General features: G+C 36.8%; 5 protein-coding genes across 5 annotated transcripts; 3 read left to right on the forward strand and 2 right to left on the reverse strand.

Moving 5' to 3' along the window:
* The first annotated feature begins 11,934 nt into the window (after positions 1–11,934).
* On the forward strand, positions 11,935–13,619 carry LOC145108019 (GDSL-like Lipase/Acylhydrolase superfamily protein). Its single transcript, XM_079045002.1, has 5 exons — positions 11,935–12,251; positions 12,335–12,465; positions 12,551–12,784; positions 12,875–13,130; positions 13,233–13,619. The coding sequence occupies exons 1-5, from the start codon at positions 11,978–11,980 to the stop codon at positions 13,427–13,429; spliced, it is 1,092 nt and encodes a 363-aa protein (XP_078901128.1). The 5' UTR covers positions 11,935–11,977; the 3' UTR covers positions 13,430–13,619.
* LOC145105633 (polyadenylate-binding protein 6-like) lies at positions 13,595–15,328 on the reverse strand. Its single transcript, XM_079042722.1, has 5 exons — positions 15,073–15,328; positions 14,664–14,976; positions 14,329–14,576; positions 13,957–14,241; positions 13,595–13,870 (listed from the first exon to the last, which is right to left on the reverse strand). The coding sequence occupies exons 1-5, from the start codon at positions 15,326–15,328 to the stop codon at positions 13,650–13,652; spliced, it is 1,323 nt and encodes a 440-aa protein (XP_078898848.1). The 3' UTR covers positions 13,595–13,649.
* Positions 15,329–15,630: 302 nt separating this feature from the next.
* LOC145108020 (protein CHUP1, chloroplastic-like) lies at positions 15,631–18,925 on the reverse strand. Its single transcript, XM_079045003.1, has 5 exons — positions 18,710–18,925; positions 18,312–18,581; positions 18,140–18,234; positions 17,164–17,769; positions 15,631–16,503 (listed from the first exon to the last, which is right to left on the reverse strand). The coding sequence occupies exons 2-5, from the start codon at positions 18,457–18,459 to the stop codon at positions 15,763–15,765; spliced, it is 1,590 nt and encodes a 529-aa protein (XP_078901129.1). The 5' UTR covers positions 18,460–18,581; positions 18,710–18,925; the 3' UTR covers positions 15,631–15,762.
* A 26,557-nt stretch (positions 18,926–45,482) lies between these two features.
* On the forward strand, positions 45,483–49,394 carry LOC145108021 (DNA repair protein RadA-like protein). The gene is made up of 13 exons (XM_079045004.1): positions 45,483–46,309; positions 46,391–46,505; positions 46,617–46,688; positions 46,777–46,860; positions 46,975–47,082; positions 47,182–47,244; positions 47,340–47,420; positions 47,507–47,572; positions 47,660–47,815; positions 48,102–48,179; positions 48,514–48,552; positions 48,643–48,725; positions 49,065–49,394. Exons 1-13 carry the CDS (start codon positions 45,696–45,698, stop codon positions 49,309–49,311), a joined length of 1,806 nt encoding a protein of 601 aa, XP_078901130.1. The 5' UTR covers positions 45,483–45,695; the 3' UTR covers positions 49,312–49,394.
* A 2,391-nt stretch (positions 49,395–51,785) lies between these two features.
* ABO5 (ABA Overly-Sensitive 5) lies at positions 51,786–54,221 on the forward strand. The gene is made up of 2 exons (XM_079045005.1): positions 51,786–52,591; positions 52,775–54,221. Exons 1-2 carry the CDS (start codon positions 51,872–51,874, stop codon positions 53,978–53,980), a joined length of 1,926 nt encoding a protein of 641 aa, XP_078901131.1. The 5' UTR covers positions 51,786–51,871; the 3' UTR covers positions 53,981–54,221.
* Positions 54,222–72,089: the final 17,868 nt, after the last annotated feature.

The raw sequence follows: 72,089 nt of genomic DNA on the forward strand, positions 1-72,089 counted from the left end.
TGTTTTGCTATCAAGCACATGTTTCTTCCAGTCACCATGTCATCATCATATCCTGATGACCAATATCCTTCGACATCCCTTGATACAGTAGTTACGAAAGCTTTTTCACTCTCAGCCATTTCTTGAGCTCTTCGGGCATACTATGCAGAGTCATTGATCTTTGGTTTTTGCGGAGCTTCAGCCAGGCAATCTTTTGCAAAGTGGTTTGCATGTCCACACTTGTGATACACAATTTTCGGCTTGTCGGATTTTGGATTCTGCGGTGATTCCGGAGTAGAGTTTGGCTTAGTAATGTTTGGTTTGTATGCGGGAGGATTTTCTGGAGTTGGTTGTGGTTCCAAAGTTGAGTATGGTTGAGGATTGTTTTGGTGAGGAGCATGAAACCGATTTTGGTATGGTTTGTAAGAGGGATTGAAAGGACGTTTATATTTCATGGAGAGTAGAGCAAACTCCTGTTGAAAACGGAGTTCAGAGTCCATGGCTTCGGAATCATCTATCGGATATTTATGTGTGGGTAAGATAGGTAATGAGGACTGAACAGATGAAACAACGGGTTTGAAGAGGTCCGAAGTGGATGTGTTCGGAATGGTTGGTTCAAAGGAACTGACAAGAGCAAGAGGGCCTTCGGAGAGTTCCCTTATAGTTTGAGCAACATTCGATTCATGTCCTTGAAGTTCATCAAAAAGTTGATAAAGCTTTAACTTTTTCAAAGAACCATTACTTTGGAGACAAGATTTCACATTTCCCCATCCTTTACCGAGACTGTTTATGAACTTGAGATTGTACTCCAAGAGAGTTCAGATAATCCCATGAGCAGTCATGTTGTTGACTACGATTCGATAACGGTTAGAGGCTGAGGCCACTCATTCACCAAAAGTGGTAGTGAAGGTGTCAAAATCATTGACAACTGAGGTGAGACGCTTGTCTTTCATGTTTTCGGAACCCTTAATCAGGTCTTGGAGAGTGTCCCAAATCTCTTTTGCTGATTTACACAACTTAATGTGCTCAAAGAGTGAAGGAGGAACACCAAACACTATTTCTGAGAAAGCAACTTGATCAGCATGCAGCTTTTCAATATCATCTGCAGTTAGAGGAGCTGGACGAGTCTCATCTTGACCCATAAGCTGAGTAGCAGCATCTCTCACAACCGTTCTTACAGGAACATGAGGACCTTCTTTGACGGATCTCCAAATCTCTTCACCTTTCTCTTTATCTAGTAAAAATCTTTCCATTCTAACTTTCCAGTGATCATATTCTTCCACAACTAGCAGTGGGGCACGTGTAGGGCCACCTACACTATTTGCGATTTGCATTGAAATCATTTGTTGAGGATTAGAAGCAGCCATTGAAGCTAAGATATCTTCAAGCAAAAGTGGTATATAGAAGAACTTTTATCCTTAACACAGAAATGGTTGAAATACCAAGGTAATTTCAAACCAACTATAATCTGATCTTGTGGATTCAAAGGCCAGCCACTCAAGCTTTGATACCAATTGAGAGAACAAATTGATCTGATGTGCAGGGACAAGGTTTGAAAACTCAAACCTTGAGATAACACTTTAAGATCATTGTCTGCTTACTAATGAATATACCAGTCAAGTCTGGATAGACCAGTCAAGTCTGAGTTAATGTATTCAACAAATGTTCAAGCCATAAATGAAGAATGAGAATAAAGATCAACATAAGTTAATAAATGAAGAACAAAGGGAATGTTTGAAGAGAGAGTGAAGTAAATGAGATATTGCTAAGAAGTTTGAACAGATCCTACTGTTGATTTAACATTGAATGCTCCTATAAATAGGAGTACAAGAAACATGGTACTAACTGATTAGAAACATAGGACTGGATAAAAGTGTTACATCTGACACACTGAATATCCGTGTTGACAAATAAAGCTAAGTCCTATGACTAGTTAAATCAAACAAAAGACATACATTTAATGCATAAAGACAAAATACGATTTTAGGAACAGCAAACATTCCGGACACAAGGTTCATTCCGGAATGCCTTCACTCTCTTTCTTCACATCACCAACTTAACATCAGGTCCAGACACTAACAGATTCTGGAGCAGAACTTCACTTCGGAACTACAGCTGTCGGAAGTGACAAAAGGATTTAGGATTGCTAGAGGTTCACTTTCAGGTTCCAACAATGATGGCCGAACAAAGGGAGGAGATGAGGAAAATGTCGCTTAATAATAGAGATGAACCAACTGTACCCATTGTACAACTTGAACTGAACATTGAACAGTCAGATGAAGGAAACTATAGTCAAACTGTCAGCCAAGCTGAGCCACGAGTGGTTAGAAGAAACTAGCTCAATGGAGGAAATGATGGACGTGGATGTAGGTACAAGGATTTCATGTCATCCAAACCACCAAGTCTTTCTGGAAGCCCAACACCGGTGGAAGTCATGGATATGATCTCTGAGATGGAGATGATGTTTGAAAGTTCCGACTGCAGCAACAAACAGAAGACCGTTCTCGCAGTTACACATTTGAAGACTGGAGTATTAAGCTAGTGGAAGTTACTGGTTGATACCATGCCCAAGGGAGAAGCTAGCAAGATATCATGGGAATACTTTTTGGTATAACTGAAAAAGCAGTACTGCTCTGAGCAAGATCTTCTGGAGATCAACGAGTTCCAGAATCTGAAGAAGGGAAGGATGAGCGTCAGCGAGTATGCTACAAGTTTTACGAAGAAAATGAAGTTTGTTCCTTATTTGGTTCCAACTAAACTCTCCAATGTCAACAAATTTGCTAATGGATTACCAGCAGACTTTGGTCCAATGGTAAAACAAGCAACCACGTTGAAAGTCGCCATCTGGGCAGCTAAGAATGTAGAGACCCAGATAAGAGAAAATGGTCTAGAAAAAGATAATGTGGGAGAAAAGAGGAAGATTGAGGTATCCTCAATATCCGATAAGAAAGGAAGATTCTCGAAGTCTAACCTGGATGACCAAAAGTATGGAGGTAGTGGTGGAGCCAAGTGGTGTGAAAATTGCAAAAAGAAGCATTATGGGAGATGCGACGGAGAAGTGACTTGTTATAAGTGTGGGAGGATCGGTCACTATTCCAAGGATTGTACGCTTAATGATAAGGTATGCTACGGATGCGGAGACAATGCACATATGTCAAAAGATTTCCCGGAGAAAAACGAAGCAGCAAGGCCAAATGCACCGTCGAAGCCAAAGACAAGAGCATTCCAAATGATCCTTAATGAAGCAGGTGATGATGCAAGGGATTAGGAGTAAGGATCTGTATATCTGAAGATCGATCTATAAAGTAGCCATATAGATAGTATCATGTGGTGTAGCCTAATATAAGAGGCATAGTATAGTTTGAACTCGAATGTCTATGTAATCGTTTCAAGAAATAATATAAACCTTAGTTATGTTATCTGATGTGTTAAATGACTATGTGAGATTCTTGTATGGTGACTTGGAGAACTGAGAGGCAATACTTGGGATGAGTATGAGTAGGTGTGAAAGGTAGTAGAGGCTTATACTATCGGAAGCACAGGACTCGCACTTGGATCATGGAAAGTCACAAGGTTACCAAGGCACTAGTAATTGATTTTGTTATGTTCATGTCTGTCGTTACCATCGTTTTGATAATGACCAAGAAGATGACTATCATTCCGAACCTGGTGTTCATATCAAAATGAGTCCGGCTAAGATAAGTATTGTATGTGGTTCAAAGAACCAAGTTCGATGTAGCATCCGACTTAAGCCAGAAGATTGAAGTAAAAGATAATCAAAGCGATCAACAGAAGTATCGCGATCGTCGTTAAAGTAAGAAGCATGTAGCTAGAAGTTCTACATGCTAGAATGTGATTATATCACATTAGAACATGAAGTAAGGTATCTTCCATTCTGGAATCTAACTCAAAAAGACATGAATCTAAGCGTTGTATCATACGATGAGAGGTTATTAGAACATGACCCATCGATCTGTTACGATAATTGAAGTAAATAACTTATCTTAAGTTAAGTCTGTTTAATAGGAGCAGGAGTCTCCAATAAGGATCGAGTTTGTAACTCAAAGGTTACGATTGAAAGTCGAACATAGTACGAAGAGCAGATGTAAGATTGAGCATCGCCAGCAGTCAAGAAGTCCAAGAGATAAATACTCATTTAAAAGGACAAAAGAGTTACGGTTTTTACCTAGGATGAAAAGATAAGTTATGGAGTCATTATACAAGCCTTGTTTTGTTGATGATTTCGGGACATAATCATCCTAAGGGGGAGATAATTGTAACGTCCGCAGATTCCGGCTAGTCAATTTAGAGATAATAAGCGTTAAAAATGACTTTTTGATAAAAGATTATTTAGCATAAATAATCTTAACCAAAGTTATAGTATATGTCACAAGGATTCCGTACATATAAAGAACGCTAAAATCCGACTTAAACGAAGAAGTTATGACACGTCGAAGTTTTGCGACAAAACCGGCACGGCACCGCGTAACATAAAAAGTGAATTTTTGACGAAATACTTTTTAGCCTTAGTGATCTAAACGAAAGTCGTAGTAGACGTTAAACTGAGAGCGTGCATATAAAGAACGTCAAATTTTCACTTCGCTTGAGGAAGTTATGATTTTTCTAAGATTTTGCATAGTAGTATACAGCCCGGAAATCGAATTTTAGATCGATCGATTTTTAGCTGACACAACCTAAATGAGAATTGAATATCTCGTTAATAGGAGCTCAATGATATAAAGACAATCGAAAATGGACGTCGGATGACAAAGTTATGAATTTTTAACGGACTTTAACTGTCTAAGCCTGTTAAAACATAACTTTAAAAATAAAGTCAAAATTAGCCGACGGAGTCTAAACGAAAGTTTTAGATCACGTCGCTACCTATGCGTGGATATAAAGAACGTAAAAAATGGAGCTCGTATGCGAAAGTTACGGATTTTAAAAGTTAATTAATTTTGGGCTAAACCTGCGAGTGACACATGGCGCGATCTGGGTCGCACCTTCTTCCCCGCGGCTTGCAAAGAGATGGCGATATGTGGCATGCGAACGCCCTGCGTTCAGCTCTTGAACGCCCCACGTTCGTGAGATTTCCAGCCTTTAAATAGAAGGCGCAAATCACTTGGTTTCTCACACCTTTCTCACCCATTCTCTCTCAAACAGCCCCAAAATCTATAAGCCTTTCCGTAGCACCTCCTAGGTGTTAGTAGCGAGTCCCGGAGCGCCAGAAGGCCCCGAGAAGAAGAGCTTTCGGCTCAGAAGTTCAGCCCGCACAGAGCCTGGTTCCTTGCTAAACCCCCGTGTAAGTGAGTTATGTTTACCATACTTTAAGTATAACTTATGTTTAAGTTCATTATCGTTATTATGAACCTATAAAGAAGATTTATCAGTGATTCCAAGTCGTTATACCGATTGATCTACTTACGGGGATGATGTCTAGGCTGTGATTTAGTGAGGTGTTTAAAGTGGGATTTCCAAACAGTATACTTCGTATACCAAACGGACCCTACCTCCGTTATGATCCTACCTGGTTGTTCCTTACTTGATAGATCTGTTGGATCTATATGCCCAAGAATCATTATGAAATGATATCGCTAATAATATATGATCCTATATGGTCACACCTTTATCAAGTTGGCACATTTTGTATATTTATTATTAATATGATTATTAATAAATAATATCGATTCATGTATTTTAATTAGGGAATAATTATTGTTTTATGAAAATAATAATTATAAGAGAGTATTACTAGTTATTATATCATATGGTATATTTAATAAGTCATGTACAAAGTTTTGGACACTTTGGTTGACCATGATTAAGTTAAAGACTTACTCTACCATGGTTAGTAAAGTTGGAGACAATGTTTGTCTCTTCCAAGACCTATGGCCGAAAAGTAACAAAGGGTGGAAGAGGTTGTCTCTTAACCTCTCTCCCTTGTCCCCCATGCCTTAAAAGTAAGTCCAATACTTTATATTATTATATTGTGTTGCTTTTGCTTTTTCAGGGGTATTTAAAGAGGTGTCTTGGATGAGTTAGTTGTAAGTTTTTAAAAGAAAAATCTATTCCTTTCTCTCCATGGCCGAATCCTCTCTACTCTTCCTCTTCTTGTTGTCTTTTGAATATTGTTGCAAGATTAGAAGCCCTATTGAGTTGTTCCCTTTAGTGCTTAATTGAGTTAAGCACTTAAAGGCTTTAAACACTCAAGAATACAAGAAGGAACTAGCATTCCAAGTGCCTTACTCTTGATGGTGGATACTTGTAGAGAAGATCACACACTTTGATCTTTTATTATCTTCATCAACACCCCAAAACCAAGTGGGTTCAAAGGCTTCAAAGGTTATCTCTAAAACATCCTATGGTTGGTTTTATTTCATTCTAACCTCTATAAATGGATCCATGATGGTGTGGTCTTGTTATGAACTAAAAATAAACTTTTTATTTTTAAAGTCTTTCGTTGCCGGTTTTTGTGAAAAACAAACTTTTATTTCGTATCGAAACCCAACAAGATCGTGAAGTAGACTTTAAGTTAATGATGAATCTAGACTAATAAATAGTCGTAATAAATATTAGACTAAAACTTAGTGATAATAATATTAGGTTTTGTCAAAGGAAAAGACAATTGTTAGAGCGAAGCGCTGCCCGAATTTCGAGTCGTCATTTTAACAAGTGAGTGCATAGTTACTTTCATCTTACACATAGATATGAAGTATTTAATATTAATACATGTTATATGTGTTTATTATCTATGTTCCTGATATATATGCTAGATGAATGATTTATACATGTTTTACGTGATTTAAACTGTATATGTATTTTTATACCTATAAATATATTGGGTAAAGATGGGTAGATGAATGATGAGAGATGAAAGATGATATAGATGATGAGAGGTGAAAGATGATGAGAAGCCTTGACTTTAAAGCTGATCCAGTCATCTAGCAGAGTATAGATGACGACCACGGACTATTCTAGACAGTCTAGTGGAACGCTAGCAGGCTCGCAATCTATAGGTGTTTTTGAACTACGTGTTCACCAGATGTACTCTAAAAATCCTGGCAGCTGCGCCTAATGGAAAATATTGGCAGCTGTGCCTAATAGATAACCTTTAAACTACGTGTTCACCAGACGTACTCTAAAATCCTGGCAGTTGTGCCTAATGGATAATATTGATGGCTGTGCCTAATAGATAACAATGACAGGTGTGCCTAATAGATAACATTGACAGGTGTGCCTAATAGATAACATTGGCAGCTATGTACTTAGTGCTTGTTAGATAAAACCTGGGGTGATGGACTCCGTGCCTATTCCTTAGGATAATCTTTAGGAATGAATGAGTGAAGAATAAATGATTCTTATGGAAGATTCTTAAGAATAAGGAAGATAATGGGGATGGGAAATTGGGTTAATTGTTTGATGATTAAACATAATAATTATATTATTGTGGATTGAAAACCCTATGTACTTACCATGTTTACCAACCTGGCCCACTCAGTTTATTGTATCACGGGTGGTTATATGAAAGATAAATTCTGCTGAGAGATTCAAGGAGTATTAGGCCACTAGTTTAACTACTGTAAGGCTTGTAATATTTCGTTATGCTTATGTTTTTGTATTGACGATGACATCCTAACGTTTTAATATAAATAAAAATACATTTCTTCGGAAATGCTTTGATAATATCATTTTCATGTTTTCTGGGAACAAATTCCGCAATACTATTTTTCAAAAAGGATACTCTGATTTTTAAATAAGCATAAACAAATCGGTCTTTTCTGGCCGTGAAATTGGGGATGTCACAGCTTAGATCTAGTTTAGCCATGAAGTTGTGTTCTTTTGGTCCCATTATTTTGGTATTTTGAGTATAAGTTACTCCAATCCATTTAAGCTATCCTTTAAGACGTTTTGGGAGTGTTTAGAAGCATAAAAATGTGGTCTTGATCATTATTTCCCTTCCATAAATGAGTTACAAGGTCTTAATGGGTTAAGTAGTTAGGGTTTTTGTATCTAGGCACTTAATGGCCAGGTAAGACCATAAAGTTGGAAACTTTATGGTTAAGGACATTATTTTAGGGTTGGATCTGGATTTTGGGAATAAAGAGCTTAAGGATTAAGCTCTTAATGGAAAGGAAAGGACTTAGACGCGAACGTTGGGCGTTCCCCAGGAGCGTTGGGCGTTCGTGGTCAACCGGACAATTTTTTCTGGTCAAGCTGAGTACATTGGGCGTACTCAGCACTGTTGACCAAGTTTGACTTTTGACTTTTTGGACTTTGACTAAGATTTGACCAATTTTGACCAAACGGTATTTTGGGTATTTTGATATTAAGTTAAGTTGGGCCATGAATTGAATAATAGGTGACGGGTAGAGTCGGTACTCGGAGCAGAGATTTATTCAGCTGTTTGTTCGGACTGAGAGGTGAGTTTTTCCTCACTGTACTTGTGGGTCGAAGGCACCAATGCCGACCCACTAGATTATGTGTCCTGGTTTAGAGGATGTTGATATGTTATAGTGATCTGCAGATTGGTATCCTGGTATATAGGATGTAGTGTGTGGTAGTGGTCTGTGTATCTTCCTGTTGTCTGGTAACTAGTTATATGTTTATTTGTTGCTGGATATATGTTATATGTTATGTATATGTCGACATAGTATGGTTGGGTTGAGGTAGTACTGCTTTGTGTGGTAGCCAACAAACCCGGGAACAAGCCAGACATAAGTTTAGGGCCCGGAGGGCAAGCCAGACTTATGTTGTAGGCTCGGAGCAATCCAGATATGAGTTGTAGGCCCATTAGGCAAGCCAGACTCATACTGTGGGCTAAGAGGTAATCTAGTCTTTTAGTTATGGACCCAATATATGTCGTTATTTGTTATGTGTGTTGGTACTTTTGGGGAACTCACTAATATTTGGCTTATAGTTTCAGTTAATTGTTTCAGTTACTTCAGAGGACCATGGGAAAGCGAATGCGTGATCGTGCACATCTTACTGTTTGTATGACATTGGATCTTGGGATACTCTGATTTTGAATAATACTTTTGAAAGAATGGTTTTGTAAACACTTTATGGATGAAATGGGTTGTTTTTGAAAAGTTAAAATTTTTTTGTGATTTTTGGGATGTTACAAGTTGGTATCAGATTCTGGGTTTGAGAGAATTAGATTAACATTTGTGTGAATCCAGACTCAAACTAAGGAACTGCAAAAGTTTCAAAATGATTTTCAAATTTTTTTTTCAAAAGTAACCAAGAAAGGATGTGATGTGTACGATCAGTTGGAGCAAGAAAGTATACCCCAAGTTACCACACTGTTATTTGATATGATGTTTATGATAGAGCAGCATGCTAGTGATAGGCTAGGGATCTTCAGGAATTGCATGATAGAATTGCCTGATATATGATGTCTAATAACCTAGGTTTACTTCTTGTATGAAATTGACATCATTACTGTAGTTTCTTAGTGTATGCATCATAGTTGTACATAACTAAGATTTTATAGCCTGAGAATGTTTGGTTTAGCTTTATTTCATGATCCTTTTCTAGTTGTGGGCTTAGGGTAGAATCAAGTATTTGACTGTCTATAGGATCCAGTGTTATGTATGATTAGCATAAACGAGTGTTGCAGGGTTGGTGGAAGTTTCATGGATGAGTATATGTGTGAGCAGCCGGCCAGTTGAGGAATGTTTAACCATTCTCGAGAGAGTGAGGATAGGATGTATGTGTATCCTAGATGTTGTACTGTTAGGGCAGTTTGTGATGATCCTCTGACACAAATACGGGTAGGTGTGGAAGGTAGTATGGGCTCGTACTAATGGAAGCACATGACCCGTATGCATAGTAAGGGAGTCACAACCCCAAGGGTTTGTTTATTTAGAATAGCTTTTATGGTATGAAATTGTAGTGACCCAATTATGACATGTGCGGAATAGTAAAGATTAAAGTGAATCAAACAATCATGAGGAACGTAAATAGTAAATAAATATGTTTAAGCTCCATTAGATCTAGTAAGCTATTACAAGTGGGTAAGTAATAATTCTATCACTAGTCTAATCTCACGTAAAATGGGTTCCATAATAGTTCTTACATAAATGGGAGTCACTCACTTCCTATTTATAAGAAAGACTCAACACATTACACATTACAAGAGGGTAAGTCACATCTAAGGAGAACTTTGCACTCTAACATTCTCCCCCTCAAAGTTAGGATTGGATGTCCCGGCTTCAATTTCCAAATGAGCTCGCGATCAAGACCAACTCCCCCTCGAAGTAACACCGGTCTTCAAATCCGCTTTGAAAAGGAATACCCGAGAAGCTTCGAATACCCATTTTTACATAATGTATTATTATTAGTATTAAAGTTGTATACAAAACCATGAGTAAATTACAGTTTTCATTCCTATGGTTTGATCCAATCTGCACTTTTAGTCCAACTTTTTAAAATTCGACATGACATGTCTTTGTGTTTCCGAATATCGCACTGGAGGTCCTTAAAGTAGTTATTGTCGTTAAATAGGTGTAAAATAACGAATAAACCCCCATTTTAACTTTATGATATTTTGACTTATTTATAAACTCCAAAGACCATTTATGTTAATTAAATAAAAGAACGCATAATTTCATTACCATCACGAATCACCACCATCACTAACCAATCACTACTAGGCTCACCACCATCACCATCAGTTCGACCACCATCACAAATCATCACTAGCACCACCACTACCACCAACAATCACCACCATCATCACCAACGACCCCACCATCATCACTAACAATCACCACCATCACCATTTTATCATAAATGTTTATTTTGGAATTTTCCAACCATTATCAACATTATATATCTTAATATTACTATCTTTTTTTAGAGGATAACAATTATTATTACAAGGCCAGAAGAAGAAATATCATGGTTGTACTATAGATTACATATTGTACTTTAAATGCTGCAACAAACAGAGTCTCAACGTTTTAACTAGGGAAATAGACATTTCGTCTGACTTTTTAGGCAATATTCAACAATAGAACGATAGAACTGATGGGGCCTTGAGCTAAGCTTCATGACCACTGCAATCTCTACCAACCTCTCATTAGAGGCGAAAACTCCTCTGATAAAGCTCCTTGCAAACTCAAACCCAAATGAACGTGAAAAATAAATTAAAGAATTAAAAAGAAGAAGATAATGAAGTTGGAAATAAGAAACTAAAGAACTAAAATACGTCTTCAAACCTAAAACCTAAATTAAACCTAAACCCAAATCAATATGAAGTAATAAAATATGAGAACGGTGTGGATTGCAGCAACATGGATCGGACTTGTAGTTGAGAGAGAGGGGGGGAGAAATGTAGGTTTCGATGGGCTGATGAGAGAGGTGGGTTCTGGAGTTGCATGTGATGAAGATCGAAGAGGGTGCGGGCGTCGTGAAGCTATCGATGGGTTGAAGTTTACGCCTTTAGGGTTTTTTAAATAATTTATTGAAATGGTCCCTTAAGCTTAAAAAATAACAAAAAGAAAAAACAAAACTTGGACATTTTCGTCATTTTCCACAATTTTTGCTTTAGGGACCTCTAGTGCAAGATTTAAAAACCAAAAGGACCCGTATCAATTTTTCAAAAGTTGTACTAAAAAGTACGTATTAAAACAAACCATAGGGACCAAATTACTCCAAAACCATCTATAACAAAAATCTTTGTGTTGATATTGGGGGTAAAATGAAATCCAATATGTACTTTATGTGGTACATTTAGTATTTATTGTTATTATATATCGTGAAGAAACAAAATGTAGCATTTTTTTACAGGTAAACCTAAACCACCCCCCATAGCACGCTCACACTTACAGCCTTCGTTCTGTGCATTTGTCGAACCAAAACAACGATCAATGATCACCCATCTGTATTAATGGAGTCTCTACCAACCTTGACGACGTCCATTAAATGCTCCATCTTTATAAACAGACCTTCCTTCACACATACTCCGAAATTATAATTTCCAACAAAGCTGTCAATGGCGTCCACTTCCGCACCCAGCAGAACAACACCATGGGCGGCGGCGCTGCTCTTTTCACTTCTGGCCATCGCCATTACTTCCGGTGAAGCTCAAGACTCCACCACCCTAGTTCCAGCCATCATTACTTTCGGTGACTCTGCTGTTGATGTGGGTAACAACGACTACCTCAACACCCTTTTTAAAGCTAATTACCCACCCTACGGCCGCGACTTCGCCAACCACCAAGCCACCGGAAGGTTCTGCAATGGCAAACTCGCCTCCGACATCACCGGTAACTTAACTACACCATCGGTGTACATGCATGTTTTGAAACTCAACATCTGATAAAACTAAATGTTTGCTACTTAATTACAGCTGATACACTTGGATTCAAAACATACCCACCGGCGTATCTCAGCCCTGAAGCTTCCGGAAATAATCTTCTCATCGGAGCCAATTTTGCGTCTGCCGGAGCTGGTTTGGATGATAGAACTTCCATTGCGAGCGTAAAAACCCAACAATTTCTTCAACTTAATTATCTATTTTCTTTTCCGATGATAATTAACACATCTTTAATTACGAAATATGCAGCATGCAATTGCATTATCGCAACAATTACAATATTATAAAGAGTATCAAGGTAAGCTAGCACAGGTCGCCGGAAGTTCTAAAGCCGCCTCCATAACTAAGGACGCTTTATACTTACTTTCCGCCGGCAACACCGATTACGTTCAGAACTATTACGTCAACCCTTTCATTAACAAAGTCTACACTGCCGACCAATACGGATCCTACCTCGTCGGAATCTTTTCAAGCTTCGTCAAGGTAAAATTAATCCTAATCCGCCATTAACGTTTCTCGAAATCAGGTGTTTTACTATTGTGGATTTTACTAATTGGTTACAAACGAAAACAGGATTTGTATGGATTAGGTGCAAGGAGAATCGGAGTGACGTCACTTCCACCGCTTGGCTGCTTGCCGGCGGTGAGAACTTTGTTCGGATCCCATGAAAAGGGGTGTGTAAGCAAAATCAACACAGATGCTCAATCGTTCAACAAGAAGATAAATTCAGCTGCAACCCAACTCGGATCACAACTCCCAGGTCTCAAAATTGTTATCTTCGACATCTTTCAACCACTCTACGACCTCATCAAAGATCCCGCCTCCCATGGTAGTAACTGAAATTAAGTCTTAAATTTCATATCCTTATAGTATAAATTCGATTTCGTTTACATGATTACATCTAATCGTTTATCTTTATCTGTGATTTTAGGGTTTGTGGATGCGTCAAGAGGGTGTTGTGGAACAGGAAGAGTGGAGACGACGGTGTTCTTATGTAACCCTAAATCGATCGGGACATGTCCCAACGCGACTCAGTTTGTGTTCTGGGATAGTTTTCATCCATCTGAAGCTGCTAATCAAGTCCTTGCTGACACCTTAATCGTCGCCGGAATCGGCCTACTCGGTTAATCAATCGACATCGCACTTTTTTTCTTATAAACTTTGTATTACTTCCATGCACACAATGTTCTATAATTCGAAAAGGGCAAAATCAAGTTTCTATTACTATTACTTCTGTTTTTCTTTATGTCTGAATTCAAATCATCGATTACAACTTGTATTCAAAATTCCCAGATTCAATTTTACACGTATTTGTTTCTATTCGTTCCATGATTTAGTAGAAGAATTCTCACTTCGGATCTTGTAAAGCAAAACCGCCATTGCAGGAGCTTGTTTTTGTTTCATTTACTTGATGATCATCATCTTTCTGAACTTTAGTTTCCACATATTTCTTCAAGTTTGGAACTTTATAAAAGAAGGCGAAGGGGAAAAGGGTCTGCAATCTTCTCGCATATTCTTCTCTACTCATAGCAACTGTCACTTTCATGTACTTTCCATGATAACAAAAACCTGCAAAAAAACAAACCATGATTGATCACGTTAATCAAGAAACCGGTAAACAAGATTTGAATTGAATAGAACTAATTAGTAATCACCATTAAGATTCTTCACAGCTTTCATGGCTTCTTCTGGTTTCGAGAAACAAACAGACGCAATTCCTTTGCTTACTCCATTACTGAAACGTATCACTTTCGTGAAAACAACACAACCGAAAGCACCAAAAACTTCACGAAGATCCTTTTCGTTTACAGATGTAGCAAGATTTCTCACATACAGATTTGAAGTAATAATGGGTTTAGTTTTTTGATCATGGGTACGTCGTAAGAACGACTCTCTTGCAGCTTTCATCATCGCCTTTCCAACATACAATTTCTTTAAACCTGTTTCGTTTACAAATTCAATGATGTAAATCTTTCTAAAAACAAGAACATTCGAATAAGATAAACAATGGAATGATCAGTTTTTACCGATTACTTCACCGTTTAGGGCTTCAATGGCGATCTTAGCATCATCATGCGATTCAAAATTGACGAATCCAAACCCTTTTGATTTTCCTTCTTCGTCGTTCATAATCACAGCACTTGTCACCTTTCCATACTTTGAAAACTTTTCAATTAACGAACTCTCTGTGAAGTTTTCATCCAGATTTTTCACATAAACGTTTGTAAATTGGGGTTCCTTCCTCTCGCTTTTCTTGAGATATTTCGCAACAGTTCTAAATATCGAAACACATTAATGTCATTGTCAAGAAACACTTGAATCTGAAGCGAGATAATAAATTAACAACCAAAAAGAAACTTACAAAATCTTGCCATTAAGTACACATCCATTTAATACATCGAGAGCATCTAAAGCCGAATCCTCTGAATCAAATTGCACAAATCCAAATCCCTTACTCTTTCCATTATCTTCTTTCGCAATTTTACAAGAAAGAATCCTCCCAAATATCCCAAAAACCTCTTCCAATTTAGTTTCATGAATTGACAAATCAAGATTACTCACAAAAAGATTCCCAATTCCAGTTTTTCGCAAAATAGGGTCTCTCTGACACCACATTAACCTGATGGATTTCCCTTTTAATTCCATGTGGTTTAATCGACACAATGCATCAGCAGCTGTTAAACAAAATACCCAGTAAGATCAAGAACCCACAACAAAGATTAAATCAAGAATCAAATCAAGATACAACAAAAGGGAAGTAAAGTTATTACCATTAAAAGGAAAGTAGAAAGTGATGTAAGCGTAGCGAAGAGATTTGTGTGAGAAACAATCTCTGCAAAGATGAACAGAGTGTAATGGGCCAATTGCAGAAAAGAAGATAGAGAGGTCAATTTCGTTGACGCTTGGGTGGAGATCACCGGCGTAAAGTGAAAACGGGTTTCCTGTGGGTGGTGGTAGTAACCGGCGGGGTGATAGTAACAGCGGTGGTCGTGGTGGTGAAGCTTGAAGAAGAACGCATTTCGCCATTACAGAAAAGAATCAAACGAAGATGGGGTTTCTGAACTTGAATGAAGTGATTTTTGAAGAAATTGCTTATTTATAGAGACATACGGCTAGATTACGAAGGGGGGGAACTTGAATGAATCAACCTTTTGGAAATGATTAAACGTCGGCGTTTCGAGGAGTATTCGTCTACATGCTCGTGTGATGAAATCTTTAAATATTTATTCAATTTGTCTTTTTCTAATTCATAAGATAAAAATAAACATGGAAGCCACTCGATTTTGATGGGGCTAGAAACGCTTTGGAGGAATGATAACAAAACAAAATTTCAAAAAGAATAATAAATATATACTTTTATATAATGTTTGTTGACATAACTCATAAGACGATAATACGTATATTTTGATGTATTTGGTCAAAAGGTCTAAGTTTCTAACTATATTACAATAAAAATATGATCAAATGAAATCAAGTGATAAGGAACTCCTGTGCAACTTCAAGTTGGATGTAGCACGTGTGTCTTTTAAAGCTTCTGCGTATTTAGCTAGCTCTTTATCTTTACTACACGAAGAAGATGAACACAAACGACCACCATCATCATCATCATCTTCTTCATCAATGGAATCAATCTGTTTGTAAAAGCATACATCACTATGTCTACGTGTTAATCTTCTTGAATCTACTGAACTACGATTAGATGATCCCACTGATGATGTACATGTTCTTAATTTCCGATTCTCGGATGATCTTGATGAACTTCTGCTTTTCCCTCTTAAAAGTCGAATGAGTTTCCCAAAGAACTTATTGTTGTTTTTACGAGGCAATGAATCGTTGATAAAGGATTCATCAAGTTCCATTGAATCGGTCATCATGGAAGATCTTGACCATCGATCTGAGTCAACGTCCGTTACGTTTATATTCGTTTCTCCACCACCTTCTTCGTTTGCGTATTCAAGGATCATTTTTTTAGCTTTCTCTTCTGATTTTGGACTTAATGATTTACTGAGGTCTTTAGCACTTGTTTTATCGGGTCCCGGATTGTAATTACGAAGCTCGTGTCTTAAACATGCGTTAATCCATCTGAGATAAACAAGTTCTTCCACGTCAGCACATTTTTCCGCTCGAAGTCGCTCGATTTCTTGTGACATGTCTTCATTTTGTTTCTTCAAGTTCTCACTTTCTTCTTTGAGTTTTTCGTTCTACATATGTAATATGTAAGTTAGATTCATGTAGGATATGTGGAAAAAGGTAGTCTCTAGTTCGTGAGTTTTAGCAAAGAGAAGAAAAAAAAAAGGGGAAAGAAAGTAAGGAGGAAAGGGAAAAGAAAGTAAGGAGGAAAGGGAAAAGAAAATAAAATCATATTTTGTGTTCCTTGACAAAAATAAAAAAGAAAAATTAAACATTTTGTTCCTTTGTCTTCAAATCATTTCAACTTGGAATGAAAGTTAAGAGAGAAAATGATCATTTTATTTCCTTTCACTTTCTTCCTTTAATGAAACTCAGGAACACAGATTTTTTTTATCTTATCAGTTTCATCTGTTTCCCTTTTTTTTCCTTCGTTGAGTTGAACTCAGGAACAAGGTGTAACATATATGAAAGAAGACCGAACATGTCTAACTGATATAGGACACTAATAGTCTAACACACGCCTAGATGTTGACTGTGATACCATGTTAAATTTATATAATATATGTGGAGTTATTCATTTTCTCTCTGAAATAGCCCTTTTAAGGAGAGAGATTAGACCATAACGCAGATGGAAACATGTCTAGCTGATATGAGACATTAACATAACCGAATAAAATAGAAGAAATCGATGGAAAAATTGGACACAAAATAAAAAAGATTAAACGGCTTACTTCGCTATCTTCCAAAACCGATGTAGCGATCATTTGAACACAATCTAACCTTCGCTCCAAATCGGAATTTTCTAACTGCAAACTATGGTTCGATTTTCTCAAATCTTCAACTTCGGCTTCCAAATTTTTTACTTTATTCTGGCTTAATTCAAAATCCGGATCAACTTTAACCACGCGTATGTGTTCGTTGTCTTGCATCTTTTGAACTCGTTGTTGAAAATCCAAGATTTGATTCTTGTTTTGTTCGGCTTCCGATTTATGCTTCTTTTTGAGCATTTTTATTTTGGCACGTGCGGCTTCAAGATCCGTTACAACCTTCGTGTAATCAATCATTTGTGCTTGTAATCTCCTATTATCAGCTTGCAAAGACTCGATTTTAAGAGCATAAAGTTTAGCCTCCATGTTATTTAGTTTAAGACGATTTTGAAGCTCCATGACAGCGGTTTCTTGCTCTTTTTGACCATAGTATTCAAGTAACTCGATTTCCAAGTTTCGTTCTCTTTCTTTTAGGATTCTGACTGAGTTTCTTAGGTTCTTGATCTCTTGCTCATTGGTATCCCTTTCTCCACGTGGATACCCTTTGAATGATTCGATATCATGCAACCCCTGTATAAGATAGAAACCAAGATTCTAAACAACAAGAGAGAAGATGCCATGTTATACTTTTCATGAAATTACCTTCCTAACCCCGTATATTTCATACACTTGTCCTATGTTGAAAAGGGTATTTTAGGAAAGAAATATCAAACATGAAGGCAAAGAATCATGGCAGAAAAGGAAAGAGTTGCCTAATTTGTAAGCAATGGATAAAAATCATACACGAATCAAAATTCAAACATCATGTGTTTATGCCTAAAAAGACACATCCTTATGTAAACTGATGCATTTTTTTAATATTTTGCCGATTTTTAAGAATCAATTTCCCAAGAGACCCAAGAATAATGAAGAAAAATGGTATAAACGAACAGGATCTTACACGTTTATCTGTTGACAAAGGATCAAAATGGAGAGAACTGGATGCTATTTGGGATGCTTGATGATTGCTTCTTGAATTCATCAGATTGTTGCAATCTAAACACACATTTATCCTCAAGAACATGAAGAAATAACTGTCATGATCAGAAACAAACAGACAAAAAAACAGAAACCTGAATGTGTACGAGGATCATGTGGGGATTTAGAAGCTTTGGATTGTTTGTTCATGATCCAAGAATAAAGAATTCCGCCAATAGATAATGCTAAAGGTACAGCGAATTTCAATAACACCGGCTCTAAATCTCTCTTTTCGTTTCCCATTTTCTAATAAATAAAACCTTCAGAAATTTCACCATTAATGCCTCTTAAATAGCCATGAAGAAAAAACAGAGCATGCATATGTTGACTTGTTCTTCACCGTTGTCGCCAGCCATTTTCTCATCCTAAAACCAAATTACAAGTACGACCCATTTTAGACAAGGATTCAATTAGCAAAACCCTTGAGCAATTCCTGATGAAAATGTATATATGATGTTAATTTGAGAAAAAAAAAATAAGGGGAAATGCTTACAAATGGAGAGCTGATTCTTGAAGACGTTGGTTTTCCGGTAGAGAACCTGTTCGCCGGTGACCAGTTAAACGTATTCTTCTTCTTAAATTGTTTGTGCACGGAAAACGGTTGATGTATAATGAAACTGCAAATTACTTAATTAATGAATTAACGAGGATCCAATCGAAATTCAAGCATTCGAATGTATTCATATGCCCAAACCACGTAAAAAAGGTTGAACGATGAAGGAGGATTTGTGTTTTAAAGTAAAAAGTTATATAAAGAAAAAAGTTATCATTTCAAAAGGAGTACTAAATTAAATTAGTTTCGAGTATTCCATTTACCTTGTTTTTTGTGTGTCCATACCAAATTCCTAATTGTAATGGAAATAACCAATGTCATAGTTGTTCAAAACGATAATATGTCATCAGTTCGTTTAGATGTTGTTTATTTTTTAATGGCTAAAAGATCTATGAAGACTATATTTGTACACATCTGCAAAAGAAGAGATAACACAAACGTTTGCAAGTTGATAAAATAAATTGATTTTTATAGTTAAAAGAGTTTTTTAACATTATAATTTAAATAGTTTTAGTTTTACAACACTGAAATATAACTTATACAATCATGATAATTTTCTTTTTTAATTATTCATTCCATATAATTCGAAACAATACATTGGTTGCTCGTATTAAGTAAAAAATTCATCCTCCAAACACTTTTTTTCCTCATAAAATTATAAAGCGTGAAACAATTATGATAATGTTCCTTTCAGTAACCAACGGAAATTATGTCATCATCTTCAATATAGCGATATAGTTGAATTTCAGGAAAAAAAATACATATTCATAAATACAAATGTAGTTGTAAATATGTAAAAATGTGTATTTATAACTTAGAATACATAGATAATATGTAAAAATATGTATTTATAAATAATAATAAATAAATATTATAATATATAAATATATATATATATATATATATATACTAAAATGCAAGTTTGAGTATAAATTAAATATTTATAAGTCATGTTGAAGACGAAATGTGTAGATTTAAAAGTAGTGTAGTAGATGTGTGTGTAAGTCGTTCTTATATATATATATATATATATATATATATATATATATATATATATATATATATATATATATATATATATATATGGAAAGGTTATATGGAAAATGAATGATTAGGGCAACATATATTTGAACCAATGAAAACATGACAACACATCACTTTAGGGTAACTATATAAATAACTTCCACAATACATTACTTGTGAATAAAGAAATGGACATATATCATTTGATTATTGGTTCCAGCATATGTTGCCATAGTTATTTGTTTTCCATAGAACTCATTTCTCTCTCTCTCTCTCTCTCTCTCTCTCTATATATATATATATATATATATATATATATATATATATATATATATATATATATATATATATATATATATATGTCAATGTGGGACTAGCCCACTTGGTAGAGGCTTTGCCTCTTAGATTGGAGGTCTTAAGTTCTAATCCAGGTGTGGACGGTTTTGTGATACTAACCGCTAACCACTAACATCGCCATTCATATATATATATATATATATATATATATATATATATATATATATATATATATATATATATATATATATATACCCGTGTTCCAGATTGGTTAAGCTTACTTTTATCAGGGACCAAAGATTACGTTTTAGAGGAAATCATGTGCCACGACGTGGCCAAGGAGGGCCACGACGTGGAAATTGTTTAATGGATCGCGTGTGTTATTGGATCGCCACGGTATGGCACCTATCCTGGCCCAAGCTCGTGATTCTTTTAGGGTTTGCTTCATATTTAAATCTCTCTAACTCATTTTTAGGGTTCATTATCAGACTCCATCACCCTTAAGTTTCAAAACCCTAACCCTAATTCCTTCTAGAGAGTTGTGAGTCCATCTTGGTGACCTTAGTTTCTTGGGAAGAAAGAAGAGGCATTTGAAAGGATTATGGTGCTTCTTGGCTAAAGTGAAGATCTTTTTTGGGCATCTATGGACCTTTGTAAGTGTCCAGGTTCCTTGTTTATGGCTTAAAGTGGTTAGATATTAAATATTGTCCCATGTTCTTCATGCTTGAGCAAGTTTGGAAGGAAGGAACTCATAAAGTTGGCAACTTTATGACTCTACTGAGTCCCATGAGCAACATATATTGTAGATCTAGGTTTTAGTTGAGGGTTCTTGATCTTACAAGAGTTTTGGTCATTTTAGCCCATTTTGACCTAAAATGGATTCTAGACATGTATTAGTATGGATTTCCATAAAGCTTCCACCTTTATGATAGATCTGGTATTAAAAAACTCTTCTAGAGTGGTTGGTTAAGGAATTTTCATATTAACGGCTTAATGGTTAAGATATTATGGTATTTGGCTTTATTTGGACCTAGGGTTGGAGATCTTAATCTCTTTGGGTGTCTTAATGGATAAAGTTGGAAACTTTATCCATTTAGACCATAGAATGGACCAAATCTTATCTTTGGAGCTCTTGGAATCGAAGAAAATAGCTTAATCCATTGAGTTGTTGGAATCTCAGCTCCCACGGTGTGGCCATAGGTCGCCACGGCGTGACGAATAGGAATTTCCCATCTGTTTGATCGCATGAGGGCCACGACATGGCCAAGGAAGGCCACGACATGGCGGTTGACTAAAGTAAACATTGGTCATTGACTTTGACCGTTGACTTTTAATATGGGTTGACCTTTGGTCAAATTTATTTTTTAGAAGGTAGACTGTCACAACCCATAATTTCTTCTTGTAAGCCAATCAAATCAATCAAAAGTTCGGACTTGTTTCTGTTATCTTTTACTGTGTTTAGGGCCAGTTTGAGAGTCTCTAAACCTAGTACACTTCAGGGTTGTGTGTTAGGAAGTGAACCACTAAGGAAACGAGTTAGAAGTATTGCATTCGGGCCATAAACCTCATCAAGTAAGGTTCACGGCCACAAACCATGTTCACGGCCGTGAACCCTTCTTAGGCCGTGAACTCATGCTATATATATATATATATATATATATATATATATATATATATATATATATATATATATATATATATATATGAGTTTTAGCCACCTTTCCTTCACTTCTTCTTCTCTTGGCCGCAATAATCCCATTCTCTCTCAAGTATCATAGTTCAAGAACACCATCTTTCACTCTTAAACACCCCTTTTCCTTTGCTATTCCTTAGAAGCTTACTAGGATCTTCAAACACTTGCCAAAACACCAAAATCTTCAAGTGTTCTTCACCTTTGGGCCGTGAACCATTCATCATTTGGGTCGTGAACCTTCAAGTGGGTCGTGAACCATTCATCATTTGGGTCGTGAACCTTCAAGTGGGCTGTGAACCATTCATAATTTGGGTCGTGAACCATCAAGCTTGGGCCGTGAACACCCCATAGGGCCGTGAACTCCATTTCAGCCTTCCAACTTGCTTCTAACACTCTTTTGGTGAGTTATTCTTGCATCCTAGGTTGTTTCCCAATCGCCTTTGTAGTTAGATTCACTAATTACATGCATATATGTGTCATTATATGTCATTTAGGACTCGTTTGTGTCTCGGGACTTCATTCGTGGAACTTATCATCCTTATTCCAGTCTTCAGTTGAATCACCCACATAAGGTGAGTTCATACCCCTATAATCTATCTTTTAAATGGTTTTAAATGCTTTTAAGGGGGGAATACAAGTATAACACAAGAAATGTTGTGTTTTAAAATATAAATTGCTTATTATGTATTTGTACCAATGAACTGTATTTTGAACATGAAACTTTGAATAGAACATAAAAATAAGCTTATAAAATTTAATAAGTTTAACTTAAGGAACAAAAGGATCTTTTTATAAACTTATCTGTTAATGATAAAAAAGAGTTTTCCACATTATTACTTGTAAAGTCGTTAATCTAGCTTGTGAGACACGTCTTCTAGTACTCATATAAGTACCAGTGAAAGTCTACCCTTACGACCAGAGTCTCTTGGAGGGAGAGCGTGAATTTGTGTATAGATCTATACGGGATTGACAATCCTGCACCTCGTTGTTAGCTACAGCCAGAGCGGCAGGTCTGCGAGTGACAAATGTCATATTCTTTTCGACGTCTACAATACGTCGTGTTTTATACTAGTCAAATTAGTATGGTCGTAAAACTCACAATAGATACCAACGATATATTTACTTAGTAATATACTTTACATGAACAATCTCAATGGATATTAACTATGTGATTACTCAGTATATACTATTGGGTTAGATAAAACTGAATTCCGATAGACAGTTGAATGTGTGCTTTCCGCCTCATTTCATGTTCCTTGTTTGGTTGTAGGCTTGGGGCAGATTCACCCATTCAACTGTCTGTTCGATCTCGTTTATATACAACTCGTATGTATTAAGTGATCATAGGAGGGTTGTATCGTCACATCAGGTTTTTCAAAACAACCAAGTCTTTATTCAGTTTTACATACCAACAAAAATAGATATCATTTAAGTAAGTATATTGAGTATACAGGTGCTTTTTCAATCTTGGATCAACATAGACAACCAGTCGGATTTAGAGTAAACATCATTCTTTTATAGAAAATATAGGATTTTTTATGGTAAACATCATTCTTTTAAGGTAAACAGTTTTCGATAGATCATTCTGAAAACAATAACACTTATTACCGAAAACAACGTTTCACAATTGAGTTAGTGAAACTAGAAACTTATCTATAAAAGGTTTAATTTATATTATTAAACTCGTATAACATAAAGGACCTTAAATGGTTCATTCTATAATTCCTTAGTTTATACATCAGGGTTATATATAATTAATATCTGATAGGCAGTGGAATGTGTGACTTCCGCCTTACTTCCTGTTCCTTGTTTGGTTGTGGGCTTAGGGCAGATTCACACATTTAACTATCCGTTCGATATTAGATTATATATAGCTAGTATAAACTAAGTGATTATAGAAGGAACTATCGTGGTTACCATTTTTACTAAAGGAAATATATGATTTTCTTAAGGAATGTTTTCTTCAAATATAAAAGAACTATTACAGTTAACTCCATGAGCACCTAGTGAATACGTCGGGGTTATATACAATGAGGATCTAACAAACAATGGGATGTGTGACTTCCGCCTCATCTCCTGTTCCTTGTTTGGTTGTGGGCTTAGGGCAGATTCACACAATCGATTGTCTGTTTACTCTAGATTGTATATAACTTGTATTCATTAAGTACTCATAGAATGAATTGTAGAGTCATTTTTACTCATCACATCAGAAAATATAGGATTTTCTTGAGGAACAGGCGAACTTTTCTAAAGAACTTATAGTATAATTTTTTTAACTAAAATACTTGTGAACTCACCAACTTAAATGTTGATCTACTCTTTCAATATAACTTGTATTCTCAGGAAACTAGTAGACAGGTACATGCACAGGGATTCAGAAGATGGAGCATAGTAGCTTCATGTCTTTGTTTTGTTATTTACATTTAGAGTCAATCTTTTGTGAATCAAACATATGTAAACACTTTAATATTAATGCAATGGTTGTTTGTTACTTTTATTACTATGATGCATATGTTGTGATACTAAGCATGACGCCCTTCGCCCCCGAACGTTTCCGCCGTTCCGGTTTGGGGGTGTGACATAGACTTTGGGGGTGTGTCATTTTTACTTATCATTCATCACATCAGAAAATATAGGATTTTCTTGAGGAACAGGCGAACTTTTCTAAAGAACTTATAGTATAATTTTTATAACTAAAATACTTGTGAACTCACCAGCTTAAATGTTGATCTACTCTTTCAATATAACTTGTATTCTCAGGAAACTAGTAGACAGGTACATGCACAGGGATTCAGAAGATGGAGCATAGTAGCTTCATGTCTTTGTTTTGTTATTTACATTTAGAGTCAATATTTTGTGAATCAAACATATGTAAACACTTTAATATTAATGCAATGGTTGTTTGTTACTTTTATTACTATGATGCATATGTTGTGATACTAAGCATGACGTCCTTTGCCCCCGAACGTTTCCGCCGTTCTGGTTTGGGGGTGTGACATAGACTTAGGGTTTGCCTTGTGTGGATTATTAGGAGGTGTTTAACACCCATCTTTGGCAGAGAGAGTTGTTAGTTTTTGTCGGCGTGACATTGAGTTGGGTTTTAGTTGGCTTTTTTATTCAGATAAGTTTTCCTCACTGTACTTATGGGTCGAAGGCACTAATGATGGCCCACTAGGTTATGTATCCTAGTATATAGGATGTTGCTATGTTGTAGTGATCTGTTAGGTCTGCATAATTATTTGTTTATTGTTATATGTTTTATCTGTTGCATATGTCAGCATAGTGCGGTTAGCGTTGAGGCTTTACTGCTATGTGCGTAAGCCAACAGACCAGAGTATTCCAGTCTGATGACTGATTGAGCCGAGGCAATCCAGTCCGATGACTGTAGGCCACAGGTAATCTAGTCTGATGGCTATGGACCCAGAGTGCAAGGCAATCCAGTACCATGACTATGGACCTAGGGTAATCTAGCCCGATGATTGTGGACCCAACATGTATGTTTGTATATGTTCTATTTAATTGTGTGTGGTACTTTGGGGGAACTCACTAAGTTCCGGCTTACAGTTTAATCTTTATGGCATGCAACCTAACGTATTCACTTAATAGTTAATTAACATCAATATAGGTTTCATATAGCACAAAGCAAGCAGCATTCGATCAGAAAGACTAACAAGCAATAAGGCATCATAAAGATCAGACAATCCTAACACATAGATCCTGAAGATCCTCAACATCCACACTATCATGCATCTCTAACAACTCATATATCACACATAAGGCATTTCTCTTAAGTAGGCACTCTAGCATGCAACTTGAGTAGATCCTTAGGCTAACTTATTGCATGCACATCATACTATAACACATATAATAGAAATTCAAATACAACATATAAAGCGAGTATCGATATTTTGGGAGATCATTTTTCCAAGCCTGGATGACTGTACACATCGTATCTTCTCTTTTCTTCTCTTAAACTGAATATTTTTCCAAAAAGGTTTATAAAAACTCTCAGATAAATAATTTGAGTTTGGAATCCCACGAGTGTTCATCCAAATCCCTCAAATTAGGGCTCTGATACCAACTTGTAGTGTCCCAAATTACAAAATAAAATTTTCATTTTTAAAGTTGAACAAACACCTATTTTTAAGAAAATTACATTCAGATCAAAGCATTTGTTCATAAACCTTTATTCAAAAATCAAAGTTATAAAGAAGACAATGCGGAATCTCGAATCACAAAGTTGTTGATGTGTGTTTACAGTACCATATTCGCAATCCGATAAAAACCTGCAAAATGTTTAATCCACAACTGTAAGCACAAAGCTTAGTGAGATCCCAAAAATAGATATACCACAAAATATATATAGCACGTAGCTATAACGAGTCTGTATCAACGCCGAGTCCATATTCACTCCGAGTCTAGATCGACTCTATTAGGTCCGCATCAACCCCGGGTCCGTATCAACCCCGATTCCGTATTGACTCCGAGTCTAGATCGACTCCATCAAGTTCATATCAACCCACATGCACATATCATATAAGCATACCAACAATAATCACGAAGACAACATGCACAAAACGACACCTAGTGTCCTATAGTATAGTGTAGACTCACTTGAACTACTCAACAGAAGCTCAACAGCTACCTTAATAACAACATAGCCAACCCAAGCTTCCTAAAACCAAACCGAGACTAGCCCATAGTCAAATACTTAATTCGACCCAAGTTTGACCAAAAGTCAAATTGGTTAAAAAGTCAACGGTCAAAGTCAACTCCAGTTGACCTCCACGTCGTGGCCACTCATCTTAGTCTCCATCTGTCACATCCCCGGACCAGACGGCGGAAACGTCCGGGGGCTTAGTGTGACTTTCAACATTTCAGTATCATCACAGAGTATATGATTGAAACATAACATCATTATCATCAAACATGTAATATAACAATATTCATTGTTTACATCGAGTATTGTATTCGAATATTACATGTCAAAATAGTCAGAGTATGATGAAACAAAATATAACAAAATATCCATTAGTTTGTTCCGCTCAACCTGCTTCAACGGTTTCCTGAGAATACAAGTTAATTTAAAAATGTTGGTGAGTTCATAAGCATGTTTGTGAAAATGATTTGTACAACTTTGAAACCACTAGAAAATCCTATATTTTCTGAAAACAATTTAGTATGTTTGTGTCACATCTTGTATTAATGCATGTATGTTATTGTTTATTAGAATGTATAAAGATAATGCAGAAAAGGTAAAGAGAATGTAAATAGAATGCCTCCAGACAACCCTATGTTGTCTGTAAAAGAGAATGCTGCCATACCAACCTCCGAGGTTGAGTACCAGTACGAGTATGTTCCTGAGTAATCCAAAGATGAAAAGAAAAGAATGGTCTCCCGTAAATTTATAACATTAATTCCTCTAAGTGAGCCGTCATAACCATACTAATTAATGACAAATTCGCCTGTCTTGGCATTTGTGAACGCCGACGGAAAAATAGAATAAGGTTGTCGTCACCCTAGACTGATGTAGTCTAACTGTAGGGAACAGCTCAGGTGTGGGGTGTCATCCCCGTATAGATCTATACACAAACCCCGCTCTCCCTCCAAGAGACTCTGGTTATAATTACAGGCTACGATCGTACACTCAATAGGTGTCAACCGACACGTCTCACTAGATCCTTAATCGAATTTACGCGAAGGAAAACATATAAAACTCATTCCCAGGCCCAATGAACCATGTAAGTGAACCACTAATGCATCGCTAAACATGTAAGTCATTTCAAGGCCCGATAGGAATGAGATTATCTAACATGGGCCCAAAATATATGTAAAATGACAACTAATGCCCATTTCACATGTAAGGTATTTACATGCCTAAATAGCACGCAAATAGTATCCAAGGTCCGTTGCGCATGTTAATGGGTCAATAAGGCCCAATAAACATAGAAATAGTATTTAGGACCTATCAAACATATTAATGGGTTACTAAGGCCCAATAAACAGGAAAGTTACCTAATTAGCCCGTTTGTTATTATATTGCTAGTTTTAGCTCAATTATTTACTAAAATGATATAAAAGCCCCACTTTTTGTAAAAATGACACTCTTGGCCCATTAAGCCAAAAAAATTACACTTAAGGTCCAATTTTTAGTAAAATTAACATTTTAGGGCCTTTTAAAGGCCAAGTCTTGCTTCCAACACAAGTTTAAACACTTTTAGTAAGTTAAAAACAATTTTTCTGGTTTTTGACTTTTCTAACCCGGTTGTTGGAAAATTTGTAGAAAAATCATCGTAAGTCGAAATTTGGATCCGTAAACTCTGGAAGTTTGGAAATTTTGTCTACTTTGTTCAAAAGTTTTCTCAAAAATTTTAATGGCCTCAAACCAGTGTGGAATTGCTCACCTTCACAGACTGGTCCAAGATTATTTCAAATATGATAGGCAGTTTTGTAAAATTCGCCAAAAATTGTAGAAACATCGTATGAAAACGTGAGAGTAGTCATTTTAAAGGTATAAACCTGAAATTTTTGCATGTAAAACATTTTTAAAAAATATTACCATTAAGGTGGTCAAAACAGTCCGAGATTAGACTAAAACTTTTCTGTCAAATGCTGATTTTTGAGTTTAAGTTATCCATGTTTGTACACAACACTTATTTTTGCTATTTTAAGTGTATAACTCCCAGATCTACAAGTTTACATCTAATATATGTGATAACACATACTTTTCTCAAGGTTTTTATGAAGATCCAAATGCTAAACTTCAAGCTCAAGTAAAACTCCAAAAGTAAATCACATATCACAACATATATCATGAAAACACACAAAATCATGCATACACACATAGATCTACACCACAACTTGTATTCTCCCCCAAAAAAAAAGTAAAAATCAAAAATAGGGGGTATGAACTCACATTGCTTTGATATTTTCGGTTTTTGGTGAAAAGATGAGGAGATCTCGGCCCTAGATGTGTTCTTGGGATGATTTTCGAGCTCTAAGGTGTTCTAAGAGCATAGATCATAAAATAATGTGGGTTAAGAAGAGATTTAAGGTGTAAAATTGAAGTTAAACTATGGATTCTAACCAAAACCTTACCAAAAGTGATGGGCTTTGATGAAGAGATCTTGGTGTGCCCTTGAAATTCTCGAAAATTAGAAGGATGGAAGGGGAGAGCTTTTTGTGCTAGAGAGGAAAAAGAGAGAGAGTTCTTAAGTTTGAAGATGAAAGGTGAGGGTGGTGATGAAGGCCCTTATGGCCGAGAGTTAAAATGAAGAGAGAAGATAGAGGGAAAATGTTGAGGTGATGTTGCATGGATGTATGAGAAGTGTCTTGATATTTGGTGTATTATAGCATGGAAGTCCACCATGCAACAATGAGGTGGCAATTGCAAGTTTGAATGTTCCCTCTTTTTTTCATTAATTAATTGGGCCGAGAATGGGCTAGGAGAAAGAATTGAAATAGTTTAGACCATTCCTTGACTTAGTTCGAAATCATGAGGCCCCAAAATGAATATTTTTCGGCCCATTGGGACTTTATGGAAGTTAACGGCCCAATGAAACCCAAGGGAGTAGTTTACGGCCCATTAGGGCCAATGAAATCATCTATGTCCCAACATGGCCCATTAGAGATTATATGAACTATTCTAGGCCCACATGGCCCAAAATGTTTTAGTTTCATGAATGTGGTTTCAATTAGAGCCCAATTAGGGTTACTTGGCCCAAAATAGTCAAGTTGAAGGTTTATTGATTCATTAAGCCCAATAAGAGAATCCTGGTTCATATTAAACTTGAACCAGGATTTTTAGGGTTTTCAACCCTTGGTTGACTATATGAGATGCTTTGTATAAGGTTTTGAACTTTACTTGTGAACATTGATTAAGTTTGTTGTCATTGAATGAGCATAGTGTATAATATCAAATTAGGGTTACAAGTATCACAGTAGATGATGTTTAGATGAGACTAGAATTTCCTAGCTAAAATGCTAGTTGTGACATCATCCCCCCGTTAGAGGGAATTTCGTCCCGAAATTCTTTCGAAAGATGGGCTCAAGAATGAGAGAATAGGTGAGGGTACTTCTGCTTCATCTGGTCTTCGCGTTCCCATGTGAATTCCGGTCCACGGTTAGCGTTCCATCGAACCTTCACAATTGGAATGCGGCTTTGCTTCGTACGCTTTACTTCACAATTGGGATGAGTAGCTTAAGTTCATCGTATTGCATTCGGGCCAAACACTCTATTTAGAGGAGTGTACGGCCGTACACATGTGCATGACCGTACACATGAGTGTACAACCATACACATGGGTGTATGGCCATACACCCAAGGTGGCCGTGAACCCAAACATATATATATATATATATATATATATATATATATATATATATATATATATATATATATATGTTTTCCCTTCATTCTTTCTCATTTCTCACACTTTCACCTCAAGAAAATCCGATTCTTTCTCAACTATCATCAAGTTTTACAACTTGATCTTCAAAGATGTAAGTATTCCTTCCATTGAATTGTTGATACATGGCTTTATCTAGTGAAGATCCATGTTTTCATCCATGAAAACTTCTCTTTTGATTAGATCTTCAAATCTTCTTCACTTTCACCAAGAACACCAAGAACACCTACTTGTTCTTGAGCCTTGAACTCCTTAAAAGCCTTCAAAAGTGTGAGTATCTCTTCTATCTGCTTGTTAAGCTTGAGAAACACTTGATTCCTAGTCTTGATTCATCATCTAATGCATGAACATGAAGGGTGTATGGCCGTACACACTTCATATGCCGTAAACCCTTGTTTAATGCATGTATAGGCCTCAAACTCACTCCATGTTTCAACATAAGACCATGAACACTTAATGGATGCTAGTTAGGGCCATAAACACCCATTTTTTGCATGTTTCTTCAATGAGTGTACGGCCGTACACTACATGGGCCGTACACTACATGACCGTACACTCCCTTAAGTGACCATAAACTCCTTTAATGCAATCACATGTGATTGTAACACTTAAATTCAAGTGTTTCCTAGTCCTTAAAGTGGTTTCCTATCATAATTAGTTGTTATATACACTAATTATATCCATATATGTATCATTATATGCTCAATAGGATCCGTTTGTGTTCAAGACTTCACTTGACACTTAGCATCCTACCTCGACCTTTCACTCGAATCACTCATTACAGGTGAGTTCATACCCACGTATTTTCATAGTTTTTACTATTTTAAGGGGGGGGGGGGGGGAATACAAGTCTAACACAAAGATTTTGTGTTATAAACAAATGGTTTCAAATATCTTATCAAAATGGATTTCAATTATCATCAAATCAAATGGTTTTCAATGATTGTATCAAAATGACATCAAGTCACTAAAATGAATTTCAGGATATCAAACTTCTTGTAAATGTTTTTATAAACTTATATTTCTCCCAAAAATAATACTAGTTTATATATATATATATATATATATATATATATATATATATAAGATTTAAAAGGCTTAGGACTGATAACCCACTTTGGTTCCTTTTCCTTGTTTGGATGTGGGATTATAAGCATCAGTTATTTGTCCGAGTGTCATTTAAATTTTACTTATATATATTTGTATATGTATACAAGTATATTCATTAAGTTTCAATTACCCTTTGTAACATGTTGAGCAAGGGGTTGCATTCATGAATACTCGGTATCAATACAGAAAGTACATATAAATTATAATAGGTATAATTTATGATCCACAGAACATTAATTCACGATTCAAGTATACTAAAGTACATTGTTTTACAAGAACAAAGGTTTGATTCAAAACTAATCAATAGTATACATCTTTCAGATACGTGTTAAGCATACCAATTCAAGAACATACAGTCAGTCATTTATTTCAGAATGATTGGGTTTTTCATAACTATTATGCATGTAACGTTTATATGCTTTTTATGAGTCAAGTGATACATGTTGTTTAAATTCATTTTAAACAATATAGTAAAGTTCTGACATTATAACCAGAATCTCCAGCGGGGGATCGAAACAATGTGTGTATAGATCTATATTGGGATTGACAAACTCGCACTCGGACTGCTAGCTACAGTCAGGCATACACGCCTGTGAATGACAATTGTTATCAACAGTTTTCAGCGCATTCATAGCGTTGGGTCAGGTCATCTAGTCAGTATGGTTATAATAACTCGTATAAAAGATATTAGCAATACGTTAGTGTATAATTAACTAAACCTAAGTACATTTTCAAAGTACTAGTTTACAAGATACAGTTTATAGTATTACATTACAGTTTACAATAACAGTTGATGAAATCAGGCACACTCTCAGATACAAGTTTACAAAAAGGATTACAAATACAGAACATTGGTTTACAAATAGAACAGTTTTATGTAACTAAAACTACTTTTCATATACAACAGAAAATATAGGATTTTCTAGAACAGTTTACATATTCAAGAAACAGAAAACATTCTTTCAAACATAAATACTTGTGCACTCACTCAACTTTATGTTGATACTCTCTTTTCAAATTACTTGTATTCTCAGGGAACCAGTAGACAGGTACTGCCCGAGCTTTTGAGAAGATGGAGCTATTTATGTCTTGTCTTCTTCTTTTGTATAACTATTTGGTTTCAGTATACTATGATGAAACACATGTAAATACTTATACTTTTTAAATACAGTGGTTGTTTGTACTCTGATTACTATAATGCATGTGTTGTGATACTACAAATGAAGTCCTCCATCCCAGACATTTCCGCCGTCTGGTTTGGGGTGTGATAAGTTTCATATGATAAGCACTTTTTCAAACTCGAGACGTGGAACGCGGGGTGTACATTTCTAAGCTCTGAAGGTATCTGCAGCTTATAGGCTACCGGACCAATTCAGCCAAGAATCTCGAACGGTCCGATGTATCGCGGGTTCAGTTTTCCCTGTTTCCCAAAGCGGATCATTCCTTTCCAGGGAGAGACTTTCAATAGCACCCGGTCCTTGACTTGGAATTCCAGAGGCTTTCGTCGTTTGTCAGCATAGCTCTTCTGTCGGTCTCGTGATGCTTGAAGTCGAGCTTTGATTTGGATTATCTTTTCTGTCATTTCTCGAATGATTTCTGGCCCTGTGAGAGTGTTGTCCGGTGATTGTCCTTTTGCTAGTTGGGTGTCACAGACCTCATTCCAGCATAGAGGCAATCTGCATTTATGACCATATAAAGCCTCAAAAGGGGAAACCTTGATGCTCGTGTGATAGATGTTGTTGTATGAGAATTCAAGCAAGGGCAAGTGGGTAACCCATGACTTGCCGAAATCAATTACACAGGCTCGGAGCATGTCTTCTAGTGTTTGGATGGTTCGTTCGCTTTGGCCATCGGTTTGAGGGTGGTAAGCAGTACTCATGTCTAGTTGTGTTCCCATTGCCTTCTGAAGTGATTGCCAAAACCGTGAGGTAAATCTACTATCTCGATCCGAGATAATAGACACTGGCACCCCATGAAGTCTTACGATCTCCTTGATGTAGATTCGTGTCAACCTTTCCATCTTGTAAGATTCTTTTATTGGCAGGAAATGAGCGGATTTTGTTAACCTATCGACAATTACCCAGATAACATTCAATCCGTCTGTCGTCTTAGGTAATTTGGTCACGAAGTCCATAGTAATCCTTTCCCATTTCCACTAGGGTATTTCTGGCTGTTGTAATAGTCCCGAGGGCTTTTGGTATTCCACTTTCACCTTGGCACAAGTGAGACACTTGCCCATGTAAGTGACGATCTCTGTCCTCATATTTGGCCACCAATAATGTTGTTTTATGTCCAGGTATATCTTATCCGAACCCGGATGGATGGAATATCGCGTCTTGTGGGCTTCGTTCATGATCATTTCTCTGAATTCCCCAAGTTTAGGGACCCAGATTATGTTCATGAAATAATAAGCTCCGTCCTCTTTAGCTTCAAAATCTTTATCCATCCCACACAGTGTTTCATTTGCGACATTCTCCGGCTTCAAAGCATCTGTTTGGGCTCCCTTGATCTGTGGGGTTAGGTGGGACTTGGGAGTGAATGGTTATTGATGAAGACGACTACAGAATTATCGAGGAATGGGCGGCAGACTCGATTCATGAAGTCCATAAATGCAGCGGGGGCATTTGTTAGACCGAAGGGCATCACGACAAACTCGTAATGACCGTATCGATTTCGAAAGGCAGTTTTTGGAATGTCCTCTTCCCGAACTCGGAGTTGATGATAACCGGATCTCAGATGTATTTTTGAAAAATAACTAGCTCCTTGAAGCTGGTCAAATAGTTCGTCAATCCGAGGAAGTGGGTATCGGTTTTTGATAGTGAGCTTGTTTAATTTTGTATAGTCGATGCACATTCTGAAGGATCCGTCCTTTTTCTTGACAAACAGACTGGAGCTCCCCAGGGTGAGAAGCTTGGTCGGATGGATCCTTTGCTCAACAGCTCGCTTAGTTGGCTGGATAACTCCTGCATTTCGGTGGGGGCTAACTTGTAGGGTGATTTGGCAATTGATGTGGCTCTTGGTATTAGGTCAATTCAGAATTCGACCTGCCTTTCTGGGGGTATTCCCAGGAGGTCTTCAGGAAATACATCTGGGAAGTTGCATGCCACTGGGATGTCTTTAATGTTTACTTCTTCCTTGTCTTTATCCACAACGTGAGCTAGGAAGGCATAATTCTTCTTGTGTAGGCACCTCTGTGCCTTGATGCACGAGATGAGACTAAGATTGGCGCTCGACTTATCGTCGTAGAAAAATATGGTTTCGTGATTGGGGAGGTGAAGGCGAACGGCCTTCTCGTGGCACATAATATTAGCACGGTGGGGGCTTAACCAATCCATGCCGATTATCATATCAAAACTCCTAATATTTACGGGCATCAAATCTATTTGAAATGAATGGTTGTTTAGTGTTAATGTGCACCCTACGTAAACATCGTTGGTTGTTTCGGTTTTCCCATTAGCCATCTCCACCATGAAGGATTCCCTTAGCTTATGGGGTTGTTGTTTTAGTAAGTGTTTGAATTTGTTACTAACGAAGCTTCGTTCAACTCCTCTATCGAATAAGATGCATGTGTAAGTGTTGTTATGTGGGAACATACCCGTAACAACTGTCGGGTCTTGATTTGTCTCACCTTGACCCAAAGTCATGATCCTTCCTGATACTCCTGCTCCCTGGTTGTTGGATTTGAGACAATTGTGTCTGAAATGGCCGGTCCCTCCACATTTGTAACAAGTGTGAGTAACCCCAACGTTATTGTTGTTGTGACTGTTGTTGTTGTTGTTGTAGTTTGGCTGTTGGTTCTGTTGTGGTTGAGATTTGCAATATCGGGTGGTGTGTCCTTCCTTGTGGCATGTATTGCAATATGGCTTCCGGTAGGCTCCTTTATGATGGAAATTGCACTTGTTTCATCTTGGAAGACTTCCAGCATATGGTCTTGCTGGTGTTGATGTAGTAGGTGTCATGGCCGCATGGACAGCAACAACATGTTGTTTCTTCGAGGACCCTTGAGTTAGCTGTCCCTTCCTCTTACTCCCAGACTCTCGTTTCCTACTCTTAAGCTTGAGTTTTGGAGTGCCTTGATAAGATGTCATTCGTTGGTTTTCATGGTCGTTACTTCGGCTGGAGTTGTCGACGTTATCTCCATCTCTGTTGGTGTTGTTTGCGTTGAGTTGTGCCATAACAGCTTGGAATGTAGCAGAGTCCATCTGTAGGATTGGTGTCTCATGGGTGTGCTTATTATTTCTGTGGGATGACATTTTCTGCTACATGATGATAAGCAAGATCGTAAGTAACGATGGTCATTTCTAGTTGTACTCTACAAACTTCGTGTTTTGCCGTACGATTCACAATGTTTCAATCTACATCCCTATGATGTATTTATGGTAGTAGGTAATCGTAGATTTGGCACGAATTATTAAGTTTATCCATATAGTATATATGTTGTTTTGTTTTCGAGATCCTTGAGTATCTAGCGGTTTCGGGGGTTCGGTTGTGCATATAAGTGAACTCATGTAATAACACGAAATAAGAAGAACAAATAGTTGTTTCATTAGTGAGTACCATCTTAGTACACTAAAGAGAGTCATAACGGATAGTGGTGGGGGGAAAAGCTGATCCTAATCATGGTGGAAAAGTGTCTGGCGGTGGTGTTGATGAAGTGGATGCACCCTGGAGATGAGCTACTTGTCATTCGGTGTCTCGTAGTCGTGCCTCCCAAACCGACTGTCTCGCTTGGAAGTCCCCGATCACTTCCTATGTTTGTCTCTCATCTCTCTCAACAGCAGCCCACATTTGGTCTGTTTGATTTGGGGTGTCCTGAGCTTGGTTGCCAATGTCTCGGGTGCGTCGGACCATGACTGAGATCGAAAAGGCCTCGGTTCATACCGTAGGGCGGTCGTATCCCTTGCTGGCGACTCCATCTCCTAATATCGCGTGCCCATGGGGCGTGGGGCCATCGGGGCCCATACGATAAGCCGGTACTCTGGCCATGTATGGAGGATTGATGACCTCGGACTCAGCCTCCGAGTCATCATTGTCATTGCCCTCGAGCTCTTCTTCTTCGAGGTCCACCACTGGCTTGGCGGGTCCATCTGCAAGTTCTACTTCATGTTCCTCCTCTGGTTCTTCCTCTGAGTCCTCTTCTGGGTCTTCCTCTGGGTCAAGCCACCCTGCATTCCCCTGACTAGGGAGATAGGGGTCTCCTGGCTAATGATACCCGACCATAGTGTCTGCACAAAAGTGTATAAATACTAGAAACAAATAGCACACCAAATACTCCTATAGTATTTTAATTTTGTTTAGGTTTGGTTCTATAAGCTCTTTGGATAATTAGATGGTAAGTTTTTTATTCATTGTCCATCACGATTACTCCCGAACACATGTTGGTCGTATTTTGAATGAATGTAGTTGATCAGGCTGCATTCACCCTAATACGACTACATAAGTGCCTGCGTTTAATCGCGATGTTCAAATCCTCCAAAAACTTTTTCTGCTTTTGTTGTGTCATTACTCTAAAATGCACACATAGGTATGTATTTTAATTATTATGTTCAGAGTAGTTTAGCCCCATTGTATTTATAGTTGCATATCTTGTATGATTAGATATGCCAGTTCACTATAAACAATGCTCTGATACCAATCTGTCACACCCCCGAACCAGACGGCGGAAACGTCCGGGGGCTTAGTGTGACTTTCAACATTTCAGTATCATCACAGAGTATATAATTGAAACATAACATCATCATCATCACACATGTAATATAACAACATTCATTGTTTACATCGAGTATTGTATTCGAGTATTACATGCAAAATAGTCAGAGTATGATGAAACAAAATATAACAAAATATCCATTAGTTTGTTCCGCTCAACCTGCTTCAACGGTTTCCTGAGAATACAAGTTAATTTAAAAAGGTCAACATAAAAATGTTTGTGAGTTCATAAGCATGTTTGTGAAAATGATTTGTACAACTTTGAAACCACCAGAAAATCCTATATTTTCTGAAAACAGTTTAGTATTTTTGTGTCAGATCTTGTATTAATGCATGTGTGTTATTGTTTATTAGAATGTATAAATATAATGCAGAATAGGTAAAGAGAATGTAAATAGAATGCCCCCAGACAACCCTATGTTGTCTGTAAAAGAGAATGCTGTCATACCAACCCCCGAGGTTGAGTACCAGTACGAGTATGTTCCTGAGTAATCCAAAGAAGAAAAGAAAAGAATGGTCTCCCGTAAATTTATAACGTTAATTCCTCTAAGTGAGCCGTCATAACCATACTAATTAATGACAAATTCGCCTGTCTTGGCATTTGTGAACGCCGACGGAAAAATAGAATAAGGTTGTCGTCACCCTAGACTGATGTAGTGTAACTGTAGCGAACAGCTCAGGTGTGGGGTGTCATCCCCGTATAGATCTATACACAAACCCCGCTCTCCCTCCAAGAGACTCTGGTTATAACTACAGGCTACGATCGTACACTCAATAGGTGTCAACCGACATGTCTCACTAGATCCTTAATCAAATTTACGCGAAGAAAAACATATAAAACTCATTCCCAGGCCCAATGAACCATGTAAGTGAACCACTAAGGCATCACTAAACATGTAAGTCATTTCAAGGCCCGATAGGAATGAGATTATCTAACATGGGCCCAAAATATATGTCAAAGGACAACCAAGGCCCATTTCACATGTAAGGTATTTACAGGCCTAAATAGCACGCAAATAGTATCCAAGGTTCGTTGCGCATGTTAATGGGTCAATAAGGCCCAATAAACTTACAAATAGTATTCAGGACCTATCAAACATATTAATGGGTTACTAAGGCCCAATAAACAGGAAAGTTACCTAATTAACCCGTTTGTTATTATATTGCTAGTTTTAGCTCAATTATTTACTAAAATGATATAAAAGGCCCACATTTTGTAAAAATGACACTCTTGGCCCATTAAGCCAAAAATTTACACTTAAGGTCCAATTTTTTAGTAAAAATAACATTTTAGGGCCTTTTAAAGGCCAAGTCTTGCTTCCAACACAAGTTTAAACACTTTTAGTAAGTTAAAAACAATTTTTCTGGTTTTTGACTTTTCTAACCTGATTGTTAAAATGAAGAGCTTCTTGTGCTAGAGAGGATGGAAGGGGAGAGCTTCTTGTGCTAGAGAGGAAAAAGAGACAGAGTTATTGAGTTTGAAGATGAAAGGTGAGGGTGGTGATGAAGGCCCTTATGGCCGAGAGTTAAAATGAAGAGAGAAGAGAGAGGGAAAATGTTGAGGTGATGTTGCATGGATGTATGAGAAGTGTCTTGATATTTGGTGTATTATAGCATGGAAGCCCACCATGCAACAATGAGGTGGCAATTGCAAGTTTGAATCTTCCGTCTTTTTTTTCATTAATTAATTTGGCCGAGAATGGGCTAGGAGAAAGAATTGAAATAGTTTGGGCCATTCCTTGACTTAGTTCGAAATCATGAGGCCCCAAAATGAATATTTTTCGGCCCATTGGGCCTTTATGGAAGTTCACGGCCCAATGAAACCCAAGGGAGTAGATTACGGCCCATTAGGGCCAATGAAATCATCTATGGCCAACATGACCCATTAGAGATTATATGAACTATTCTAGGCCCACATGGCCCAAAATGTTTTAGTTTCATGAATGTGGTTTCAATTAGAGCCCAATTAGGGTTCCTTGGCCCAAAATAGTCAAGTTGAAGGTTTATTGATTCATTAAGCCCAATAAGAGAATCCTAGTTCATATTAAACTTGAACCGGGATTTTTAGGGTTTTCAACCCTTAGTTGACTATATGAGATGCTTTGTATAAGGTTTTGAACTTTACTTGTGAACATTGATTAAGTTTGTTGTCATTGAATGAGCATAGTGTATAATATCAAATTAGGGTTACAAGAATCACAGTAGATGATGTTTACATGAGACTAGAATTTCCTAGCTAAAATGCTAGTTGTAACACGATCAAAATCCGATACCACGATGTGACAGACTTCTAACAAAACAGTCACGAAGAAACCTATCGTCACGCCATGGCGAGCACCGTGCCACGCCGTAGGTACGTCCAAACAAAACAGACGTGATAAGTCCTACCACCACTTCGTGGCCTTCTATGGCATCCCATAATTTAGGTCTAAATTTGTAAATGGTTAGTTCATCGCGAACCTCTTTGTAACTTGACCTATTGAGCTTTAATGCACATTTGATAAATAAGTAGCGTCATTTCAACATGCACATATCCTATAAGCATACCAACCCACATGTATATTTTAATGCACATTTTCATATCAACCCACATACACATATCATATAAGCATGCCAACAATAATCAGGAAGACAACATGCACAAAACGACACCTAGTGTCCTATAGTATAATGTAAACTCACTTGAACTACTCAACAGAAGCTCAGCAGCTACCTTAGTAACAACATAGCCAACCCAAGCTTCCTAAAACCAAACCGAGACTAGCCCATAGTCAAATACTTAATTCTACCCAAGTTTGACCAAAAGTCAAATTGGTCAAAAAGTCAACGGTCAAAGTCAACTCCAGCTGACCTCCACGTCGTGGTCACTCATCTTAGTCTCGATCAAAATACGATACCATGACATGGCAGACTTCTAACAAAACAGTCACGAAGAAACCTATCGTCACGCCATGGTGAGCACCAGAGTTCTACCACTCGAAAAATTAATCCATTCGGGTTTTTGGAACCCTTAAATTTAAAACTATCATTCGTCACCTTCGGAAAAAATTATTAGATGTCAAGAATTGGGCATGTGAATCAAGAAAGCCATTTGTGACATTTTAATGTTACAAGTGTGACATCACATGAGTTGTACCATTAAGCATGCACACTAGACTTAATTTACAAGCCATGCACTCTCTATCTTCTCTCTCACACATTCCCATTTCTTTCTCTCTCATATACTACTAAGCCTTGTCATAAGTTTGGAAGTCAACCCCTATATAGCTAGTAGATTAGATATGGAAGGAAAGACCATATGGGGCTTGCTACCTTGACCAAGTACAAGAGTTGTAGATGAAAGAAAAGATGCCATCGTTGAACCACTAACAAACATTCACAATTCACATTTCCAATTATATAAAAAGTGCAACTTGCAACCCATAAGATCATCAACTAAAAACACTCACAACACTCCCTATCTTTTCTTGCTTTCTGTTTGTAAACTTCCAAGAACTAGGAGCTGCATCACCACTCTTTTCCCCACTGTTTTGGTCAATCAATTCCCAACCCAAACCTCCTTCCTCCGCCACTTGTTGCCCTTCTCCTTTCCTTCGAGCCAAGAAAAAAAACACCACCAAAGGTGGTGTTTTGTGGTGACCACTGAGAGGCACCACCACCTCTGTTCTCTCTCTTTTTTATATTGATCGGAGCAAGCACAAACACCCCTAAGTGCATCGTTGTTGTTGTTGTTGTTATTGTTGTTCTTTTCCTTCTCGACAATCACAATCGGACGCCAAAAACAGAGGCAACAAAGCTGCCGGAAGTAAACGTCATCACCACCTATTGCTACCACCGTGAGATATCCGACTAGTCATCACCATAGGTATCAACCACCACTCTCTCCTTTATCATTGTGTTCTTTCTTTTGATCGTAATCAGCCAAAGATGAGAGACCATTTCCTGGTTTCATTTTTTTTCTCGTGAGAACGTAAACAAAAGGAGAAGACGATCTCTTTTCCTTTACAAACTTCGATCTAAAAAAATTAAAACAGCCCCCCTTTGGAAATAAGTTTCAATGTCATTCCCTTGCAAAACTATATTACATTTTATTCAAAGTGTACCCTCGGTTGGTTAAGTTTAACAAAAACAATCCCTTGTTGAGATATTTTAACAAATCAACCCTTATGGTTTAGTTAAATTACAAAACAACCCCACACTTGTTAAATAATACCAAAACTCCCCTTTGGTTGATTAGGTAACAAAAATAGTCCCGATGGTTTGTTTTAAACGCAAAGAGCGTCACGTTGCGGTTTCTCTCAACAAGCTTCATGAAAACGAATCGAAATCGAATTCACGCATCGAAAGTGAGTGCTTATGACCACTTTTAATGTTTTTGAGAATACATATGAAAAACGTATATCAAATATGAAAAATGCATGCTAAACTCATAACTAGTTAAAATCAATATTTTGTCAAAATAATATATCCCAACTAGTTTTATCATGACATACACATGCTACAGTGGTTTAATACATGTTACAACTAGAAAAGATAACTTATTATTTTACTATATGACTAATTTTATGTAACGAAATAGCATGTCATGAATTATATGTCATAAGAATATTATGATTTTACGAAATAAGGCATGTCAATAAAATATGTGTTACAAATGTTTATCAACTTTGTATTATTCTACCTATATCATGCATAGATTTATACATATGTTAAATATATATGTATAAATTATAACACTTATATCTTGAAATCTATTCATGCACTTGAGAAATTTACTATCTATTTTAAGCGAGTAATATACATTTTTACAGATATATCGACTTACTCGACTTTGTAGCGAAACTTTATCGTATACCTTAGTTAATGGCCTTTATAGTGAGATACTATTCATTACCTAAGTTTAACTACTTAGTATACCCTCTCGGCTATAACCGTTAATTCTTGGAGCGAGATACGTATGTATAGATCTATACGGGTTGACACCCCCACCCGGCTGCTAGCTACAACCTCGATGGATCAATCGAAACGGATGGTAATTATCTTTAGTCTTTATGCACGACGTTTAATGAAGCGTTGTAAGGGGTTATATCTAGTCACATAGCTCGGTTATAGGAATCATTGTAAGCATTAACTAGATTATTTATCTAGAAACCACAGATTCAATTTCTCTTTTTATCAAACATTTTCAAACATGGTTTTTAACTACAAAAAAAAATACTTTTCAGACTTTTTAAAAAGTATCATTACTGCGGTTAGCAGAAAACCTGTAACTCTCACCAACCTTTGTGTTGACTCTCAAACTACATGTATTCTCAGGAGAACACTGAACCAACTTTTAGTAGAGGGAATTTGTCATGGATTTCAGGCAAACCAGTTTCTATAACTTTTGTTATTTCGGCCTATTTGTTAAGGCAATTCACGTACTTGCTTATTATTATTATTATTATTATTATTATTATTATTATTATTATTATTATTATTATTATTATTATTATTATTATTATTATTATCTGTAAGAACCAAGTATTCAAACATTAAAGTGGAATATAATTGTTGTGTTGTTATGGTTGTGTTTGTGATGTATATTCAATTTGCTTGTGATCCATGAACTAAGTCGCACAGCCCGACATGTTCCGTCGCCTCGGCCGGGGGTGTGAATGCTTAGATGGATAAAGTTTCAAACTTTATCTATAATAATGTCTCAACCTTTCAAGATGTAAACTTTAATGCACCAAAATGACCTAAATGACCAAGATAACTTGCATGGCTATAAGGGAAGGCAAAAGATCACAACTTTCCTAGTCAATAAGGTCCAATAAGCATTCCAAACTGATCAAAAGATGTTGGAGTCCACTCAACTCCAAGATCACCCATAAAATTGACCAAAAGTGCCAAAAACCACAATTGAGAAGATCTAAATAACTATAAAGCAAGTTTTGAACTTTATATTAACATTAGTCCAGAAATGTAGTGCATTTGATGGATCTAAACTTGAAACACCATTCCAAGCAACCAAAAGAACCTTCTTGATCTTTAAGCTTTATCAAAAAAATCATAAAAAACATCCAAAGAGGAGAGATGAGAGGGGAGGAGCTCAAATCTTGAAGATAGAGGCTATTGTTGTGTTTAGTTGCGGAAAAACAGTTTTCATTTTCTGTTTTCTGTTTTCCGTTTTCAGTTTTCGTTTTCCGCTTTCAGTTTTCATTGGAAAATTTAGAAAACGCGTTTAGTTAAATCTTATTCATTTTTCATTTTCCGTTTTAAAAAATTAGAAAACGCGTTTAGATGTGTATTTTTCTATGAGTTTTCATTTTCCAATTTTGGTTATTTTAACTAACATCACATAAACCCGCAATGTCACTCACACTCCACCCCACCCCACCCCACCTTACCCTACCCTACCTCATCCCACACTACCCCACCCCACCAACCCCTACCCCACCCTACCTCATCCTACACTACCCCACCAACCCCTACCCCACCCTATCCCACCCCACTTCACCTTACCTCATATCGATCTGAGATTGATCATCCATGGTTACCAAATCATTTCATGGTGCATTTTATTTTAATGTTATTCATATGATGTTTTGGGCTAAGTTTAATGCATTAATTCATATCTTTGGAGTAGGTAGGGGTGGGGTGGGTAGGTATGAGATAGGTTTGGGTGGGGGTGGGGGGATGTAGGTTGTGTGTGTATGTGTGTTTGTGGGTGTGTGTGTATGTGTGGGGGTGGGGATGGGTGTGGGTGTGGTTTGTGTGTGTGTGTGTGTTTGGAGGGGGATGTGGGGTTGTGTGTGTGTGTGTGCTTGTGGGGGTGTGTGTGGGTTGTGTGTCTATGTGTTGTGTGTGTGTGTGTGTGTGTTTGTGGGTGGGGTGGGGGTGGGGATGGGTGTGGGTTTGTGTGTGTGTGTGTGTGTTTGTGGGTGGGGATGGGTGTGGGTTTTTGTGTGTGTGTTTGTGGGGGTGGGGGATGTGGGGTTGTGTGTGTGTGTGTTTGTAGGGAGTGTGTGTCTATATGTTATGTGTATTTGTGGGTGCGTTTTATGTGTGTGGAGGGGGGGGGGTGGGTGTGGGTTTTGTGTGTGTGTGTTTGTGGGTGTGGGTGTGTGTGTTTGTAGGGGTGGGGGGGGGGGGGTGTTTCCGTGTTTGTGTGTGTGTGTGTGTTTTGTGGAGGTGTGGATGGGGGTGGGGGTGTGTGTGTGTGGTGGGGGGTGGTTGGGTGTGGGTTTTGTGTGTGTGTTTGTGGGTGGGGGGGGGGTGTTTCCGTGTTTGTGTGTGTGTGTTTTGTGGGGGTAGAGGTGGGTGGGGGTAGGTGTGTGTGTGTGGGGGGGGTGGGTAGGTAGGGGTGTGGTGGGTTGAGGGTGTTAAGGTGGGTTAGGTAGAGTAGGCGTGTGTTTATATTTTAGAAAAATTTTGGAATTAGAAAAATGTGGAAAACAATGATTATTGGTTTTCCAAAAAATTCCAATTTCTTTGTAATTTTAGAAAACGGAAAATTTTCATTTTCCGTGAAAAATTTAGAAAAATAGACGAACTAAACGCGTTTTCAAAATTTTCATTTTTCTTGGAAATTTTTTCCGGAAAACGGACCATTTTTCCGTAACTAAACGCACCCTAGGGGTTTCTGCTTTTCTGCATTAGTGCATAAACTTTTAAAAAACTGCACAAATCAAACTTTTTTTTAAAAAAATTGTATTTTTATTGTTAAAAAAAACTGCACATTAAAAAAAACTGCTTTGTTATTGTTTTTTTAATAAAAACTACAACATTAGTATTGATTTTTTTATTTGTATGCTAATAACGTTTTTTGTATTTGTAGCATCATTGCAACCTGAAAATGAGGCGTTATGCAAAAAAGTTACTACATTGAAGGTTGATTTTGATGAAAATGCAAACGAAAATAACATATCCGGTGCTCAAATACAATAATCTGCAGAAGAAATAGCTTCAAAAAAACTTGAATTTAATGATTTGAACTTTTAATGTTTCGTTGGTTTTAAACTTGTTTTTTTGTTGGATTGTAATCTCTTTAATGTTTTGGTCATTTGGATGATACTTGAACTTTCAATTTCTTTTGTTTTTGGTATTTCATGACATTTGAATGATTACTTGAACTTTACATTTATATTGGTTTTGATATTTGATGACAATGTAAACTTTGTATTTTGTTTACCATTTTATGTCAAAATCACAGGTTACACGAGTTACATAGGTTACACGGGTTTAACATGCTTTATGGGTTAAACGAGTTATACATGTCGTACCAGGTTGTCACGGTTATAACCGAGTCGTGTCTGTGTCAGGTTTTCCAACCTGTTTATTAAATGTGCCATGTCCGTGTCAACCATCCTCAACCTGTTTAATGTCCCAACCCGGCACGACACGGCCCTTTTGTCAGGTCTAATAAAAATGAGTAATTTGGAATTTTGTGTTTATTTAAAATTTATTGGGGAAGGGGTTTGTACTTGAAACACGTTACAAAAAGTGCCATGATCCTGGGATTTCGTCGCACAACCTTCGTAATGACATCAACGCCCCCGAAATCCCGAAGACCCTCTTCTTCGTCCCATTTGCTAAAACCCTTCACCCGCCTAAATTGACTCATCCCATAAACCCTGAAAAATATCAAATACCCGCAATTTTCTCCTCCTAAAACCCTAATTTCTTGTGCCCTGATCATATTATGTTCGCAGAGATGCGAGCATTTCAAATGCTTTACTCTCGTGTTCACAGCCTCAATCTAATCTCCACCAAATACCCACAAATCCACAAACTTTACAGAACATTTCACTCCACCAACCACCGTTTCTTTAATGACTCATCAACTGCTGATGTCTCTACTATATACGATCCCATGACTGGAAGTCTTGTAACCAAGCGAGCACCAAAATCAAAACACACGGAAGTTGAATCCAATAAAGACCCTTACAAACTGTCTAGTTCAGATTACGCCGATGCTCTGAAAGACGACAGATCATACGGAAGCGTTGTGAAGGCGAATCATGGCAGTGGGTCGGGTTTTGGGGCTAACAAGAAGAAGAGTAAGAGCAAGAGTACTTGGGTTTGTTCCGACTGCGGATACACCGACGGGCAGTGGTGGGGATATTGCCGCGAGTGTAAAAATGCTGGTACAATGAAGGAGTTTACAGAAACTGATAATGGAGGAAAGACGAGTGGGTTTCAGGTGTCTGAAAAACTAGTACGATCGTGGTTGCCAAAAGGGTCAGGAGAAGCTCTTCCGATGAGGTTAACGGATGTTAACAGAGGGATCAACCATTTGAACTGGCGATTTCCTCTGTAAGTTTATTCACAATCGCGTTTCGTCTTCCAGGCCTTAGTTGTATGATTGTATCTATTATATGAGTTGTTTATATTCAGGCCTGGACTATTTGGGCACGAAGTTTCTAGGGTTCTTGGTGGTGGTCTAGTACCTGGTTCTTTGATTTTAATTGGTGGTGATCCAGGTGTTGGGAAGAGTACACTAATGTTACAGGTATTACAAATCATAATCTTTACTTTATGCATAAACTTATAGTATCTTTCTGTTAATGATTTCTTCATCAAGAATATAACTCTGGTTTACTTGATACTGAAACATGTAAAGATAGCAGCCATTATAGCAGAAGGGAGAGAAATCGGTAAACCAGCTCCTGTGCTTTATGTCTCTGGAGAAGAGGTAACAATCTACTTTCACCATTAATGTTGCTTCATTCATAAGTTATAACACTGTAAAAGTTATTCAATTAACGACTCTTTTAATTCAGAGTGTTGAGCAAATTGGAAACAGAGCAGATCGGATGGAAATCAACACAGAGGAATTGTTCTTGTATTCAAGTACAGACATTGAGGTGAATGTTCCAAAATATACTTAACTTAATAAATCATGAACATGTGTTATTATAATTTATAAATATAAATGGTGTTTTACACTTTTACTTTGCTTTGTGTGTGCCTTTTTAAAGGACATTTTGGGAAAAGCTCAAGCTCTCTCTCCACGTGCCCTAATCATAGATTCAATCCAAACTGTTCAGCTAATGGGAGTTACAGGTAGTGCAGGAGGTATCTACCAGGTAAACCTTTTTCTATTTCATTAACCTCAAAAAACATCTATTTTGTTACATATGATGACGTGGCATTTCCAGACCTTGTATTAACCAAATGTTGTATAGGTTAAAGAATGTACAGCAGCCTTGTTGCGTTTTGCTAAAAAGACAGATATACCCGTATTCTTGGTGAGTATAAATTATGAACTAAAAAAATGGCTATTAATTTTTAAGAAAAGTATATTTTGATGAATTATACAAAATCTTTTTTGGATTTGTGTCAGATTGGTCATGTAACAAAGTCAGGAGACATAGCTGGACCTCGTGTTTTGGAACATATTGTTGATGCAGTTTTATATATGGAAGTTGGTACCTTTTTTTTAATATTTCTTGGGTTTTTAATTATTTAGTAATTATTTTATATCTTATGCTATTTTATTATAATATCAAGGGGGAACAATATTCATCTCATCGTTTGCTTCGTGCATTCAAGAATCGTTTTGGATCAACTGATGAGGTATTATTCATCATGTTAGTTCTATTCCCTTTTTTTAAACCTTTTTTTTTGGAACTGAAAAACTGTTTTTTTTTTTTTTTTTTTTAGCTAGGAGTGTTTGAAATGTCGCCATGTGGACTAAAAGCTGTCACGAATCCAAGTGAGATTTTCTTGAGTGAAGAACACTCGGATTCAGAGTTCTTAGCAGGTCTAGCAATTGCTGTAATTATGGATGGATCTCGCACATTTGTCATTGAAATCCAGGTTTGTTTAATGAGCTTAGTATTTTAAGCACTTAAATTTGATGAAAATTGTTTTTTTTTGGAATGTAATGGTTAAATGGTTATTTGGTTTAGAAAAGAAACAGACGTTATGTATACAACACTTTATCCAGACAGATGATTACCTATGTAGCCACTCTACCCATACGTGACTTAAATAATGTTTAAAAACTCCAGTGAAAAAAGTAATCTTTGGTTAAAAATTCTCCAAAAAAAAAATGAAATTTTTGTGTTTATTTTTGGACAAATAGTGAGAAATTGGTTTGTAGGCTCTATGTGCAGCAGGGAACTCACTTTCAAGGCAAGTGAATGGGGTTCAAGCAGGGAGAGCAGATATGATTATTTCCGTAAGTAATCATTAAATTTTGAGTAAATTACAGTTTTGGTCCCTGAGTTGTAGCTGATTTTTTTTTGGTCCTTATTTGTGGTTCTTGTAACGTTTTTTGTTCCTTTCCATGTAAAATGACTATTTTTGGGACCAAAATTGCAAAAACCAGCTATACCCAGGGACCAAAAGTAGTCATTTTACATGGAAAGGAACAAAAAACGTTACAAAAACTCAAAATAAGGACCAAATTTGGAAAGAAAAAAAAAACCAGCTACACTCAAGGACTAAAAATGTAATTTACTCTTTACATATTTTTTTTCTATATATCTAATAAAAATTGATATATCTTGTAGGTTCTTATGAAGCAAGCAGGTCTCAAGCTCCAATCAAATGTAAGTCCTATTTCCTTCAATTAATATTACTTTAAGAAAAACATTTTATTTTTTGTTTTTTTAATTTAATTTTTGTGGATCGGTTTATAGGCAATCTTCTTAAATGTTGTTAGTGGGGCTACTCTAACAGAAACCGCTGGAGATTTAGCAGTTGCAGCAGCAATTTGTAGCAGGCAATATCTTTAAAATTAGAATGAATTACATTTTTGGTCCCTGAGTATAACTGTTTTTTGCAGTTTTGGTCCCAAAAAGTTCTCTTGCACATTTGATCCTTATTTGAGGTTCCTTTATTTTTTGGTCTCTGTTCCAAGTAAAGTGACTATTTTTATGTATAAGTAACATATTCAATTTTGGTCCCTGTTCTTTACATCAGGGACCAAAAACGTTACAAAACTTCAAATAAGGACCAAAATTGCAAAGATAACAGGGACTAAAAATGTAAGCTACTTTTAAAATTATGTAATTGAAGTGTACTATAAATTTATAAGATTGATATGTTTTATGATCTCCAGTTTTCTTGAGTTCCCAATTCCTAACAACGTGGCATTCATTGGAGAAATTGGGCTTGGTGGTGAGCTTCGCATGGTGCCAAAAATGGAGAAGAGGGTGAGTACAGTGGCAAAATTGGGGTATAAAAAATGTGTGGTGCCAAAATTGGCAGAAAAATCTTTGGAGGGGTTAGATTTTGGAGAAATTGAGATTTTGGCGTGTAAAAATCTGAAAGAAGTTATTAATACGGTGTTTGTAGCAGATGGTTGAGGGCCTTAAGAAAGTTGTACTTCATTAAGAAAGTTGTATGATCTTTTGTTCATTAGTTATATTTTGTAGTGTTTTCCAGAAAATTAGTTGTTATCATAAAAATATAATCATATTAAGAAAATGTAAATTATATATAGAACTATTCACTAAAATTACTATACTTGGAAGTCAAGTATCATATTTCATCTTTTGATAAGTTTGAAACAAGAAACGGTGGGGATGCATTTCAGGTGGACATAGAAGAGAAAACATGTTTATGCGAATTATGACAACTCAATGGAATAAGTTGTGTAGTATATTCTTTTTTGGGTTAATCTAATAAAAGATCTTATAATTTATGTTTTTTCCGGATTAAATCAAAAATTTATATTTTGCTTGAAAAAAACCCTATATTTTTTCATTTTTCCTGATCTTGCCATTTTAGTCATTTTTTTTCCAAAAAGAAATTGTAATATGTGGGTGTTTTTAAAGAAAAACTAAAAAAGTTGAGGTCTTACATTATATAGATTTTTTTTGTTTTTTATTTGCTACATAATATTTTCTTTTTATTTTTTGAAAAGGCATTCCATACTTATTATTACATATTTAATTTATTTAATTTTATTGATAGATATTGTTTACTTTAAAAATATTGTATATGCTTAAAAACAAAAGAAAAAAATATAAGAGGCTATATAAAATATTTCACAAAACAAAAACATATTTATTAATTAAAAAGTAAAGTTTAGAATTGATCAATATTTAATTAATATTTAGGACATTATAAATATTTTAAAAATAATGTTTGAAAAAAAAACAACACAAACAAATATGAAAAATAGAATCGTTATTCAAAGTGAGAAAGTTGACTTATGAGGGTAATTAAAATTTCATTTTGTTTACATTTAGACAATTTTTTTTGTACACATTTGACCATTGTCTAGCCGATGACATTTTTTTTTTACACATTTGATCATTTAACATGTTGAATGTGTTTATAGATTACCATTGTCATCGGCTAGACAATGGTCTAATGTATAAATTTTTTTTATCTAAATGTAAACAAGTTAAATGGTCAAATGTATAAATTTTTTTTTATCTAAATGTAAACAAAACGACAAAAATAAATGATTACACTGGTAAATCATTTTCCCTTTTTAGCCAAGAATCATATGTTTAGTAGTGTCATGTTTATAAAAGGATACACATATAACATAAATGCAATGAATAGGAGAAAAATATATCAATATATAACTTAGTTTATAAAAGGATACACATGTAACATAAATGCATCTGTATTCTCTCTCATGATGGTGCATTCCAGGTGAGTGCACTTAGATCACAAATTGACAGAAGGAATCGAACTAATGATGAGGTAGTGATAGAATGGATACATAACATTCCAATAAAGGTGAGTTGCTTTATGTGGAGGGCAGTTCTCGATCGGCTGCCTATTGCTACAACTCTAATCAGACGTGGCATTCAACTCCCATCCCCTACATGTACCTGGTGTGGATTAGAACCTGAAGATACTGACCATGTGATTCTCCGATGTCCAAAAGCTGTGACAGTATGGGAATGGATATTCCGGTGGTGTGAGATACCTGACCCGCGTCCCACACATATAAGAGATCTGGTGGAATTCGCCTCTAAATGGGGAACATGCCATAAAAAACGGAGGAGTTTAATTGCTATTTGCTATGGGACAACATGGCTCTTATGGAAGGCTTGATGCGACTGGACATTTACACCCAGTTTCCGAGTTCAACTTAACGAGAGAAAGGAAAGGAAATGGGTGGAAATGAGAAGAAAATAAAAGAAATTGGTGTTCCCGAGTTTCATTAAAGAAGGGAAGTGGAAGGAAGTGGAGGGAAATGGGAGGATCCCATTTCCTCCTAACTTTCCTTCCGATTTGGGAGGATTTGGAAAGAAAAAACAAAATGATTCATTTTCCTTCCACTTCTCTCCAACTCGGGAACACAAAAGAAAATTTTGTTTTCCGTTCCTTTCTCTTCTTTTCTCTCATGACTTTCTTTTCTCTTCTCTTCTTTTCTTTTGTTAAACTCGGGAACGAGGCGTTAAGAAAACTCGATCTTCACCTGCTGTGGTGGCTGACATGGTCAAATCGACAGTCTTTACATGGGTCAAACATAGGAGATTTAAATGCACATTTCGTTGGGTGGATTGGTGTGTAAACCTTTTTAAATGTGTATAAACATGTAACCTTGTAACATGTAAACTGTAAAAGTTCTTCATCATCCTTCCTAGCTTCTTGCTAGGTTGGATATTTTAATAATATTTGCCGGTTCCAAAAAATGTAACATAAATGCAATGAATGGGAGAAAAATGTATCAATATATAACTTATTAATTAATGAGATGAGAAATTATTAATGAGATGAGAAGACCTTGGGACACACACCTTTAGCCTAAGAATCTTTAAAATCAATTTCTCAACAAATAAAAAACCCGCTTAATATTAGGTTTGAGGTACAAAACTCAGAACTACTCTGGGTTTGACTTTAGTGACTTTTTGACTCCCAGCTCAGGGAAGTCGAAATAGTGCGCATTTGAAACCGACCATGAACAATGTCCGGCTCCTCCTCCGCCGTGGCTATGCCACCAAATACAGCGGCAGAGTCCTCACCGAAATGGACAACGGCCGTTCATTCGCCGTCGAAGTCCAAGTCCCAAACATCCAACAACTTGACCCCAGAGGCTACCCTCTCCCTCGCCATGACCTTGTCTGCAAGGTCGTCAACATTCTCCAGTCCCGCTCATCAGACCCCTTCATCGAACTATCCGACTATCTGGAAACCCTAACCCTAACCCTCACCCCTTCCGAAGCATCCGAAATCCTCAAATCGCTCCATTCATCATCTCTTGCACTCCAATTTTTTCGATTTTGCCCCACTTCTATCCCTAAATTTCGTCACGATTGTTTCACCTACAACCGCATTCTCCTCATCCTCTCAAAGTCTTCCTCCCCTGACCGGTTCGACTCTGTCCGTCGTATTATCGACGAGATGGAGCGGTCGCGCGTGCATGGCAACATCTCCACCGTCAATCTTTTGATCGGAATATTCGGCGGCGGTGAAGATTTGGACAGGTGCTTACGGCTGGTTAAAAAATGGGAGCTCAGGATGAATCGCTATACGTATAAATGCCTTCTGCAAGCTCATTTACGCTCTCGTGATTCAAACAAGGGCTTGGAAGTTTATCAAGAGATGAAACGGAAAGGATATCAACCGGATATCTTTGCCTACAATATGCTACTTGATGCTCTTGCCAAAGACGAAAAGGTCCAATTTATGATCATTTTTGTTGCATATTGAAGTTCGTGTCGTGTTTATTCTAGCTGTTTTTATAGAATTCATCATCTCAACACCCTTCTTAATCCAATTATGTCAGCTATCAAGTGTATTATCCTGTTTCACCTCTGGTTTGATGTAATCATGATAACCTGAAATGCAGCATCTTTTCAGGTTGAAGAAGCGAAGAAGGTTTTTGAAGACATGAAGAAGAAACACTGTGAGCCTGATGAATATACATATACAATTCTAATCAGAATGACTGGAAAACACGGGAAGCTTGATGAGGCAATATCACTCTTTCAAGAAATGCTATCAAAGAACCCAGCTCCAAATCTAATTGCTTACAATACTACAATCCAGGTTCTTGCTACAAACCGAATGGTTGACAAAACTATATACCTCTTTTCAAAAATGGTAGAAAACAATTGCTGCCCAAATGAATTCACTTACAGTATCATCCTCAATGTCTTAGCTTCAGAAGGACAACTTGGTAGACTCGATGAAGTTGTGGAAATATCAAAGAAGTACATGAACAAGGGCATATATGCATATCTTGTACGTACACTTAGTAAATTAGGCCATGCTAGTGAAGCTCATCGCCTCTTTTGCTACATGTGGAGCTTCCATGATAAAGGAGATAGAGATGCTTACTTATCCATGTTAGAGAGTTTATGTAAAGAAGATAAAATGACTGAAGCTATAGACTTATTAAGTAAGATTCATGAAAAGGGGATAAGTTCAGATACCATTATGTACAACACTGTATTCACTGCTCTTGGGAAATCAAAACAGGTATCCCATATTCTTGATTTATATAAAAAAATGAAAAAAGAAGGGCCTCAACCAGATATATTCACTTACAATATATTGATTTCAAGCTTTGGGAGAGCTGGAAGAGTTGATGAGGCTGTTAAGATCTTTGATGAGCTGGAGAATAGTAACTGTAAGCCTGATATTGTATCATATAATTCTTTAATAAATTGTTTAGGGAAAAATGGTGATGTTGATGAAGCTTACATGAGGTGTAAAGAAATGGAAGAGAAGGGGTTGAATCCGGATGTTGTTACATATAGTACATTGATCGAGTGTTTTGGGAAATCAGATAAAGTAGAAATGGCTTGTAGATTGTTTGATGAAATGCTTTCTGAAGGGTGTTGCCCTAATATTATTACATATAACATATTGTTGGATTGCCTTGAGAGAAGTGGGAGAACTGCTGAAGCTGTTGACTTGTATGCAAAGCTTAAAGAACAAGGTTTGACTCCGGATTGGATTACATATTCTATTCTTGAACGTTTACAAAGTGGTTCTCATAGGAGATTTAGAAGCAGGAGGCAAAATCCAATTACTGGATGGGTTGTTAGTCCTTTAAGGTGATAATTGGATTATGTACAACATTTGTGGCTTCAAATATCATATCAAATGTTATTTGTTTGGACATGAACTTGCTTGTTGAAAGTGGTACATGAAGATGAAGTTTGGAATGTGGAAGTTGTTTTCTTCATTGGAAAAAGAATTTGGTCGGCTTCTCTTCGATATGCTTGGTAAGTTTCGTGTAATTTAATGGTTTACTGATTTAGTTAACCTCCAAATAGTTATAAAAATATATGTTTTCATCTCTTGGTTTTCATGCATAATTTTTTGACAATGGTTTTGCTTTTGCTGTTGGGTTAGTTGACAATGTGAACTTTGTAAAGAAAAGGCATGATAGAAACAAAAAAGCAATTGACTTTAGTTTTAAAAAAATGATTGGACAAGAGTAACATGATCTCAATGGCCTTATGAACTTACCACGACATTAAAAATATGGGAGCTCGTTGTAGGATATATGCTATTATGAATTCATACTTAGGCCCTTTACAGCATATACCTTGGTCCATTAATATAAGGATGATAGTAGATTGATATAATCGGGTTAGGATTCTTTTTATTAATAACCGAATGAAAGAAAATAATAGGATACATGATAGTTCCTACTATTCGAGAAGTAGGTGGTCTCCCAAGGTTTCTAACTTAATTTCTACACGCCTAATCCTTAAACCTAATACCCTATAAATACTACATACCAACGTGCTTATCAAGGGACTTGGTTGACATTTGACAAATTATTACAATAGATAGACCATAGTCACATGGTTCGCGGTACGAGAACAAGTTCGTAATTCGCAATTCGCTAGGTCCTTGAAACTTGGTATGATGGGGGGTAGGATCATTTCGGTACGCTCTGCGACGATATACCATATGTTATGGTATGATGTACATGTTATTATCAAAACAGATTAGATAACATAAATGTAAAACTCAAAAAGATTACTTCAATTCTTCAAAGTTTTTATAGTAATATCAAAACAAACTGATTACTTCAAAACAAACGGATTACTTCAATAATTGAAAGTTCAAACTCACAAAGATTACATAAACTTAAAACTTAAAAGACATATATGATGATAAAAATGATGAAACTTAAAAAGACATGATAAAACATAAAAACTTAGTCCACCCTTTGGTTTTTTCTTTGGTCATCATCATTATCTTCGTCTTCCTCCAGATCTTCTCATTCCATATCCTCTAGCCTTGAATTTGAGTCTTCCAAGTTTGTAGATTTGGGATCCATATACCATTTCTTTTGTGGTACTTCTTTATAAGCTTCAAAAAACCTTAAACTCAGACATGAACAAATACAAGTTTGTCAGCCTTTTTATAGTTTAGCCAATTTCTCTTCATATTATGAATATAGGAATAAATCTTCCAATTCGTTCGGCTGAAGAACTGCTTATAGGTTGTGACAATATTTGTTTGCCATTTTAGCTAACTCTAGTGTTTTTACGCCATAAGTAGACCACAAATCAATTGCTTCCATTGTAATTGCATCCATTTGAGCTGCTGGTAACGAATAAAGACCCATTTTCATGTGAAATGTAGCAAATTGTTATCACAACATCTGCTCGTCTCTATTTTCAACAATGCGATTAAAAGTTTCCATGACATCTTGTACAACTTTTTATCAAGGTTAGGTGTTTTTCTACGTATTCTACCTGGTGCTAACGTTTCAAGATAACATGTGTTGTAAAATCGCAGAGTTAACGCAAATCCCAAACAATGTAATGGTATGGTCATTTTCTTCCACCTTTTAATACAATTTGCAATACTTGAGGGAAATACGACACATATATACTTTTATTTGTTACTTCTTTGATTTCCCCAACATATTATCCATTTTCTCATATATTTCGCTTATTTTTGGGCCTTTAGCCCTTCACAATTGCAAAATATGACCAACAAAAAAATAGGCTTTGTGATGCGTATAATATTTTCAACTTCAATCCAAAAATCATCTCTGAAGTGTCAATGTCTAATTTGTCTAGTGTGTTCATCGCCTTGTTTCCCCAAATCTTTCCACGAATTACGAGCAATTGTTGTAGATAGGGCTTCTCTATAAGTGATTAACCTCTTCAACAAAATGTTGTGAGACGTAAATCAGGTTTTTGCGACTTTAAAAGCTCTAGCTTTGAATTGTCCCTAAAAATGGCTAAAGCTTGTCCATGGTTTAAAAAATATTTGACAATCATTTTCCCTTTTTTATATGTGTCCTCTAACCAAATAAACTCATTTGCAAAGTCTTTAAAAATCAAGTTTAATGTATGAAGTAATGAACATACCACGATGACCAAAAAATATGCTTGTATACCTTTTCGACTTCCTTTCCCGCAACTTTACAATTGGCGATATTGTTCGTCACGACACTAGAGCATACATGAATATAAAATGTGGCTGTTTATGGCAAGTCCATTGATCAACGGTTTATGTTTGATGTTTGTCTACCAATCAGATATTATAAAAATATTGTTAAGTCCTCAACATCTCTCACACATTCATCTAGTAGAACGGTTCTTGTTTTTATAGAAAGCCCTCATATTTTTAAAATCAACCACACTTCTCTCCATTATGGCATCACGAAGCCTATTTTTCGGCTGGTCAATTTTGTGCGAAGGTGAAGGCTCCAAAATAGGCGAAGTAAATAAGATAATGGATAATATGTTGGGGGAAATCAAAGATGTGACGAAAGAAAATGTATATGCGTCGTATTTCCCTCAAGCAGAGCAAATTGTATCGAAAAGGTGAGAGAAAATGACCATACCATTATATTGTTTGGGATTTGCTTTTACTTCGCGATTTTACGACACACGTTATCTTGAAACGTTAGCATCGAGTAGAATACATAGAAAACCACGTAACCTTGATAAAGAAGTTGTACAAGGTGTCATGGAAGCTTTTAATGCATTGCTTAAAATAGAGACGAACAATGGATGTTGTGAGAACAATTTGCTACATTTCACATGAAGAAGAGTCTTTATCCATTACCAACAACTCAAATGGAATTGATTACAATGGAAACAATTGATTGATGGTCTACTTATTGGCCCGACACCAAAGTTAGCTAAGTGGCAAAAAAATGTTGTCACAACATATAAGCAATTCCTTAGCCTATATAAATTGGAGCACTTATTCTTTTATTCATAATGTAAAAAGAAATCGGCTAAACTGTAAAAGGGCCGACAAACTTGTTTTTGTTCATTCAGATATTCATTGTCTTCGTCTAAGTTCAAGGTTTTCGATGCTTATAAAGGACCACACAAGAAGTGCGATATGGATCCTTAATCTACAAACTTGGAAGACTCAACTTCAATGCTAAAAGATATGGAATGGGTGAACTAATCTAAGATTATGATCACCACGGATGAAAAAATCCTTTATGATCTATTGTCCCATTTACATTTTCTAAAACTTACGTTGGTCAAGGATTGGAATATCTCAGCTTGTGTTTGTGTTGGTGATTTTAGTGTCACCATGTCATTTTAAGTAACTGGAACTAACATGTGAGCTAAGGGGCTTCATAATTTGTGCTCTAATATATGTACGAGGTTGTGCGGAGTGCACGCATGTATAAGATCGAATTAGAAGCCGGTTCGACGACTAGTCGGGGTCCAGCGCCCCTTTGGCGGGGTCTAGGGGCAACGCCCCTAGCGGGGTCCAAGGGGCAAAGCCCCTGGCTGGGGTCCCGCTAGTTTTGGTAAAACTAATGAAACTCGTTAGCTTTGGTAACCCTAAATCCTCATTAATTTCGGATTATCATGACTTGCTTCCAAAACAACTAATGACGGCCCAACCCCAATGAAACCCTAATCTTGTTTAATATATAAACAACTCTTCCTCTTCAGAAGAGGGTTACGATCTTAAGCTCTTGTTTTTCATCATACTTTCACAGAATCCTCTAGCATATTGGCTTACGTTTTCTGTGCCTAGAAACGTAAGTGTCCACTTGGATTATCCTAGGCTGAATTTCTTGTAACCCAGACATAAGGTAGAAATATCAGTTCGGAAAGTGATATCACGATCCAAGTTGGTATCCAGATCTCTACCACAAACCCTATAATTCCCTACAGTTTGTCTGTTTAAATTCCATTGAAGTATGACCACTATTGGGTAAACATCTATTAATTTAACCGGTAAGTACGGGTGGGGTTGAAATGATGAATGATGGGGGCTGTTAGGTCTGTTATTTTTGTTTTCAACTCTTTTACGTAAATGGTCCCCAAAGTTTATATATGATAATATAACAGAAAAGACAAAATGAGGGGTAAAATTGTCATTTTACTTGCGGCTAATAGATAGGGACGGATCGTAACAACAAAAAGAACTAAATGTGATGGATTTTGAAACGTGGGGACTATCCATACCAAAATGTTGAAAGTCTGATAGAAACTCAACATGGATCTTTTAATGCAGAAATACGATTGTCACATGGGTGCATCAAAAAATTCTTTAGCCACTATGATTAGAAAACAAATTCTTCTACACAAAATTCAGGAGATTCAAAGGCTATTACACATGAACATACACTCTTGTTGATTTAATTATTTTACTAGTATAATGTGCATACATGAGGATTTCACACACAAACAAACACGAACACTATAGAGGTTCTCATCTTGTTTGTAATCCATGTACACAACATTATCCCAATTTTTTTTGGTTTCTTCCCTAGCATAAAAACAATTTATGGATTAAATTTACCCCAATTTATGGAAACATTCACATATCTCAAGAAACAAAATCCCAAAACTCGAAATGGCATTTGAAAAGTATCGAAACAAAAAAGAGAAATAATGGTACTGCAAATGAGGATGAGGTGCTTATCGGGTTAGAAGCTGATTGAGTTAGAAATTCCGACTGAATTAACTTTTGAAAGTCTATTGAAACTGTGACAATGTGCCAACCACATGGATCATTTCTAATTTACTCTTGCTTTATTGAAATTTTTTGATACTAAGTTATAGAAATGGTCCCTATGCTATACTGGAAACACATCATGGTCCCTATGCTATACTGGAAATAACAATTTTTTAGAAACTACGTTAGCTTTTGCGTAGAAGGACATTAAGAGTGGTTTAGCATATTCCACAATGTCTCAACTAGGTTATATAATGTTAGCTTTAGGTATGAGGTTTTATCGCAGTGTTTTATTTAATTTGATTACTCATGTTTATTCCAAAGCATTATTGTTTTTAGGATCTGGATCCGTTATTCATCAATGGAAATTCTTGTTAGATATTGTCCAAAAAAAAGTAAACTTATGGTGCTTATGAGAGGTTTAACAAAACATCTACCAATTAGTGCTTATGAGAGGTTTAACAAAACATCTACCAATTACTTATTTTTTTTATTAGGTATACTTTCTCTTTGCCACAATTTTCTTGTTTTTTGTCCAAAGATGAAATTCTTAATAAAAGTCGGTTGTATTCACCTCTTTTTGGAATAAAATCTTGGCCGACGTCGTGATTAACCGCATTTTATATGTATTAGATCCATTAATTACTTTTGAAGGACATTTATATGTTCATTTTCAAAATTACAGTGGAAAAAGGAATACCCATTCTATTCAATATTTGGGTAAAGAAGGTTCCAAAATAAGTAACAAAAACTTTAGTTTGGTAACTTAATTAAAAACGTAGAAGAATCTATATTTTTTTTTAAATAATATATATATAAAATTGATGAAAATGTAATAAATATGATACAATCATTTCGTTCTATTTGACATTTTGGCAATACAAAAAAAAAAAAAAAAAAAAAACTTCATGTGCGAAGTCTGTTCATATAGTCTCCAAAGTCCAAGTATTTATTTATTTATTTAATTTCTTCCCTAACATAAACCTCCAAACGAATCGAGTACCCAAATTCTGGGGGGATAAAAACATTCACGGATTAAATTTAGCCTAATTTATGGAAATATTTACAGATATCAAGAATCAAAATCCCAAAACTTAATGGAATTTGAAAATAATCGTAACAAGAAAGGGGTTGATGAGAATGTGCTACCAATTAATCAGGATTTATTTTATTATTATTATTATTATTATTATTTTGCAAGACTTGAACCTATGATCTTTCAAATAAAAAAATCAGTCTTTAATGCTAAAGACCATTTGATACTATCAATGAGGACGAGGCGCTTATTTGGTTTGGATGAGCAATTGAGTTGGTGAAAGATTTCAGTCATGAATGATGCCGTCAAATGAAATCAAGGTGCATCTAAATTTCCAGAAAAATTCTTTGTTATTTAGTAAAATCAATCCAAAAATTCACAAAAAATGAAACAGTTTTTCAAGTTTAAATCCAACACGAACAACTAAATGCCAAATCAGCGCATGTAATACACTAACACGTAGGAAACTTACAACCCAAGTAAGAAGTAAGTAGAAAATAAACTTTTTTGCATTTGTCGGACCTAAACAACATTTATTTTGAGTAAATTACACGTCCCTGTGGTTTACTCCAATAACTGGTTTCGTAATACTGGCATGGAACGCATTCTGGAGTAAATGATTATTTTAAAAACAATTAAAAACGGTTATTTGTTAAAAACAACAACAAAAATGTGATTAGATTACCAAAATTTTTAAACTTTGTTTGGGCTTCTTAATTTCTAAATTGGTTAGCTGTAGCATTGGGTAAAGTCACGAGTTTTCTTATCTAACTACGAAATATTAAAATCTTTAATCATAGAAAAAAGGTCAAATTCTAAACAAAAACTTTATTCTAAAAATAACATATAAATAGTAACCTCGAATACTCAACTCGTAGGTGATATTTGATGGCTTATCCAGTTATCCCACATTAAATGAAAGGTGTATTATCAATGTTTTAAATACCGATTTTTTATTTGAACCGGTATGGTGATCGGTTTCTGTTTAACTGGTTCGACCGTCGAGTCAACCGGTTTATATAATTTCCATCTATTTTTCTATTTTCCTACATATACATACATATATAAATCATGAATTTGATGTTTATAAGTTCAAACATTAAAATACACATAAAAATAAATTGTAGATTAATCAAAATACATTAAAGTAACACATAACCACAAGTTTTAGTGTTTTACATTAATCCATATACGTAAAAAAAAAACTATAATACCAAAACAAAATATAGTTTTGAATGAATACAAACACATCAAAAAACTTTATAACATTTAACATATGTTTTTATTTAGAGAAAACTAAATAGATTTGAAAAAAAATCATTAAAGTTTATTATGCAAATGGTTCTTTTCTATGTGTTTTTATTCGGTTTAACCGGTTCAACCGAGTTTTTTTAAAAACCGTCCGGTTTAATCCGGTTCAGAAATCGACGTAAAACCGGTGATAGTTAAACCGCTCCCTCCCCCGGTTCCCGATCCAACCGGTTCGACCGGCCGATTCAAACCGGTTTTTTAAAACATTGGCTATTATCATATTGACACTTAATATCCTTCGTTTATATCAAACGTTCCTACGACTTTTGATGGTTGCTTTAATTGGTGGTTTATAGTGGTGGAACTAGGGGTTTCAGGAGTGACATGTGTAATTCATTAATTTTTCAGGCATAATGTAACTTTTTTGCAAAATTTTCCGACATTATTGTTAATTTTACGGTGTGTTACCCCAAAAATCATGTGTATTATATCTTCGACTTTGTCCTGGTTCCGCCACCGATGGTTGGACGGTGCTTTGTATTAAGGTTGTTTTGTTTCGTTGGCTTAGAGTAGAGAAAGTGGTGGTGTACTAAGCATATTATCACATCATTTTTTTTGCATGGTAGGTAAGCATTGCATGGTGCCAGAGAGTGATAGTATCACTTAGCATATGCTACTATCACTTTTTTTTTGAATCATTATTAATTTTGTTTATTTTTTAAGAACTAATAATTAAAAACACAATCATTTTAATATTAAAATATTTGACTTACTAAACAACATTTAATACTAGACTTAAATCATAACTTAATAAATATTTTAAAACATAAAAACGTGACTTAATAACTATAAAGTTTGAGTCTTTAAATTTGAAGGTTAAGTATGCATTTCTAGTGGTTGGAATGTGAATGTTTAAGTGTGTATTTATCAATGTTTTAAAAATCGGCCGGTCGAACCGGTTGGACGGGGTACTGGGGGAGTGAGTTGTTCAACTATCATCAGTTTTACGTCGATTTCTGAACCGGATTGAACCGACCGGTTTTTAGAAAAACCGGGTTGAACCGGTTAAACCGAATAAAAACACATAGAAAAGAACCATTTGCATAATAAACTTTGGTGATTTACCTATTTTCTCCCGCAACTTTACAACTGGCGACATTGTCCGTCACGACACTGAGAATCGCTTGGCCTAGAAATGCAACAATTAATTTACCCGTTTTCTCCACCCCAGAAAAAACTTGGCATACATGAATATAAAATCGTGGGTATTTACAGCAAGACCATTGATCAACGGTTTACGTTTGATGTTTATCCACCCATCAGATACTATAGAAATACCGGGTGAATACCATATATTTTTAAATGGTGTTAAGCCTTCTCAACATCTCTCACATATTCATCTGGTAGAATAGTTCTTTCTTTTACTAGATGACACTTTATAACCTTTGGGTGCCTTTCTTATTGCATTTACCATTTCACGAAATTGTGGATTACACAAAACGTTAAAAGGAATCCGATTTGCACATAAAGCCCTCATAATGTTTAAATCAACCACACTTATTTCCATTATGGCATCACGAAGCCTATTTTTATGGTGGTCAAATTTTGCGATGATGAAGGCCCAAAAATGGACGAAATATATGAGAAAGTGGATAATATGTTGGGGAAATCAAAGATGTGATGAAGGAAAGTATATATGCGTCTTATTTCCCTCAAGTAGAGCAATTGTATTGAAAATGTGGGAGAAAATGACCATACCATTACATTGTTTGAGATTTGCTTTTACTCAATGATTTTACGACACACGTTATCTTGAGACGTTAGCACCAGGCGGAATACGTATAAAAATTCTAACCTTGATAAATAAGTTGTACAAGGTGTCATGGAAGCTTTTAACCGCATCACTAGACATAGTAACACGAAAAACAGATGTTATGAGAACAATTTACTACGTTTCACATAAAGAAATGTCTTTATTCATTACAAACAACTTAAATGGATGTGGTTACAATGGAAACAATTGTCTTGTAATCTACTTATGGCGCAGAAAGAACAGAGGTAGTTAAGTGGCAAAAAAATATTATCACAACCTATAAGCATTTCTGTAGCCGAAAGAAATTGTAACACTTATTCCTTTATTCATAATGTGAAGAGAAATCGACTAAACTGTAAAAGGGCTGATGTGACAACCTGAAGCAGGGGAAATCTGTTAAATGTGATGGATTTTGATAGGGACATGTCGTAACAACAAAAAGAACTAAATGATATGGATTTTGAAACCATGGGGACTATCCATACCAAAATGTTCCATTTACATTAACCCAAAGATTTATGTTTAAATTTTAACGTAAAGATGTACACAAAGTAGGGGAAATTTGTTAGCCACTACGATTAGAAAACAAATTGCAAATGAACATACACTCTTGGTGATGTAATTATTTTACTAGTATAATGTGCAAGCATGAGGATTTCACACACACACACAAAGACACGAGCACTATAGAGGTTCTCATCTTGTTTGTAATCTCCATGTACACAACATTATCCCATTTCTTAGCAGCATTCGTTTCATGATATGGTCCTTTCCCCATGTTAGGTCATGAATTTAAGTTCAACAAACAGGGGAGGGTGGTTGTAAGGACAATCGAATTTCAAGGATGATGAGCTTTAATCTTCTGTTGTGAAAAAAGTACAAATACCATACAATCAGTGTGTTTTCGAGAAAAATATTTTTACCATATGGATCTTCCATTTTTTTTACCATATACAAAAATAAAGGAAAAGTAACGAGGTACCGTATATGTAGGGGAAAAAAAGTTGAGCTTTGATCTCACATAACCCAACATATAAAATAAAATGAAGAATATATATAACTATATTAGTTGTGAGACCCATATATTATATGAGTTATTTAAAAAATAAATAAATATAAAGGTCTAAATATTTAAGAACTTTGAATTTATAAGAAAATAAGAAAAATACTGAATTATTATAATGAAAATGTTTTTTATCTTTTACATTTTAAACAAATAATTTAAATAAAAAAAAAAAAAAACTAATGAGCTTTAATTTTGAGAATTTTGAAATTAAAAGGTAAGTTTATTAATGACATTGATATGCAATTATTACATTAAAATACTAGATGTAAAACCTGTGTATTACACGGATTGATTAAAAAAAAATATTAAAATATAAACGATAAATATTTTTTAAAATAAAATTTTGAAATAAGGAATGAAGAAACATATTAATTGCAATTTAATATAATATTTATTACATTTAATACTTTAAATATATAAGTATAAGTATTATGTGATTTTTTTATTTTAAAAATTGAAAAAAACCATAAAATGACATGTGGATATTATTTATTTAAAAACTATCGCAAAATGACAAGTGTCAAAACTCATTAGAGATTAATATATGACAAAATTATCTTCATTTATTATAGTAGATTATGTGAAATTTAAAAGTAGAAAAACTTATAAAATGACATGTGAAAAAAAATTAATTCAAAATAACCACAAAATAACATTTGACAAATTAAATGAGAGTGTGACAAATGACAAAAAAACTTTCATTTATTAAAGTAGATTTGAGTAGTTTTCCATAGATTTTCATTTGCATCTCTTGCGTTCGCAATTTGAGATTAAACTTTGTTTGGCTTCCTAATTTCTAAATTGGGTTAGCGGTAACATTTGGTAAAGTCACGAGTTTTAAATCAAACTACGATATATTAAAATCTTTAGTCGTAGAAAAAAGTCAAATTCTAAGCAAAAGCTTTATTCTAAAAATAGCATATAAATAGTACAAATAATAAAGAATCAAACGGTAGTTTCAACCTCGAATACTCAACTCGTGGGTGATATTTGATTTTTCTGAACAGAGGGTGATAAATATTGTATATTTGATCATTGCTCAATGTGATGTTGGGTGATATTTGATGGCATATCCTACACTAAATGAAAGGTGCTATTATCATAATTTACATTTAACATCCTTCACTTATAATAAACATTCAAACTAGACCTTTTGACTTTCGTAAATTGTATCTTATAACTTCATCATTTTATCCTTTTAGACTAGAGATATAGAAAAGGAAAGAATTATTCCACAAATATTGTATATTCTTAATTTTGTTTCTATTTTAACTTTATAACAAAAGTTATAGGAAATATATCTATTTTTATTCGATAGAGTGTTTTGTCAGAAATAAAAATCATCAAATTTCCATGAAAATGTTATTTTTAGTTTATGTAACATGTTATTCAATCAAATTAAGTTATAATATAATAAGATTTTGTTTTTTTAAGAACTTTTGGTGTTTGTTCTTAATCGGCGGTCGGCGGCAATCTAACGAGTTTTGATGATTGTTTTAATTGGTGGTTGGATGGTGTTTGGGATTAAGGTCGTTTTGTTTGGAAGGATTAAATGTTTAAGCTTTGTCGTACTAAGTTTTTGGTTCTTGGTCTAACTCAAAGAATTTCATTTAACTTCATATATTGTTTTTCGGAGCTAGGTTTTTACTAGTTTATTTTTAATATTTTATTTTTCTCAAAAAAAAAAAAAACAAGTAAATTATTATGTTTTTATCAAAAGCATTGTTATATATTTAGAATAAGTTAAATTAATATGTTAAAATAATAATAAAAACTAAAATTAAAAAGAAAAGTTGTACATAAACAAACTTTCAGACGTCTTCGGCAAAATTAGCTAGTAGCGGGTGACTTGTAGCGGGTAGCTTGTAGCTTGTAGCGTTTTGTTAAACGCTACATGAAGTAACATTTGGATTTGGAGCGTTTTGTTTAAACTAAACGCTAGAAGCTTGTAGTGCCGAACGAGACTTTCTATTCAAAACGGAGCGTTTTGTCAAACGCTAGAAGCTAGAAGCTCTCAAACGCTCCGTGCCGAACACGCCATTCGACGAGTTTGGCGGAATATGAAAATGGTTATCTAAATTGTACTTGTATAAGAAATGGTTTGTGGGTTTAGGTACAAAATTATACACTAAATTATTGAATTTGTATTTATTTATTAATTAAATTTTGTTTAAGTTGTAAAAAGTTACTGGATAATTTTTTTTCCCTTTCAAAATGGTTTTTATAAGCAGTTAGAACGGTTTTAGTTACAACTTTGGATAAAAAATGTTTAATAACTTTTTACAACTTAAACATAGTTTAGTGATTAAATAAACATAAATTCAATTGTATAACTAGCGAAGAGTCCCCGCTTTGCGGGGGTTGGATATGGATTGTTTTGGCGATCAACTATTTGCAAAGTAGCATGTAAGTTGGAATGTTTAATAGATAGGAGGGCAAAATAAATTTAGCAAATTACCATAAGTTTCGCGAATAAAAAACCGACATATATTACTCATGAGCCAATCATCACAATATCGAACATGGACAGGATATAAGCCAAAGCGGTAGAAATTCACAAATATACCGCGAAGTCTACTCAGTTTGAGGTATATTGTTTTTTCTAAAAAAAAACTATTGTGTGATGCTATGCTAGCTAAGTAGAGGCTATTTTTTAGTAGATGGCGATTTATCGACCTCTTCAGATAAATCGACCTCTTCAGATAGTTGAGACCCACGTTGATTATGCTCCAACCTCTTTATTGTAAAAACATGAAACAACGGGTTGTTGTTTTACCTTATGTAAGATATCAAAGACTCAGGATTCTTTCATGGCAACAGTTGAATGTTTCACAAGAGCCTACACATTTAGGGTCAAAATTTGTTCAACTTTTTTTTCCCTGAATCGATTTCGACTCATTTTGGAGTTATGGAAAGTGCAAATTATGAGTTAAATGGTTCAAGTACTTAACCTGGATAGTATCTGGTGTAGAATCTTGCCCATTCGCATAATTTGTGAAACAAAGTATTATTATGGATCATAATGAAGTTGTGGTAAGTGTGATCCATCATCACTTTTATCTAATGCTTATGCAACTTTTACTCAGTAGGATAATTGTTGCTGATCTAGTAGCCGAAATCACGCTTTGCAAAACTGTCATATTAGAATAAGTAGCCAGAATATTGAAACATCCCAAAAATATAGTCCGAAAATTTCGTTTTCAAATCATTATTAAAATCATAAGCCACCCAATACCATAAGTAAAATCATAAATCATGTATCATAAAACATCATAGTATTTGTCTCAAATCAAAATCTCATATCAAATCATCAGAGTAAACTCCTAGGCTGTGACTGTGGTGGATGCCATGCGATCAACCCGAGCCCTTCCCTTTGCTAGTGGAAGTACCTGAAACCAAAACTGAAAACTGTAAGCACAAAGCTTAGTGAGCTCCCTCAAACTACCACATACCATACAATAACACATATAACATATACTGGGCCTTGCCCAATGCATCGGGCCCCACCCGGCGTCGGACTGAAGTCCGGCATAAATTGGGCCCCGCCCACTGCATCGGGCCCCGCCCGGCATCAGACCGAAGTCCGGAATAACTTGGGCCCCGCCCCGCATCGGACCGAAGTCCGGAATAAACTGCATGTAACATGAACATATAACATAATCACACATATACTGCATCGGGCTTGCCCGACATCGAACCGAAGTCCGAAACATATAACACATATCATAAACATGCATGAATCACGAAGACATCAAGCATACATACTACTTCTCGAGACTACCCCGACATCAGACTGGAATCCGGAACTACTATCATCTAAACGGGCCGACATTGTGGCCGTAGACCCGTTCCTACTGGAAGGAAACTCACCTCGTATGGCTGACTGCTGAAAAACTAGGTGAGGGATCCCTATCTGCTGCTCCGGCGACTCTCCGGCTATAAATTCCATAACAACACTTAATCATAAACTGATAATCCTTCTTAGGGTAAAATGACCATTTTATCCCAGGTCAAAGTCAACATCCTGGTCAAAGTCAACCTTCTGAGTTGACCTACTCGCCGAGTCAACCTATTGACTCGCCGGGTTCTAGAACACAGAAACCCTAAAACTCGCGACTCGACTCACCGAGTCACCCTATGACTCGCCGAGTCCCCATGCTAACTGTTATCGCGACTGGACGAACTTACTCGCCGAGTCGTCCTTAGACTCGCCGAGTCCTAGCGTAATAAAAAAAGGGACATATCGACTCTAACTCGCCGAGTCCATTCGTGGACTCGTCGAGTTCTTCAACTTTCGTGTCCAAGTCCTGTCCAACCCACTGAGTCACCCCTCCCCACTCCATGGTGTCACACATAACCAGAAAAGGTTTGGGAAACTCGACCCGGCTCGCCGAGTCGTAAGAACAACTCGACGAGTTCCTTGCATGCTAAGACCATACAGTCGATTCTAAGTGATTCCAATGCTTCTAACTCATAGATCTGGGCTCCCAGGGCTAACATAACACGTAAAGTTGTTAACTTTACGTGTGTTTATGAAGATATAGGACCAAAACACTCATTACAAGCTAGAAATGGAGATCTAAGTCATTACATAGACTATGGTTGCATAAAGATGGCAACTTTGAGCCTCTAGAGCTAAATAGAGCCCAGATCTAAAGTCTCTACATCCCCAAGAGTTCAAATGTCGGAATAGCCTTGGAAATGGCCCCAAAACCCACAACATTCAAGCTAGAAGAGAGATCTAATTGAATAATAGTCAAGGTATGACCTTTATACCTTTATAAAGTCAAAAATGAGTCCTTAGCTCTGGATCTTCAACCTTCCTTCTGCAACTCCAAGCTTTTGCTTCCTTCTTCAAGCTTAAGATCACAAAATGGCAAGAACTAGCTCAATATTTCACCAAGCTAAGTAGGGTTTCGAGAATGGGCTGTGGAGGTGATGGGGGCTGGGGTGCAGACCCATAATGATGCTTAAATAGGGTGCAAACCCTAAGGATTATGGTTTCCTCCTGATGGACCTACTCGCCGAGTCTATTTCCGACTCGTCGAGTAGTCCACTTAAACCCCGCGAACAAGCTGGCATCTACTCGACGAGTTAGGGCTACCAACTCGTCGAGTAGCTCTTATAAAATGAGCACTTAGTGAACTAAGTACGTACCAGGAACAGGGCGTTACAATTCTCCCCCACTTGTCTTAGACTTCGTCCTCGAAGTCTGCTGAATCTGAAAACAACTCCGGGTAGTGCTCCCTCATCTCCTCCACTAGCTCCCATGTCCACTCTGAATCCTTCCAGTGCTGCCATTGCACCTTCACTAACTCTACCCTCTTGTTCCTTAGCTCCTTCGTCTTGCGATCTAAAATCGCCACTGGTTTCTCGATGTAGTTCAGGCTGTCATCAACCTGAATATCCTCAAGGGGTACTACTGCTGAATCATCCACTAAGCACTTCCGTAACTGAGAAACATGGAACGTGCTGTGGATCTTGCTGAGCTCTACTGGAAGATCTAACCGATAGGCAACCCGAACCACCCTGGCCAAAACCCTAAACGGGCCAATGAACCTGGGGCCTAGCTTGCCCCGCTTCCGAAACCTGATAACACCCTTCCAGGGTGACACTTTCAGGAGGACCATATCGCCCACCTGAAACTCCAAGTCCGAACGCCGCTTGTCGGCGTAGCTCTTCTGGCGACTCTGAGCAGTCTGAAGCATGCTCCTGACTTGCTGAATCTGCTCCGTGGTCTTGAGTACTACCTCCGTACTCCCCATGACTCTCTGACCAACCTCACCCCAACAGATTGGGGTCCTACACTTCCTCCCGTAGAGCATCTCGACGGGAGGCCGGTCTATACTGGAGTGATAGCTGTTGTTATACGAAAATTCCGCTAACAGAAGATACGTATCCCAACTGCCACCGAAATCTAGTACACATGCCCGAAGCATGTCCTCGAGAGTCTGAATCGTCTTCTCGCTCTGTCCATCCGTCTGAGGGTGGAAAGCGGTGCTGAAATGGAGACGAGTACCCATCTCATCGTGAAACCGCTTCCAAAACCTGGAAGTTAACCGGACATCTCGGTCTGACACCACCGAGACAGGCACTCCATGACGTGCCACTACCTCTCGCACATAAATCTAGGCCAACTTCTCGGCCGATATGCTCTCCTGGATCGGTATGAAATGAGCACTCTTGGTCAACCGATCCATGATGACCCATATCGAATCGACCCCACGTGCGGTCTTGGGAAGCTTAGTAATGAAGTCCATAGTGATATCCTCCCATTTCCACACGGGAATGTCTAACGGCTGCATCTTGCCGTGGGGCCTCTGGTGCTCTGCCTTGACCTTCCTGGAGGTTAGGCATCTCTCCACATACCAAGCTACGTCTCTCTTCATACAGGGCCACCAGTAATCGGGTCGAAGATCTCTGTACATCTTCGTCGCCCCTGGATGGATGGAGAACCGAGACTTATCGGCCTCATCCATCAGTACTTGTCGTACTCCGCCCCAGTACGGTACCCAGACCCTCCCATGCATGGTCAATAATCCCCGGCTGTCGTAATCAAACGAAGCTACTCGGCCCACTATCCTCTCGCACTTCCGGCGCTCCTCCTTCAGGCCCTCAACCTGCGCCTCCCTAATCTGCTCCAGGAGGGGAGTAATTACTGTCATCCTCAGATAAATATCTCAGATCGGAGCCGTCACCGCCTTGCGGCTCAGGGCATCGGCCACTACGTTGGCCTTGCCCGGGTGATAAAGGATCTCACAGTCATAATCCTTCACCACATCTAACCACCGACGCTGCCTCATGTTCAGATTCGGCTGATCCATGAGGTACCTCAAGCTCTTGTGATCCGTGTAGATAGTACACCGGACCCCGTAAAGGTAATGCCGCCAAATCTTGAGGGCAAACACCACCGCCCCCAGCTCCAAATCGTGCGTTGGGTAGTTAGCCTCGTGAGGCTTCAACTGTCTCGAGGCATAAGCCATCACATGCCCCCGCTGCATCAACACTGCTCCCATACCTGTGATCGAAGCGTCACAGTAGACCACAAGGTCATCTACTCCCTCTGGAAAGGTAAGAATCGGCGCCTCGCACAGTCGCTGCCTGAGCGTCTCAAAGGCTGTCTGCTGCTCAGGACCCCAGCGAAACACCACCGACTTCTTGGTCAGTCGGGTCAGCGGAACTGCTATCTTGGAGAAATCCTGGATGAATCTCCTGTAATACCCTGCCAAACCCAAGAATCTCCGAATCTAGGATGGAGACTTCGGGACCTCCCACTGCATCACGACCGCTATCTTGGCCGGATCGACTAATATACCCTTCTAGTTGACGAGGTCTCCCAGAAACTGCACCTCGTGCAACCAGAACTCGCACTTGGAGAACTTTGCGAAAAGTCTCTCCCTCCTCAAGGTCTCTAGCACCTCTCTCAGGTGATCCTTATGCTGCTCCTGAGTCTTGGAATAAACCAAGATGTCGTCAATGAATACTATCACATACGGATCCATCATCGGCCTGTACACGCGGTTCATGAGGTCCATGAACGCGGCTGGAGCATTGGTGAGCCCAAACGGCATCACCACAAACTCATAATGACCATAGCGGGTCCTAAAAGAGGTCTTCTGCACATCATCATCTCTGAACCGCATCTGGTGATATCCGGATCGTAGATCAATCTTGGAAAACCAATATGCTCCCTGAAGCTGGTCGAACAAATCATCTATCCTCGGGAGTGGGTAACGGTTCTTCACCGTCACCTTGTTCAGCTCCCGGTAGTCTATGCACATACGGTGCGACCCGTCCTTCTTCTTCATAAGCAGGATCGGGGCTCCCCATGGTGAACTGCTCGGCCTGATAAAACCCTTGTCTAGCAGCTCTTGCAGCTACGTAGACAATTCCTGCATCTCGGGAGGAGCCAACCGATATGGTGCCTTAGCTATCGGAGCCGCACCAGGGACCAGGTTAATCCGGAACTCAACCTGTCTCTCCGGAGGTATCCCAAGCAAATCCTCCGGGAATACGTCCGGATACTCTCGTACCACTAGTACATCATTTACTGTCGTCTTACCCTTATCCCGGGTATCCATGACGTAAG

This window comes from Lactuca virosa, chromosome 4, assembly GCF_052849685.1.
Source record: "Lactuca virosa cultivar CGN04683 chromosome 4, Lactuca_virosa_CGN04683_v6, whole genome shotgun sequence".
NCBI lineage: Eukaryota > Viridiplantae > Streptophyta > Magnoliopsida > Asterales > Asteraceae > Lactuca > Lactuca virosa.

Bases quoted from the DNA above. Each gene is read 5' to 3' on its own strand.
- LOC145108019 (XM_079045002.1), top strand. From the start codon at position 11,978: ATGGCGTCCACTTCCGCACCCAGCAGAACAACACCATGGGCGGCGGCG. The intron at 12,466-12,550 runs GTAAAAACCCAA...CGAAATATGCAG, and splicing joins ATAGAACTTCCATTGCGAGC to CATGCAATTGCATTATCGCA. The intron at 13,131-13,232 runs GTAGTAACTGAA...CTGTGATTTTAG, and splicing joins CAAAGATCCCGCCTCCCATG to GGTTTGTGGATGCGTCAAGA.
- LOC145105633 (XM_079042722.1), bottom strand. From the start codon at position 15,328: ATGGCGAAATGCGTTCTTCTTCAAGCTTCACCACCACGACCACCGCTG. The intron at 14,577-14,663 runs GTAAGTTTCTTT...TTCGATATTTAG, and splicing joins GTACTTAATGGCAAGATTTT to AACTGTTGCGAAATATCTCA. The intron at 14,242-14,328 runs GTAAAAACTGAT...TAAACGAAACAG, and splicing joins CCTAAACGGTGAAGTAATCG to GTTTAAAGAAATTGTATGTT.
- LOC145108020 (XM_079045003.1), bottom strand. From the start codon at position 18,459: ATGGGAAACGAAAAGAGAGATTTAGAGCCGGTGTTATTGAAATTCGCT. The intron at 17,770-18,139 runs GTAAGATCCTGT...TATCTTATACAG, and splicing joins CTTTGTCAACAGATAAACGT to GGGTTGCATGATATCGAATC. The intron at 16,504-17,163 runs GTAAGCCGTTTA...TTACATATGTAG, and splicing joins CGGTTTTGGAAGATAGCGAA to AACGAAAAACTCAAAGAAGA.
- LOC145108021 (XM_079045004.1), top strand. From the start codon at position 45,696: ATGTTCGCAGAGATGCGAGCATTTCAAATGCTTTACTCTCGTGTTCAC. The intron at 46,310-46,390 runs GTAAGTTTATTC...GTTTATATTCAG, and splicing joins TTGAACTGGCGATTTCCTCT to GCCTGGACTATTTGGGCACG. The intron at 46,861-46,974 runs GTGAATGTTCCA...GCCTTTTTAAAG, and splicing joins ATTCAAGTACAGACATTGAG to GACATTTTGGGAAAAGCTCA.
- ABO5 (XM_079045005.1), top strand. From the start codon at position 51,872: ATGAACAATGTCCGGCTCCTCCTCCGCCGTGGCTATGCCACCAAATAC. The intron at 52,592-52,774 runs GTCCAATTTATG...GCATCTTTTCAG, and splicing joins CTCTTGCCAAAGACGAAAAG to GTTGAAGAAGCGAAGAAGGT.